We start from the raw sequence: 72,089 nt of genomic DNA, 5'->3' as shown, positions 1-72,089 counted from the left end.
AAAAGTACAAGGATACTGATAAGTTTTAAAAAGTTTTCATATAAAAAGGGAGAATGATGCTGCAATTTTATACATGCTTTAATTAGAATTTAATGATTAAATTCTGCCACAATTTCCCCTTTACATCTAGAACAATAGACTTCATTCAGAGAACATGAGACTCAGAAAACAGCAAAGACTCCACAGTACAACCATGAACGATGTATGCTATCTTCTATTGAAATAACAACCAGGGTCTAAATTATTTTCCTTGGCAAGTAATGACTTCACACTGGGACTTCACAACACTGTGAGTGGGCAGTGATCTTGTGAAATCTGCAGTGTAACCATTTTCTGCCCCTCACTATTGCAATTATCTCATCTGTAGCAGTTGTGCCATCACTACCTTATATAGCTGATTAATGCTGTTCATAAAACTCCATGGCACAACTTCTTATAATTTGATCTATGCAACAGTCATGGTGAGGTAGAGTTGGTGATAAGTATATTCCCTAAATCCAAGGGTCTTTCCCTCCTTAAGACGCTGTGATTGGATGATGAATGGTGATCTAATCGTAGGACTATTCAGATTTAAGGACAGACTCATTCAAAATCCAGAATTTCCCTCCTCCTAGCGTAAACCCTTGCCACTTCACATGACATAAAAGTCCTGTTTTCCTTCTTAGGGCAGCTATCATGGCATGATCATTTGTTGAATAATTTAGCTATGGAAAATCACATTGGTGTAAGAGATTTGTGGAAATATGAAATAAAAATGAAGGCTTCCTGGTTTTCCCCACCCAGTTGAAAGTTCAAGATCTTGCCCCCACACCCACAAGTCCATCACATAGCCCAATTTTCCACTGTTATATTGGCAGTTTCACCAATCCAGTTCCAGTCAGGTGCAGAGCTGCAAAGACAAAGGATGACTTTGGCTTTCTAGAAAGAATTTTGTTATGGCTACATAGCATCTAACTCTGTACAATCCTCCCCTCCCATTTCCCCACAATAGAAAATGGATAGCAGAATAATAGAAAGTGTGGCAGGCCAAAGATCCAAAAGAAAAGATGGTTGCAAGCCTGACAACAAGTAAATGAAATTCTGTCCCATATTATCTTGCTGTGCTGTATAGAATAGCCTTTGAACAAATGCAGGGAATACTCCCACTGCCTCTTCTGGTCATGATTAAATGTGTTCTAGAAAAACATCCAAGAAACAGGATGTTTAAATATAGTGATGAAAGTAAGTGTGGCTGTTGGGTTAAAAATAAAATAATTCATGACTTATATAACTTCATTTCTCACAAATATAGTAGATCAAACTAAAATACTACATAACTTAAGCTTAAAGGGGATGAACTGTCCTTACTCTTTTGCCATTGTTTTCATGTAGTTTACAAAAATAATGTAAATAATAAAAATGGTGCATATAAAGATTGACACTGGCTAAAGAACTGGTAGCTGTGATTTCAAACTGATGTGTACAATTACTTTTTAAAAATAATTCCAGATACTACGTATCAAGCAGAGGTGGTATTCTACCGGTTTGGACCGGTTCACCTAAACCAGTAGCGGAAATCGTGCATGGCTCCGCCCACTCACCCAGGCTCTACGGCATCCCATTTCGGCCCTTTTTTCACTGAAAGCTCATGCATGGAAAGTTGTGCACATGCACACACTCACATTTGAGAACCAATAGGAAGATAAGTGTATACCACCCCTGGTGTCAAGGAATGGAATACTAAAGGATTTAGTTAAAACTTCATAACCCATTGCCAATTACAATCATTATCATTATCATTGTAAATCTTGATAAACACCAATGAGTAATTGGCCTTTCATGATAATAAACAATAATTAGGTTCTTCTTGCTAAGCAGTTAATACACAGAAACCCTCTTTGGCAAGTAAGTCAACGTAGACAGAGTTTGGATAGCAACTTTAGTACTTTAGTTACTTGAAATCAATTACTCTAACAATTACTTTAAGGATTTTCAAGAACTACAGAGAGAATGCTCTTTGCCTAATGTACATCAGCAACAATATACCAAAGCATATTTTTGTTGCTCAATATGGACCAGACAGTTTCTTTTGTCATAGTATTAATTGGGATTGTATTACCCCAAGGGACTTCCCATTCTGCATCACAATTTTCTGGACTATTTATTACATATCCTTGTTCATCCTCCGTAGTATGACTATTACCTTGGAGTCTGTAGCATCTTTGAAGGGTTTTTTTGAGAACCCATTCCTTAAGATGTTGATGATAATACTAGCATATCTCACCATTTATAAGGTTATAGCATATAAATGTGTTGCCATCTCTTTAATTCCTTTATTTTGACACAAAGAGGCACTCAATATTTATGTTGTTTTGTTTGCATTTATGATAGTAGACAGCCACGTCTATGCTGTCTTGGGCATGTCGTGAGAATGGCTGATGGTTGGATTCTGAAAGATCTCCTGTATGGAGAATTAGTGCAGTGGAAAGTGCCCCAGAGCACGGCTGCAATATAAAGATATCTGTAAGAGGGATTTAAAAACTTTGGGAATGGACATTAACAGCTGGGAAACCTTGACCTCTGATCGTTCAGCTTGGAGGCTAAAGACGCAGCATGGCCTTCTTCAATCCGTAGAGACACTTGTTTGGCAGGCTGAGGCAAAGAGGCAGTCCTGGAACCAGCAAAATCTGGGGGCTGGGCAGGGGACAGAATGTATCTGCCCTCAGTGTGGAAGGGATTGCCACTCTTGAATTGGCCTTTTTTAGCCACACCAGATGCTGCTTTAGAACCTCTTTCCCGAGCAGGATACCATAGTTTTTTGAGAGTGAAGGATGCCCATCTCTATGATAGTAGGGCTTAACTCTTTCTTTTTGTAGTTAAAAGGCAAATTAACTACATCCATCCCAAGTTGCTTGACACTTGCCAATGGAGTTAGCTAAGAGGAAGTTATATCTTATATACTGATAAGTTTAATTAAAGTATATTTTGAAAATATGCTGTTTATACAATGCTACATTTTATTGCATTTTGCATCTTATGCTTACTTGAGAAGTGCCTGATGCTTTATGTTCAATTGCCGTAATGCCAACACCAGATGTGCAATATAAAACCACAGCCTCCTTCCCCTCCAGTCCCGTAAAAGCAGTTGGAAGGCTGTCAGAAATAGTTTGGCAATCTTGAATTACTGAGAAATGGCAGTCACCATCATCACCCAGTCAACGTTGACCACGTAGATCCCATTTGATGAACTACAATTCCCCGAAGAAGAATAAATTAATCCCGGAAAGGGAAAGAAAGTAAACGGCTGTAGTCCCCATCTCTCATTTGATGTTGAATTAATGTTGAATCAGTTAGACAGGTCAATAGACTAATAATATTTACTTGTACATCAATCGATCGATCAATCAATCAGAATAGAGATGGAAGGGAGCTTGGAGGCCCTATACTATTTCAGACATGTGACTGTCCACTCTTTTCTTTAAAAACCTCCAGTGATAAAGCACCTACAACTTCCGAAGGCAAGCTGTTCCACTGGTTAATTGATCTCACTGTTAGGAAGTTTCTCTTTAATTCCAAGTTGGAATTCTCTCCTTGATTAGTTTCTATCCATTGTGTTTTATCTTACATTCTAGTTTGCTTTGGAAAATAGGTTGACTCCTTCCTCTTAGTAGTAGCCCTTCAAATACTGGAATATTGTATTTATTTAATACATATGATATAATATACATTATATAATATAATGTATATTATATAATATATATTCTGAGCCTATTTGGTTGCAAAGATCTTATTTTTTCTGTCCCTATTTCAAAACTGCAAATCCTTCCCCCAAATAGCCCATTGGCAGTTTTGTAACTTTTGTAGCTTTCGTGGGTGTTATCAGAATTGTTAAAGCTGAAATGACAAGAATGGCTAGCGCAACCAGGAATGATTTTGTTGAGCTGCACAACTCTGCAGGATTTTATAATCCTGCAACAGCTCATGGGAGAAGAACAGGGTTGAAATCAAGAACAGGATTGTTCTCGTGACCCAGGGGTGGACTGCTGGGGGTTCGCACGGGTTTGGCTGATCCTCTAGCGAAGATTCTGCATGGTTCAGTGAACCCCCAAATCCCACTCCTGGCTGGCCCCCTGCCCCCACCCCTCCCCTCCCAGGAGTCTCCACGTGGCCCATTTATCATGCCAGGTAAGTGCAGGCCCCACATGCCAGGTAAGTGCAGGCCTCCAGGCCTGGGGAGAGTGACCCCCCCATGGTGAAGGGGGCCAACTAGGCCACACCCACCATGGCCACGCCCACCCCGCAACAGGGCAGTGAATCCGTTGCTGCAATTTTTGAAGCCCTCCTTTGTTTAAGTCAGTACTTGAAACGTAAATTCCTCCAAAACAGAGATCCGCATTCAAGTGTGAGAATGGGGTGGGTTGATGATTTCAAGAAGGGACATATGACTAAACATGTGCTGCACTATTGTCATGCAATCTCCTCCCTTTTTGTGCATGTTGTGACATGCATGAAAGGGGTAGAGCTTTAGTTGCAGGGGCATGATACTCTTTTAGTCTTTCTGATAAAAAGTCAGATCCTGCAGATACTTTTACCCAGGAATAATTAACGAAAGGATTATGGAGAGAGGTGAAGTTTCTGCCACTCAAAGTGGCTGCTTTGAGTTCAGGAGTTCAGAGACAAGTTGAGCATTTCAGAATGCTGGAACAAAAAATATTAGTTTTGCTGTGGTTTCAAATACACTTCAACTCAGCCAGAAACTGATGTGCTGACTCTGTGCAATCCAGAACTGTGTTCAAACTTGTGCTATTTCTGGGACTATAAGTACTTCACATGTCTCATTGAGATATTGTCAATCCCATTAATGGAAGATGAGTAATACATTTATAGATATAATACTGCACTCATTAGTAATACAATACAACCTCAACATTAATAATGATGTTAACATTCTGAAAAATACAGCATAAACAAGACCTGGAAAACTTTCTTATAAAAACTATAAACAATATTGATCACATTATTTAAGTAATTTTCTTCACCTCCGTACAAAGAGGATAGATAGATGATAGATGATAGATGATAGATGATAGATGATAGATGATAGATGATAGATGATAGATGATAGATGATAGATGATAGATGATAGATGATAGATGATAGATGATAGATGATAGATGATAGATGATAGATGATAGATGATAGATGATAGATGATAGATGATAGATGATAGATGATAGATGATAGATGGATGGATGGATGGATGGATGGATGGATGGATGGATGGGTAGATGGGTAGATGGATAGATGGATAGATGGATAGATGGATAGATGGATAGATGGATAGATGGATAGATGGATAGATGGATAGATGGATAGATGGATAGATGGATAGATGGATAGATGGATAGATGGATAGATGGATAGATGGATAGATGGATAGATGGATAGATGGATAGATGGATAGATGGATAGATGGATAGATGGATAGATGGATAGATGGATAGATGGATAGATGGATAGATGGATAGATGGATAGATGGATAGATGGATAGATGGATAGGATTTAGGATTTACTTTATTTGTATGCCGCCCTTTTCCCTGAGGGGACTCAGGGCAGCTCACAATTCGGGGGGAGGGAAGGACAAAACACGTTACATACATGAAAACAATACATCGTTAAAAAATGCAACAGTCATACTATTCGGGTGGGGTTGAAATCTTTAGCCCCAGGCCTGTCAGGACAGCCAGGTTTTAAGGGCTACGCGGAAGGTCTGGAGGGTGGTGAGGGTACGAATCTCCACGGGGAGATCGTTCCAGAGGATACATAGATAAATATATATTATGTTGTTGTTGTTAGTTGCTCATTCGTGTCTGACCCATGACGATCCCATGCACAACATTCCGCCAGGCCTTCCTGTCCTCTACCATCTTCTGGAGTCCATTTAAGCTCATGCCTACTGCTTCGGTGACTCCATCCAGCCACCTCATTCTCTGTCACCCCCTTTGCCCTCAATCTTTCTTACCATTAGGCTCTTCTCCAGTGAGTCCTTCCTTTTCATTAAGTGGCCAAAAGATTTGAGATTATAGATATAGATATACATTGTAGACAGATATAGATATAGATATAGATATAGATATAGATATAGAGATAGAGATAGAGATAGAGATAGAGATAGAGATAGAGATAGAGATAGAGATAGAGATAGAGATAGAGATAGAGATAGAGATAGAGATAGAGATAGAGATAGAGATAGAGATAGAGATAGAGAGATAGAGATAGAGATAGAGATAGAGATAGAGATAGAGATAGAGATAGAGATAGAGATAGAGATAGAGATAATCTAGATCTAGATCTAGATCTAGACATAGATATAGATATAGATACAGATATAGATATAGATATAGACAGATTGACAAATTACAATGTATTGCTGTAAGTCAAGTGTAGAATATTTTTTTCAGAATTGTATATTAATTCTTGTAGCAAACCCGCATTCAGAAAAGTCTACAATTATTGAAGTCCTGGTAGCTCAAACCAAGAAGAATCTCAGCATCCATAATAGACTGTGCACATTGATGTTAACAAATCTGTTACTCTGAGCCCCAAAGCAAGCAATAATATGACAAAACCCAACTCCAAGAATAATTTTCCTGAGCCATTGAGTGATGGGTTTATTGAACTGTGTTTTTCAGCTGGAGAGTAAGTATGGTTGATTGATTATACCATGTGAACTATCCATTGTGATTTGTAAACGGTGGTTGATGTCTTCAAGTATGCCAACACAACCTTTGTGGATTATTCAATCTATCATGATGAAATAAACTATGCACAGAACAATCTGTGAACCAGATTTAGCTCCCCAGCATTGATATTTCTGGAAAAGTGAGTTTTGTTCATAGAAACATTTCTAAACAGTATCTGATAGGGCTTCGATGCTATACTGAGGTTCTGAATATCATCAATATTCTGAATCGTTCCTCAAAGTGGGATTTTTGTACATTTGTTTTAAGATATCTCTTGATTACCTGTGCTCTATCTTTTCCTTATGAACAAATGTTTATGAACAAATATTGCCTACTAGTAGCATACGCAGTTTAGCATTCATTATTTTCCCTTCACTTTCTGTCAGATATGAAATTGTGTCATTATTTATAAAGATTACATATTTTGTTTCTTTTAAAAAATGCCCTTACTTTCTTTGCATCGTGGGGGGAAAGGATTATCTATTTATTGTATGGCACATTCACATCACATTTCAATAAATAAAACATGAGATAAAAATATAAAATATGAAATATATGTCTAGATCACAGATATATTTTTTGTTTCATTTGTCACATTCAGGAAATCAGCAAAACCTCCATTATTACTTTGGTAGTCTGTCACTATATGTTGGATAATTTATTTTTTTGCCCTGCAGTCACAATTTGGTGATTATATTTTGCTCCATTTATAAAAGATTTCAGTACATCTCCCATGGCTAGAGCGAATTTTATTCAGTGTTGTCCATATTTCACAGAGCTGTTCAAATCCAGATGGGTTTTTTTTTTAGATGCAAGGAAACTTTGATATTGTGGGGGAGAATTTTCTATCCAATGTTGTTTCCACATAGTGTTTAGATCAAAATAATCATCTAAAAGTACTTCAGCAGTAGAAATAGCTGGGTGTTTGGATCTCAACCTGTTTTGCTCCAGGCAAAAGATTACTCCAATAATCTTCAGGTATTCTTGAAGGTGGCCATTTTTTTCTGAAGCAGATATGTGGCTCAAAACAGTCACCCAATTTGTGGGAGTAGTTCGGATTCTCCCACTAACAATGTGCATTGTCTCATGCAATTGTACATCAATCTTATTTGTGTATGGACCAGTGGTGGGTTTCAAAAAATTTTCGAACCTACTCTGTGGGTGTGGCCTCCTTTGTGGGAGTGGCTTGCCGGCCATGTGACCTGGTAGGAGTGGTTTGCCAGCCATGTGTTCTCTCTCTCTCTCTCTCTCTCTCTCTCTCTCTCTCTCCTTCCTTTTGTCTCTCTGTCCCTTTTTCCTTTTTTTTCTTTCATCTCTCTCTCACTTTTTCTTTCTTTTTTCTTTTTTTCTTTATTTCTTTCTCTTTCTCTCTCTGTGTGAGTGAGTCTGTGTGTGTGTGTGTGTGTGTGTCAGTGGTGGGTTTCAAAAAATTTTGGAACCTCTTCTGTAGGTGTGGCCTGCTTTCTGGTGGAACCTCTTCTAACCAGTTCGGTAGATTTGATGAACCGGTTCTACCGAACTGGTGCGAACTGGCAGGAACCTACCTCTGGTATGGACTGTTAAGCCACACTGGGGCATAATTCTCTGTTCTTGAATAAACCAAGCTGAGTGCAGATATCCACAGCATGTCCATTGCTGAACCCCAATTAGCGCCTCACAAATTGTACAGGATGGGGGACAATGACTGTTTTGTGTCTGTGACATTCCTTAAGTCACACATATCCCCTGGGTGGTGCTAAACAACAGATATTTCAAAGTGTGAAGTGTAAACTGAAGTCCCAAAGACATGACAGCCAATTATTTTATTCATTCGTTCATTTATCCATTCATTTAGGTAAAGGTAAGGGTTCCCCTCGCACATACCATATTTTTTGGAGTATACGATGCACCTTTTTTCCTCAGAAAAGAGGCTGAAAATCTGGGTGCTTCTTATACACTGAATACAACATTTTTTGCCTTCCAAAACCCCACCCCTTTCACCAAAATGGCCGTGCATAGCCTTTAGGAGGTTTCCTGAGTGCTCCTGGAGGTTGGGGAGGGCAGAAATGATCAAAAATGTATCATTTTTTGCTCACTTTTGCCCCCTTAGCCCCCAGGAACACTCTATAAGCCTCCTAAAGGCTATGCATGCCCCCCCCCCTTTTTTTGTTTTTACAAAAAATGGACCTGTTTTCAGGAAAAACGGGCCATTTTTTGCTCATTTTGGGGGGAGCACTCTACAAGCCTCCTAAAGGCTATTCATGCCCTTTTCTGAAACAAAAAAAACGGGTCGTTTTTGGCAGGTCTGCAGAGTGCAAAAACTTTTTTTTAATTTGCCTCTTCAAAATCTGGGTGTGTCTTATAGTCTGATGCATTGTATCCTCTGAAAAATACGGTATGTGCTAGTAGTTCCTCTAGGGGGTGGTGTTCATCTCTGTTTCAAAGCCAAAGAGCCAGTGCTGTCCGAAGACGTCTCCGTGGTCATGTGGCCGGCATGACTAAACGCCGAAGGCACACAGAGTACTGTTACCTTCCCACCAAAGGTGGTCCCTATTTTTCTACTTGCATTTTTACATGCTTTCGAACTGCTAGGTTGGCAGAAGCTAGGACAAGTAATAGGAGCTCACTCCGTTACACAGTGCTAGAGATTCGAACCGCTGAACTGCCGAACTTTCTGATCGACAAGCTCAGCGTCTTAGCCACTGAGCCACCACGTCCCAAACTGGTTCAAGTATCCAAACTAGTTATGAATGTTTACAGAGTTGTCCACAGGGAGAATGTCAAAAATGTCAAGATGGCAGGCACAACTGTGAAATCAAAGTGTCACTTTTTATACCTGGTTTAAAGTATTTAAGAATTTAATCATTACTATTTCATCCTTATTATTGGTCTCAAATTATAGAAGACAGTGATCTCCGGGCTATATCACTACTATACCCTACTAAATTATGCCCCAAGATACGGGAAAATGGTAACTTCAATCACGCAAATCTTTAAACAGCCATTATCTGCAGGAGATCTTTATTTTCCGGGGGGGGGGGGGATATTTTGCATTCAATCCTAAAATCTATAAATGAGTCAAAGAAGAAATTCTAAGGCAATGCAAGAGTAGTTGCAAAAAACAAGGAAGCAGTATGAAAAAACTGGAATCAGTAGCTCCAAGGGAAGCTAGGGAAAATTGTCAAGTTAATTAAATGAGAATACCCCTGGGGCATATTTTTTAAAAACTGTTGGATCATATGCTAATGTTTTAGTTTGAACTAATGATGCATTTGGCACTCAGTTGGATCCATAAATCATTTTTAAAAGATTGTTTCAACTCATGACTAACTACTTATTTCTAGTATAAAGAATAAGAAAGGGGTTTTATCACTCTTTCAAAATATGTTTATTCATATTTTCAGAATGATGACTTGGTCTTTTTTTTTTAATTTAAAGGCTTTGATCATACTGTTGTGGGCCGCCAGTGGAGCTGGCAGCAGATTCGGACATTGAGGAGGTTGGGGAGGAACATGGGCCAGTCCTGGAGTCTGGGGAAGGCTCTGATGGATATTCTGTGTTGGAGGCAGAGAGGGGACCAGAGCCGTATGGAAGTTATCAGCTGCCTTCCGAGTCAGACATCAGTGAGGCAGACAAACAGCTGGAGCCTTTCCCCAGTGTGTGCATGCACAGAGTTGCCAGATGAAGGGAACAGCTGTTTATTAAAGTTTATTAAACCCCTATTGAAATTATTAATGTTTAAACCTGTTCTTTAACAGTACTTTCGAACTGCTAGGTTGGCAGAAACTGGGACAAGTAACGGGAGCTCATTCCGTTATGTGGCACTAGGGATTCGAACTGCCAAACTGCCTACCTTTCTGATCGACAAACTCAGTGTCTTACCACTGAGCCATCATGTCCCTTAATAGTGGCATTACTCAATCCATATTTTGTTATCTTCTTTATTGAGTCTCATGGAAGTTACTGTTAAATATTTTGTTCAAGTCAAGATATATTATGTTTACTGCATTCCAGTGGTCAATTAAATTTTCATCAGGAAAGGAAGTCATTCTAGGCTTCTAACCATTATATCACACTGTGTTGAACATATTACAAGCAGACCTTTGAGCAACAAAGCAAAGTCATGCTATGTGTACAAGATGCTAGTTGACTCCATGCAGAAACAAGTAATATCCTGTCTCTTGTGGAATTATTTGCAAATAGGGTGCAGCCCAGATAATAGAACATACCAATCCTTTCATTCCTATCCTAAATGTGATTGCAAATAATGCATTTATATAGACTGGCCTGAGGGTTTTTTAGAAATAGGTAATATCAATAAGAAGATGGTATCTTTTCTGACTAAAGCAGTAATGATCTTTGTTAAGAGATAATGATGGCACTCAAGATGATGGCAAACTTGACAGCACCAAAGAAGCCATGGTGGCGCAGTGCTTAGAATGCAGTATTTCAGGCTAACTCTGCCCATTGCCAGGAGTTCGATCCTCATCAACTCAAAGTTGACTCATCCTTCCATCCTTTTGAGATTGGTAAAATGAGGACCCAGATTGTTGGGGGGGGGTGATATGCTGACATTTTAAACCATTCAGAGAATAAAGGGTTGTAAAGCTGTAAAGCCCTATGGAGCATATGTAAGTCTACGTGCCACTACTATTTCTCTTCATTGTAAACTTGAATTTTTATCCCCAGCTTTCCTAACAGTTTTTCAGTGATGAAGACAAAGGAATAGGTAAAGGTAAAGGTTCCCCTTGCATTAATGTGTTCCCAGCTTTGGGGGGGGGGTGTTCATCTCCATTTCAAAGCTGAAGAGCCAGTGCTGTCCAAAGACGTCTCCATAATCATGTTGACAGCATGACTAAATGCCGAAGGTGAGTGGAACACTGTTACCTTCCCACCAAATGTGGTCCCTATTTTTCTACTTGCATGTTTACGTGCTTTCAAACTGCTAGATTGGCAGAAGCTGGTACAAGTAATGGGAGCTACGCAGCGCTAGGGATTCCAACTGCTGAACTGCTGACCTTTCTGATTGACAAGCTCAGTGCATTGGCCACTGAACCACCGTGTCCCTCTTAAAAAGCAGCAATATTTGCCAAATACCTATAACTGTATTTCCTGACTTTGGTACCCTCCAGGTATCCTCCTTCAGATTCTGAAATTCCTAGATAGCATGGCAATTGCATTAAATCCTTGGGTGTGGATGTCCGCACACCTAGAAGTTGCCAAGATTGTCAATACCAATCAGCAATAGACCTTTCATCTTGTGTCTAGCAAATGTAGTGACACTAAGAAGTAAGAGGGAGATTCCACAGCAAAATGATTGGGAAGCACAAGAGACAAAAACTAGCCCAAACTCATACAGGAAACTCCATGCTCAAGAAAAGACTTGAACTTGTTTCACTTTCAACACCTTCAGCATTAGATAACGGAGGAGTTGGCACCTGGGTCTGACGAAAGCTGTGAAGTTTGGAAGTCATTGAATAGACCGTGCCAAAGTACAAGACCCAGAGATACTCTGAACAAATGAGGGTATCCAGGTGCTTCTGCTGTTTGTGATTGTGATGACATGCAGACAACAATAACAACAATAAACACACACAAATGTGTCTGTCTTCTCTCTGTCTGTCTGTCTGTCTGTCTCTCTCTCTCTCTCTCTCCGTCTATCTATCTATCTGTCTGTCTGTCTGTCTGTCTGTCATCTATCTATATAATATCTCTATCTCTCTATCTAATTATCTCTCTCTCTCTCTACCTACCTATCTAATATCTCTATCTATTTATCTATTTATCTATTTATCTATTTATCTATTTATCTATTTATCTATTTATCTATTTATCTATTTATCTATTTATCTATTTATCTATTTATCTATTTATCTATTTATCTATTTATCTATTTATCTATTTATCTATTTATCTATTTATCTATTTATCTATCTAATCATCTATCTATCTAATAACTCTATCTCTATCTAATTATCTATCTATCTATCTATCTATCTATCTATCTATCTATCTAATATCTCTTTCTCTCTAATTATCTATCTATCTATCTATCTAATATCTCTTTCTCTCTAATTATCTATCTATCTATCTATCTATCTATCTATCTATCTATCTATCTATCTATCTATCTATCATCTATCTAATTATCTATCTAATTATCTATCTAATAACTCTATCTATCTATCTATCTATCTATCTATCTATCTATCTATCTATCTATCTAATATCTCTTTCTCTCTATCTAATTATCTATCTATCTATCTATCTATCTATCTATCTATCTATCTATCTATCTATCTATCTAATATCTCTATCTCTCTATCTAATTATCTATCTATCTATCATCTATCTATCCATCCATCCATCCATCCATCCATCCATCCATCCCTACCCTTTGTGCACTGATCAGTGTACACTTGAAGATCCCAGGGCAAGGCAACAGAATGCAATAAATGTTGCTAGTTTTTGAGCAAGATCTGTTTAATGTGTACATATTTTAATGTTGTATTTTACATTTTATGTCATATAATATCCCTTATTTTAATTATGATATTTCTGATGAATAAAGAAAAAAAACCCACTAGATTATAAATTTGATGAGCAGACATTTGCAGAAGTAATGTTCGTTCAAAGAAATAGAATCAGTTCAGCATTTGCTCCATCCTGTATGCTCCAGTTATATCCAGGAGTACCCCTTCAGATGTTTCACTAGGGGCACATATGTACATTCTGCTTGCTGGAAATGCAAAATCCCCTTTGCCATGTTTCAAAATTTGCTTCAAAAGTACTTCTTTTCCACTAAGACCCTTAGTCTGATTGGCTAACGGTCCTGGCATATTCCTTTCTTTACAGCTGTTGATCCTAAATACCCATTTCATCCTGACATACTATATTCCCAGGTTGTCATTGAGCTATCTTTTTCTCCCCTTCCAGTAGATCCAACAACAGCCCAGAGTTGTTGTTTCATAAATTATGATGTTGGATTTGGCATTGTTTAACCAGTGTATTGAGTCCTTCCCAAGAACCTGGGTTAGGCAGACGTTTGATGGTGTTAGAGGTATTGACAAAGGATGCAAGCTTTTCTATGGAAAGCTGCCTTTTGCAATTGACTGATGATGATTTTGTCAATGCCAGGAGTGTTTAAGTGATATCTCCAAGGCACCCATTATTATTGGTACTATCTTTTATTTATTTATTTATTGGACATAATTATTCTACTTCTGTTTCCAGATAGTTGTATTTTGTGATGTTCCCTCCCCACTTCTTTCTTTTTTATTCCGTTGTATCCAGGTATTTTTAGAACTAGTTTTTGTTTTTATTTGTTCATTTGTTTGCTTTGACCTTCTTATTGACAGATCTAGGGTGTTATGTGGCAGGCAGCTGTTTCTTTGATTTCTAAAATCCCAAATGCACTTAAGCTTCTTCATTTTCTATTACTCTGTCTAATTTGTGGTCCCACAAATTGCAGGCAAGTGGTATTTCTTGCAGACATTGTCAAGCCATTGTTTGTAGTCAGTCTATGAGATCTTCCTGCAGCAGCTTATTAGGTGGTGGTGGTGGTGATGATGATGACCAGGATGCTCAGTAACACCTAGAATTTGATTTTTGTAAAGACCTTTATACCCTGTATTGAAATGCCTCACTTTACTTTAAAATATATGTATCTTTATGTGGTGATGCGGTGACTCAGTGGCTAAGATGCTGAGCTTGTGGATCAGAAAGGTGATCAGCAGTGATTTTGTTACCCCTGCCCATTAATGATTGCAAAATTGACAGCTCTATGAATGTTGGGACACAGTGGCTCAGTGGCTAAGATGCTGAGCTTGTCGATCAGAAAGGTCGGCAGTTCGAATCCCTAGCACCGTGTAATGGAGTGAGCTCCCGTTACTTGTTCCAGCTTCTGCCAACCTAGCGGTTTGAAAGTATGTAAAAATGCAAGTAGAAAAATTAGAACCACCTTTGGTGGGAAGGTAACAGCATTCCGTGCACCTTCGGCATTTCATCATGCCAGCCACATGACCACAGAGACATCTTTGGACAGCGCTGGCTCTTCGGCTTTGAAACAGAGATGAGCACTGCCCTCTAGTGTTGGGAACGACTAGCACATATGTAGAAGGGGAACCTTTATCTTTACCTTTATCTTTACACTGCAGTGCAGACCTTTGGAAACAAGGCTACAAGCCTTCAGTATTGCTTCTTTGCTTCCATGAAGCTAAACCACTAGTTCTTTCTTCTGTCTGTGGACCGCCAGTGGAATGGAAGAACAAAGAACAAAGAACATGTTCACTTTGCATTACTTTATCATTGAAGAAACAAAGATACAGCAAAGGAGAGGCAGACTGCATTAGTATCAAAAGAGAGAATATAGGAAGGACATCTGAAGGAATCCATGTATGCAAACATCTAAGAAAACAAAGGAAAGAACATGGATACTGAGAATGGAACATTTCCAAAAAGGAAAAGGCTGGTACTGAGCCACGCTTGCCCAGTGGTTAGAGTACAGCACTGCAGGCTACTTCTGCTGACTGCTGGCTGCCTGCATTTGGCAGATCGAATCTCACCAGGCTCCTTCCATCCTTCTGATGTGGGTAAAATGAGGACCCAGGTTGTTGGGGGCAATAGGCTGACTCTGTAAACCACTTAAGAGAGGGCTGTAAAGCACTGTAAAGCCATTTATAAGTCTAAGGGCTATTCCTATTGGTATAACAACTATTTAGAAGAAAGACAGCACCTCTCTCCTGCAGGCATCTCATAAACATTAAAAGTGGGTGACATTTGATTGCATCTGCCACCGTAATGTTTTCACTCTTTAGGGATGTCCATAGTTGTCCACTTGAACTCATGAGAAACAGGAGATAAAACAGAAGTCTCTTTAGCATGAGTCATGGCCTAGATGAAGTACTTGCACGTAAATCAATTAGGTTCCTGAGAATTTGCAGAAGGAATCCTCTTGGCAATGATATTCTCACAATAAATGTCTTAGCAAACTACATTTGCTAAACCACACATTTCCTTTTCCTCTCATGAATACATCTGTACAAAAAAATAGACATTAGGGGTGGGGAAAATCCTAACAAAATAAGAAAAAAAAATCCTGCCAGTTAACTAGCTAATTCTGTAATCACATCAAAGCAAATTCCTTCCTCAATCTAAATATTTAAAGCACTAATATTGTGCCAAAATCTGAAGTGTGCTTCTCCTTCAGAAAAGGCTGCTGGTTTTCTACCTTATTCTCAAAGTACTTGAAGGCATCTTTTGCAGGTATATAGTATAATGGTTAAGGTATGTGATGAGGTCTGGGAAGACCAAATTTAAGTCTTTTTCAGCCACTGAAAGCATCCCTGGCCTAAATTTAGAACACTTCTGGGATTGCTGTAAGTTATAAAATAACAACTGCTAAATTCCTCAGCCGAAGGCAGGTTTGTACAAGAAAAGGTGGGTGTTCATAACCCTGAAGGCAAAAGATAAAAATCACAGAAACTTTGTACAATAATCTATGGAAAGTTCAGAAATAGAACGGGTTGAAAAGGCAGGGAAATTCCCTAAATAAAAGGTGTATCTGAGTCTGGTTACCTCAAACGTCATACAAAGTGATGTCTCTACTCACAACAGGAATTTCCGCCACCTAAACTTTACATCTGCTTAGGAAATCTGTCAGCATCAGAATTTAGAAGGACAATGATTCCAGGAGGAAGGGAAGAGTTATTTGGTCAACATCTGCTCTCTTACCAATAAATGTCAGTGAATACAATCCATATTCCATGGCTTGCCTATTCAATATGCAAGCATATCATTCCAAAAAGGTCCTTCAAAATGTCCATCTAAAAGCCTTTAATGGTCCATAGCTTCTCAACAGGTCAGGGTAGCTGCCTGGAAGAACATCTGAGGTCTTCACAGCAGAGCAGTTTCAAGAAGACAATCCAGATGACATTTTGTTCATTGAATGCTATTCTTCTTCTTCTTCTTCTTCTTCTTCTTCTTCTTCTTCTTCTTCTTCTTCTTCTTCTTCTTCTTCTTCTTCTTCTTCTTCTTCTTCTTCTATATCCATCATCGGACATTGGCGATCATGTTGGCAATCCTATTTTTGTCAACAGCTGCATGAAAAAGTGCTGTTGACTTTTGTCCAAACCAGTCCCTTAAATTTTGAAGCCATGATGTTCTTCTTCTGCCTGGACCTCCTTGCTTTCCCAGGTGGCTTATCACCTCCTCATTTGTGATTTTGGCAACCCAGCTTGTACATAACCGCCGCCTGTAAATCCACATTTCAAATGCTTCTGGTTTCTTCAAGTGGTTTTCTGTCAGAGACCAGCTCTCTACTCTGTAGAGCAGGATAGAAAAGATGTAATATCTGACAAGCCTTGAATGCTATGTGCAAGACTAATGTTGGCACTATAAAAAAACTAGTTTGTGTAGAAGTTAAAGCATCAAACTAGAAATGGGGAGAGTGTGCATTCTAGTCTTGCCTTGGGCACAAAGCCACATGTGTGCCCTTGGGCCAGTTACTCTCTCAACCCTATGGAAAACCATTTCTGAAAAACTTTGCCAAGGAAACTGCAAGGACTTATCCAGGCTTTCTCCAATCATTAGACATGATTGAATGGAAGGGAAAAAAATATCTGCCATAGACAGCCACAAGGTAGAAGAAGGACATTACTGTGAAAAAAAAATCAGATTTGCTATGGGAAAGAGAACTTGAAATGTGTATATGCAGAATATACAACAAATATATAAAACATGCACATTTGTATACAAATATCTGTACCATGGATGTCAAGCTCAGGATGGCACATTTTGTTGTAACTGTTCTTGCCTTCTGGCAACTCTGCGCATGGACACACTGGGAGTAGCTTCCCCTGTTCTTCTGCCTCGCTGATGTCAGACTCCGGAGGCAGCACATAACTCCCAGATGGCCCTGGCCCCCTCTATGCCTCAGATGCAGAACCCTCAACCAAGCCTTCCCCAGAATTCAGGACTGGCCCATGTTCCTCCCCAACCTCCTCACTGTCTGACTCTGGTGCCAGCTCCGCAGGCCATGGTAGACCACAACAATGTTGCCGTCACGTGATGTATCACAACTTTCCCCACATTTGCTAAACTGGGGGTGGCCATGGCCAGCATGTGACGCATCCAGCTTGTAGGCCACGAGTTTGACACCTCTGCTCTATACTGAGTTTTATAATTACCACTTGAATGGGGTGCCAGGAATGGGTTCTCACCTGAAGTGTGTCTCAAAGTGATAGTGACAATCTTATGGGTGGTGGAGGTTGCTTTTGCTGCTATTAACTTACAAGTCAGATAAGGTGTGTGGTTCCATCACAAAACCGCAAAGCCCTTATCCGCGGAGACATAAGCGCCTGGTCTAATCCGCGCCATCCGAATCGCTAATGCAAATGTGACCCTACCGCGATGACATAACCGCAGAGGGCAAATCCGCACCTTCCGAAGCACCCTAAACCTAATCTTAAACCTAACCCTAACCCTAACCCTAACCCTAACCCTAAACCTAACCCTAAACCTAACCCTAAACCTAACCCTAAACCTAACCCTAAACCTAACCCTAAACCTAATCCTAAACCTAACCCTAAAGCAAACCCCTAAACCTAATCCTAACCCTTACCTTAATTTAAATCGGCTTTCTGCCGCCATGCTGTTTTAAAGCGCCCTTCTGCCACCGCGCTGTTGTTGCGGCAGTGATGACGTGCGGTGATGATGTCGCGGCTTTAGCGACACGGTTTTATCACTGCTATTTTGACGAGCACGGTTATGTCGTGCCACGAAGGTGTGTGCATGTGTGGATGCTATTTTTTCTGGATTTCTCCTTCTTCAGAAGTCTGACACTGTGGAAAAAAATCATCACAAGATAGACAACATGAAAGGAAAGACATTATGAAACGTCATGAAAGAACATCTAATTAAATGAAGATGTCATGAAAGGACAAGATGTAATAAAAGGACATCTAAAAAATAATCATCCTAGGAAAAAAATACCTTACAGACTTTTGTGGAACAGGAAACAGGGTAATCCATATCATCATCATAATAAAAGTGAGAACTAAAGTATAGCAGGACAATGTCCAAGATTTAAACTGGACCAGTCATCTCTGACAGACTGGACCTTCTTTTAACATTGGACTGACCTCAAATGTTTGAGGTAAAAGGTGTTAAGTAACATTTGAGCAGAGAAAATGGCTGGTGGCAATGCTACTTTCCTTCGTGTAAGAGAGTGCTGGAGATTCAAGATATATTTGCAATACTTGCTTTGTCAGAAGAAAATAATAGCCAACTAATAATGAGTTAAGGTACGCAGTTGCTCAGTGGCTAAGACCCAGAGCTTGTCGATTGAAAGGTCAGCAGTTCTGCAGTTTAAATCCTTACCGCCGCGTAACGGAGTGAGCTCCTGTTACTTGCCCCAGCTTCTGCCAACCTAGCAGCTCGAAAGCATGTAAAATGCAAGTAGAAAAATAGAAACCACCTTTGTTGGGAAAGTGACAGCGTTCCGTGCACCTTTGGCGTTTAGTCATGCCCATGGAGATGTCTTCGGACAGTGCTGGCTCTTCGGCTTTGAAATGGAGATGAACACCGCCCCCTAGAGTTGGGAATGACTTGTACATATGTGCAAGAGGAACTGTTACCTTAATAATGGGCTATCCCTCTCCTGAAGCTTCACCTTTATTTTATCTCACTTTTCTGATTGCACACATTTTATACTTCAATTTTTTTCCCCGCATCCAGATGCCACTTTGAAGGGTTAATTGACCATTGTAGCAGACATGTTGAACTTGCCGTTGTTTTATCACTCCAAGTTGCAATTGTTTACCTACCCATATGACAATATTTGACTGGTCCAGATATGTACCAACTCTTGGAGGAAGCATTATTTAACATGTCATTTTTATGTACTCTTGCCAGACATTAGGGATCAGATCTCAATCTTGCAGTCTAGCCGTAACGGCGTCAAATTGAACACAGTGGGGTTTATTTCTGAGTAAATATATCCTACCATCAACTCAGACATTTCTGTCAGAGATAGATTGGGAAGCAGGAGGTGAGGTGGATACACGACACAATATTTGATGGAAGGTTTTTTTTTTCATATATTTTTAACCCATAACCACAGACCTGCCGTCACAGTGACCGCAACAGTTTTCTAAGATGTTCGGAACCGTGGCACGACAAAACCGCGCTCGACTAAGCCGCGCCTGATTAAACCGCGTTGCTGACATCATCAACAGGGCGACAACAGCGAGCGCGGAGAAAGAAGGGCGCTTTAAATAGCGCTTTGAAAGCAAGCCGATTCAACTTAAGGTAAGGGTTAGGTTAAGGGTTAGGGTTAGGGTTAGGGTTAGGGTTAGGGTTAGGGTTAGGGTTAGGGTTAGGGTTAGGGTTAGGGTTAGGGTTAGGGTTAGGGTTAGGGTTAGGGTTAGGGTTAGGGTTAGGGTTAGGGTTAGGGTTAGGTTAAGGGTTAGGGTTAGGTTTAGGGTTAGGTTTAGGGTTAGGTTTAGGGTTAGGTTAAGGGTTAGGTTTACGATTAGGTTTACGATTAGGTTTAGGGGGTTAGGTTTAGGTTTAGGGGTTAATTTTAGGTTTAGCGTTTACAGCGTGCTTCTGTCTCCGCGCTGTTGTCGCCCTGTTGATGACATCAGCTACGCGGTTTCGTCGAGCGCGGTTTAGTCGAACGTGGTTTTGTGGTGGAACCGTTTGGAACACCCCTATTTTTAGAAATGGACCATTCCGGTTGCGAATAGCTTTTGTTTTCCCACCAATAAGAGTGTAGGCAGCATCACGCTTGCATCAGTTATTTGGTGTTTTTGATAGCGGCATTTGAATTTGAGTTTCAGTCATTTTGACCGCAGACCTTTGTTAACATATTTTTTTGTAATGTCAGGGGTCAAGTTTTCCACCAAAAAGAGTGCAATTTGGTGATCCAATCTCGGAAGAAACTGTTCTAAAATGATATGGAGAAGCAGAGAGTGATCTGAGTGAAGTAGAATTGGATTGTGATGAAAATTTTGTAATGGACGATGAGGATCCCACCACAGCCACTGATTCTGACATCAGCAACGATGAAGCTCCCAATGAAATTGATGAGCAGGTGCAATCTACATCATGCAATAAATTATGTGGCAAGAACAAATTCAAGTGGTCTTCTGCATCTTTTGGAGGCCATACTGTAGATCCAGAACCGCTAGTCACAATATTGTTGTGCAATTGCCTGGACTACGGCCAGCAGCTAGAAATCTCGGAAATTCACCTACTCCCCTAAAGATTTGGAAATTATTATTGTCTAAGGAAATTATTAGCACCGTCATTCAGTGGACCAATGTAAAAATTAGAGAAGAAAGATTGAAGTTCAAGGATGAAGAAACAAAAATTGACTTGCGGGATGTGGATTTGATATTTTTTGGTTTACAGCTCTATATATCATTGTTTAGATCCAACCATGAAAACATTGAATGTCTTTTTGCTACTGAGGTCATTATGACTTCATGTCTGTAATAGTGTAGTCAAAATAGTACATCTGCGGCTAAGGGTTAAAACATTCAATGAAATTCACAAACATGATTCTGGAGAGTCCAAGAACCCCCAAAACCAAGACTGCCTCTGGCCTTCTTCATGACAACCAGGCTACAAATTCACCCATTGTATTCTCATCCCATCCCTTCCCCAACCCAACTTTGTCTGTTCACAAGATGATGTCATTTCGACAGTCATCAGTGCTTTCCTTTATTCTGAATTCATATGATTATGACTTGCAAATACTCTTAAAATGTTAGTCATCCCATGCCAGGTCTGCACCCTATAAGGAATTGATTGGCATAAGTTGGTAAACATTTTTTAGTTCCTTGATTACATTCTGGGTAAAAACTGGAGCCGTACCATGGCGAGACCTGATGAACTCATTCTCTGTACTCCTTGAACTGTATGCATAGGGTATTCGTGTATATACATATGCGCATGAGCACACAGTTGTAAAAATAGAGAGCATACAAAGCATATTGAAGATATGTTTCCAGCTAACAGAACATAAATGAAAACTGTTTCCTATGCCTAAAGCAGGGAAGATTGTGACATCTGTCAAGATGAAGGGTGAAGAAATCATATTAAATCATCTCACACAGCACACTTGTTCTTTTCCCCACATCTCCCCACCCCCCACATCCTCTGTCATCTATTAGGTAATCGTTTCAGTTGAGGCAAGCTTAAATCAATCACCAAAATGCTATATAAGTAAGACAGCACATCCTAAAACTAGCTACCCCTTGGCTTGGAAGCAGAAAAGCAACAGTCAGGATGAGAAGCTTCTGGCTTGTGCTCTTTGGTGGGGCAATAGCTTTTGCTTTGCCTGTGAAACATGAAAAAGACAAGATGCTTCTTATGCAGGTAAGGCCAAAGACGCAAATGGAAGTATATATTGATGCAAGGTAACTGTTTTTGGGGTGGAACGTGATGGCTCAGTGGCTAAGATCCTGAGCTTGCCAATCAGAAAGGTTGGCAATTCAGCAGTTCGAACCCCTAGCGCCACGTAACGGAGTGAGCTCCCATTACTTGTCTCAGCTTCTGCCAATCTAGCAGTTTGAAAGCATGTAAAAATGCAAGTAGAAAAATAAGAACCACTTTGGTGGAAAAGTAACAGCATTCCATGCACCTTTGGTGTTTAGTCATGCCAGCCACATGACCATGGAGACATCTTCGGGCAGCGCTGGCTCATCGGCTTTGAAACATTCCCCCCTAAAGCCGGGAATGACTAGCACATATGTGCGAGGGGAAACTTTACCTTTACCTAATTGTACGTATATTTATAATAATGTAAGAAATATAAGCAATAGCACTTAGATTTTACAGCACTTTCTATGTGGTTTACAGAGTCAGCAATGCCACTAATATTAACTACTTAATCATTATGTTTTATTTACCACACACATACATGCATGCATGTAATTATTTTGTCATCTTCCAGAAATACATAGAAAACATGGGATTAATAAAAATAGAGAAAGGTGAAAGATAGAGATATGAAAAGCCACACTTTTGGTGTAGAATATGGGAAGCTCTGTCCTAATTTTTACCTCCAGCTCAATATAATGGAGTACAGAAAGCTACAAGAGTTGTTATCATCTACAATATTTCTACTCTATTGGGGTGCTAGATAGATTGCTGAGAGTTGATTCTTTTGTCCTCTAATTTCTATCTTTTATAAACTTTTATAAAGGGATTTGCTCATATTTGCCTTAAATAATTAGATATACATTTGGCCAGAGACTTCTAAATCATTCCAAAATGTAAACAAGTTACTTAATAGAAGTATATAATTTTTATATTTCAGAGGTACCTAGAAAAATATTACAACTTTACATCAAATGGGCAACAAGTCTTTAAAAGCAGAATCAGCAGCTCCATGGCAAAAAAGATCAGAGAAATGCAAAGATTTATTGGATTAGAGGTGACAGGTGATATAGACTCCAATACACTGCAGGCCATTCAAAAACCCAGATGTGGAAACCCAGATGTGGGCCAATTTGCCTTCTTTCCAAATCAACCCAAGTGGCAGAAGAAACATTTAATCTACAGGTAATCCTTCAACTCAAGTTCTCAAGGGAAAGGTTGACATAATTCATGTTAATGCTGAAAGTTTGGAAGGAAACCCTCCTTCTGAATTTGGTTCCCATTTATTTTTTCAAAGGATACTGAACTACACACCAGATATGGAAAGAGGCAGCATTGACGAAATCATCGACAAAGCTCTTAAAGTTTGGAGCCAAGTTACGCCTTTGACATTCGAGAAAGTTCTACATGGCAATGCAGACATATATATCTCTTTCCAGTCTAGAGGTAAATCTAAGCTATTATACAAATACAATACGATAATATGTTCCAAATAGAATAGAGTAATAGAGTTGGAAGGGACCTTGGAGGTCTTCTAGTCCAACCCACTGCTTAGGCAGGAAACCAGGGATGGGTTCCGGACGCCATTACTACCAGTTCGGTAGTAAATATTTTTTCTGTTATATTTAGCTCATGGAGATTTCTATCCTTTTGATGGACCTGGTGGAACACTTGCCCATGCTTACGCTCCTGGTCCTGACTTTGGAGGAGATGCCCATTTTGATGAAGATGAATTCTGGAGCTCTGGTGTAGAAGGTAATAATAAAGATTTGTTCTTAAACATGCCAAAAAACTTTGTTTTTCCTTGAAGAAGATTTGCTTCTCAACCAAAAAGCTTCTGCGATTCTGAAACTTCTTGGGTAAGAAGCAAAACATCTTCAAGGAAAAATGAAGTCCAGTTGCCTTTTGAAAAAGCAACTTCAGGACAACCATGAGCTGGATGACTGAGAACCTCCATAAAGTAAAGGTAAAGGTTCCCCTCGCACATATGTCCTAGTCGTTCCCTACTCTAGGGGGCGTTGCTCATCACTGTTTCAAAGCTGAAGATCCAGCACTCTCCGAAGACATCTCCATGGTCATGTGGCCAGGATGACTAAATGCCAAAGGCACACAGAACACTGTTATCTTTCCCCCAAAGGTGGTTCCTATTTTTCTACTTGCATTTTTACATGCTTTCGAACTGCTAGATTGGCAGAAGCTGGGACAAGTAAAGGGAGCTCACTCCGTTATGTGGCAATAGGGAGTCAAACCGCCAAACTGCCAACCTTCTAATTGACAAGCCTAGTGTCTTAGCCACTGACCCACCACGTCCCATGAGAATCTCCATAGACGTTTTTAAATATCCTTGTCCTCAATAAAAAAAAAATTGCACAGAAAAATAAGATTTATACAACTTACCAAAATGGGGTGATAGCTTTGGCCAAACAATGTTTCCTCTCATAACTGCAGCAATTTAAAACAATAACATGTGAACATATTAGAAATGTTATTATAGGAGATTTTTGACTGTAGATAAGTAAAATGCGATAACTACAATTACGATTACATTGACACCTACATTGATAATATCTTTTGGTTCCCATTTATGTTTAATTTTTCGTTCCATCGTTTTCATACTGACTTTTAACTAGTTAACTAAAATTGAATGAATAAATAAACCAATTAGCAGGCAACATTGTAATGAGGAAAGAAGGAGCTGGCATGGGGCAGGGGCTACAAAATATAAAAACAGAGCTCAGAGCTGAAGAAGCTTCTGGGATGAGAAGCAAAACATCTTCAAAGAAAAACCAGAAAGTCCAGTTGCCTCTTGAAAAAGCACTTTGGGATAAGATTTAGAATGGGTTTTTACAATATGATGTTTCTTATCGCCCATGTAGGTATCAATTTATTTTATACTGCTGTTCATGAGTTTGGCCATTCCCTTGGACTCTTCCATTCTCGACATCCTGATGCGGTGATGAATCCAATGTATAAGACACCCATGGCAAATCAACCGATTCTATCTCAGGATGATATTGCTGGCATCCAGTATCTTTATGGTAATTTAGAAAATGTGTGTAATCTAAAATATTGTACTCTTGAAACATTCCCGAACTGAGAGAGAACTAAGATCAGGCTGTGTTATCTAAAAGGTCTGCATGTTTTAAGTCACCTCTTACCAGCAAGTAGATAAGGAAACATCAGCTTTTCACCAGCCTAAGATGATAGTTGGGACTTCAGCTTCCAGCACAACACAAACCTCTGGAGGTTAACAGATTCTGAACTTTATGCAAAACTGTGTGTATATTGTATGCTTAGTCAACAGGGAAGGATTCCGCCCCCACTGCTAATTTTATGCATCCGACATTCTTTTAGGAGCATCATCAAATCCACCTCAAGACGATGAACCAAGAAAACCCAACAGCGAAGACAAACCAGCATTACCTTCTGCTTGCAATCCTGGCTTGACATTTGATGCTGTGACCACTTTTCGGGGAGAAATAATGTTTTTCTGGAATAAGTAAGACCTGTAATTTTCAACCAGAATATCTTCTCCTCCTCTTCTTCTTCCTCCTCCTCCTCCTCCTTTTCCTTCTCCTCCTCTCTCTCTCTCTCCCTCCCTCCACATATACACACAATAATGCTAGAAAATGGCAAGAAAGTTGCAAGTTCCAGTCACATGACTACAGACCTTGCAACCAGTGGTAAATCCAAACTGGTTGCCAAGTATACAAAATATGATCACATGACAATGGGAAAGTCATGTGTTTCAAGGAAAGGTTCAGTCCTGGTTTCAAGGAAAAGGTTATAAGTCCACAAAGTCCTAGCTTTTTTGAAGTCCATCATCATTTTGAACAGTCATTAAGCAAACAGTTGTAACTCAAGGGCCACCTGAAATATTTATATATTTTTAATCAATTCAAAGCCGTAATCATATTTAATTATCCTGCCTTCTGTTTTAATGCAAAGACTCTATGAAATTATCTTAGGGGCTGCATGCAGCCAGAGGATAATACTCTGTTTCCCTGGAAATAAGACCTCCCAGGATTATAAATCCAATGAGGCTTTTGAGTACATGTGCTAAAAATAAGGTGGCGCAGTGGTTAGAGTGTAGTACTGCAGGCTACTTTAGCTGACTGCTAGTTCTGCAGCTTGGCGGTTCAAATCTCACCCGCTCACGGTTAACTCAGCCTTCCATCCTTCTGAGGTGGGTAAAATGAGGACCCGGATTGTTGGGGGCAATATGCTGACTATGTAAACCGCTTAGAGAGGGCTGAATGCCCTATGAAGCAGTATATAAGTCTAACTGCTATTGCTATTGCTAAATAAGCCCACCCCAAAAATATTGCAACACAGCAGCAGCCATGAGGTGACCATACTCGCCGCCTCCTATAACTCAAAAATAATAAGACCTCCCTGAAAATAAGGCCAAGTCCTTATTTTGGGGCTCAAAAGAAAATAAGACCCTGTCTTATTTTGGGGAAAACACAGTAAATTTCTTTTCCGTGATCTGCACTGTTAAAAATCGAATAATACATCCTAATATCAAATAATGTCCTGAGTGCCTGACAGCATTCAAGACTTATTTCACAGTACCTGATTTCTTTTTCCTTTTTCCTTTTCTAACTCCTGCCTCTCTCCAATTAAGGGAAAAATACTGCTGCCAAGATTTGAAATTTCAGATATTGAAAGTTATTTTTTAAGTGCATTCAGAGGTGCAGTGCTTTAAAACAAATATGTGTTTTTAATAGATATTTTTGGCGAAAACACCCCCAGTACCAACAGATTGATTTGGATCTGATTTCTGAATTTTGGCCATTTCTACCATCTGGAGTGGATGCTGTTTCTGAAAATAATGAGAAAGATGAGACGTTTCTTTTTAAAGGTAAACTGTTGCCATATATACCAGGGCTTTCCTGTCCTCATTTTGTATTTGATTCAAAAATCAGGGGTGGGCTGCTGGGGGTTTGCATGGGTTTGGACAATCCTCTAGCAAAAAATCTGCATGGTTTGGCGAATCCCCAAATCCCACTCTTGGCTTGCCCCACCTACCCCACCCCCCTCTGCTCCTCCCAGGAGTTTCTACGTGGCCTGTTCATCAAGCCAGGTAAGTGCAGGGATCGTATGGAGGCTTCAGGAGGAGGGAAACGGGCCTAATGGAGATAGCAATAGCAATAGCAATAGCAGTAGACTTATATACCGCTTCATAGGCCTTTCAGGCCTCTCTAAGCGGTTTACAGAGAGTCAGCATATTGCCCCCAACAATCTGGGTCCTCATTTTACCCACCTCGGAAGGATGGAAGGCTGAGTCAACCCTGAGCCGGTGAGATTTGAACCGCTGACCTGCTGATCTAGCAGTAGCCTGCAGTGCTGCATTTAACCACTGCGCCACCTTGGCTCTAGAGATTCCGGAAGTCTGGAAATGGGCCTGTTTCCGACCTCTGGAGGGCCTCCGGAGCCCAGGGGAAGCAGTTTTCATCCTCCTAGAAGCTCGAAGAAAGCCTTCAGAACCTGGGGAGGGCAAAAAATCCCCCCCCCGCCATGGTGCAGAAGACCAACTAGGCCATGCCCACCATGACCATGCCCACCCAGCAACGGGGTAGCAGCTGCAACATTGCTGCAATTTTTGAAGCCCACCCCTGTCAAAAATGGTATTTTCTTGAAAAGCTGGACAAGAAAAGAGCACGTCGTTGACTCTTTAAAGCAGCCACCTTTTTTTCCTGGAATTGTGTGGCAGTCTTGTGCAGATGCAGGGGTCATCTTTGAATAGCAATAGCAATAGCAGTTAGCAATAGCAATAGCAATAGCAGTTAGACTTATATACCGCTTCATAGGGCTTTCAGCCCTCTCTAAGCAGTTTATAGAGTCAGCATATCGCCCCCAACAACAATCCGGGTCCTCATTTTACCCACCTTGGAAGGATGGAAGGCTGAGTCAACCCTGAGCCGGTGAAATTTGAAGAGCCGAACTGCAGAACTGCAGTCAGCTGAAGTAACCTGCAGTGCTGCATTTAACCACTGCACCACCTCGGCTCTTTTTCATATTCAGATACAGCTGCTTTAAAGAGTTGTAAATTGGGGCTAAATTGATGCCCTCATGTTCCCTAAAATATCTTTGGGAGTCAGATCCATGGCACCATAACACAACTGTGAATTCTGGGGTAAAAGTTTATTTTATGCTTGGTTTATTTGAATTATAGGCATTTCTTGCAGTTTTCCCAATGGTTCACTTCTAGAAATCTTTAGTACTCATAATCTGCTTGATTACAGGCAACCAGTTCTGGGTCGTGAAAGGAGATTATTTGCTTCCTGGGTACCCCAAGTCCATCCACAGTCTGGGCTTTCCCAAAGAAGTCGCAAAAATTGATGCTGCAGTTTTCAGTGCCAATGAAAAGAAGACATATTATTTTTCTTCAGACAGATACTGGAGGTATGACATAAACTTAAATGCAATGCAAGAGGGCTTACAACTGACTTTCAAATTTTGTATGTATACTTTATTTTAGTGGCAAGTGGCAACATGCAGTATTGAACTATATATTTAAAACGATATGGCATTATTTCATTTCCAAATTGATTAGTGCCATCTAAAGTTAGCCACAGATATCATTTGATTACTGGGTAGAAAATTTATTCATATCAGAAAGCAATTACTATAGAGCTAGATTTCGGGGATGAAAGATTAATTGAATTACAGTACATTTTGGATGCCTATAAAGTCTGTTTACTGATTAAGCCAATAAGGACCAAACCTCATGTACTGTATTTTAGACTTCAGATTTAATCTATAAATAATACAGATTACTTTCCATTGACTTTTGTCTACCACCAATTTGCTTTGACTGTTAGTAGTTCAGATCAGTAGTGAGTTCTGGCCAGTACGCCCCAGTACGGGTGTACTGGTGCCTGCTGGGAGCCACAGGCACAGTTCCAGTACAGTGTTGCGGAGGGCCCACCCACCCGCCTGCTCTCCTTACCTCTATTTATAGGTTATAGGTTTATTTCATTTATATGCCGCCCTATTCCCGGAGGGACTCAGGGCGGCTAACAAACCCAGGGGAGGGGGTAATACAGACAAGGCAAAAACAACAAACAGGATACAGAGAAAATTTAAAAACAATCAACAGTCACACAATTCGAGCGGGGAAGGAAACTGACTTTGAGCCGGCTAGGGCATTTGTGCATGCGCACGTAGTGTACCACACCTGTGTGATGCTCCGCCGAGGGCAGTGGTGCACTTGTGTGTGCAGCACATGTATACGTGGTAGATGTCTGGCCGCATTGCCGCATACCAGTTGCGACGGGATCCGGGACCCACCACTAGTTCAGATTCTTGTAGAAAGTGTTATCATGCCATAACTCTCTATTCATTTGAGCTCACTTGGCTCCTGATTTCCTGCTCTTGACAGAACCTTTAGTCTCTGTTGACAAAATTCCAATTTCCAAATTTTCCATATAATTATTTTTAGCACTTTTCTCCTGCGTTTGATCTGACTTTATCTTGAGCATGATGTTTAGGTCTGCACTGTGACTGGTTAAAAGGGATGCAGAAAAACTGAAATATGTTCAGAAAAGGGCAACAAGGTCATCTAAGGACTAGAAACGAAGTCCAGTAATGGAAAATATGTACACTGGTGAAATCTGAGAAGGAGTATGAGATTATTCTTCAAATACTTAAAAGTATGTCACATACAAGGTCAAGGAAGGCCTGTTGTCTCTTGTTCCAGAGTGCAGGACATAGCATGGTAGATGTAAATTACAGGAAGACATTCCAAATGAATGTTAGAAAAATTTCCCAACAATACCATAACAGTGAAAATCATTATCCCTCCCTTCTGCCTGGGATACTTCTTTCACCTTGCATCACAAGATCAGCAACATTTACATTTGATTTGATAAATTCGAATCATAAGCAAATGCTTTAATGCATATTTCTTTTCTGAAGGTTGAACTTGGATTCCTTTTAAATCTGTGATTCTGACTCCAATTTGGGTTAGGCTTAAGTTTCTTCCTTTTTTCCTTCCTTTTCTAAGTTACGATGAAAACAGCAAAACCATGAACAGGAGTCCCCAAAGGATCCAAAATGGCTTCCCAGGTATCTCAGGCAAGATTGATGCCGTCTTCCACTACAATGGTAAGGAACTACTTTTAAAAGACATGAGTAGGGATTTTGTGCCAATATTGCTATTTTTTTGAAGGACACGTAAACAAAGCACAATTGACTTGAGAATCATTAGGACAGGAGTGTCAAACCAGTGGTGGGTTTCAAAATTTTTTAGAACCTCTTCTGTAGGTGTGGCCTGCTTTGTGGGAGTGGCTTGCTGGCCATGTGACTAGGTAGGCGTGGTCAACTTGTAAAATGTGGTGAAACTCACTTAACAATGCTCTTGCTTAGCAACCAAAATGTTGGCTCAGAAACTCTGGCATTTGAAGCACACAACTCTTAAAGCTGTTGTTACAAGACCTTTGCACCCCTAATCCTTTAGAAAAAAAAACCCAGGGGTGTTCCATCTTCACAGCTTTAAGACTTGTGGACTTCAACTCCCAGAATTCCTCCTCTCGCTCTTCATCTTGATGATGTGCAGATGGGCAGGGGGAGGGAGCTGGAACCAGTTCTAAACGGCATTGTAGATTTGTGGAACCTCTTCTATAGAAGAGGTTAGAACTGGCAGGAACCCACCCCTGTGTCAAACTCAAGGCCTGGGGGTTGGATCTGCCCTGGGGGTGCATGCTTAGATCTGGCTCACGGGGCCACCTTGGAAACAGCACTGGGCCATGGTGCTTCTGCCAGTGAAAATGGAGCTTAGGAGAGCTGCCCGTGGCCCTCACAAGCTCCATTTTCACTGGCAGAGGGTTACAGGAGACCGTTGCAGCTGAAAGCAGAGCTCAGGAGCCAATTTCCACTGGCAGAGAACTCGGGCCACCACCAGTACCCTCGACACGAGTCATGTCAAGCTGGCCACACTCCCCCTGGCCAGCCCCCCCCCCCGCAGGTCAAACACAATCCTGATGCAGCCCTAAATGAAATAGAGTTTGACATCCCTGGATTAGGACAAACGTCCATAATCAGAACCTGTGAAGGGCTAAATGACTTAGTTATGTCCCTCAGGATTTCCCTTGAGGATATTTTTTGGGAAAGGATATATTAAAGCAATTAATCTTTATTTGTTTATTACAACAACATACAGGCCACTCCATTCAGAACCAACCTGGAGTGACAGATTAACTACTTGCAATTGTAATCATGTAAAACTGAATTCAATTTTCATTTAAAATTTATATTTGTCCACTGACTTCAATGCAAACCTCTTTTTGCTCACCAAAGAATTGTGTCCCCCCACTGTACCCCAGTTCAGATCAGTAACACAAATCTTAAACTTTTTGCATCAAGTCTCTTTCTCAATTTTATTGCTCAGAAAATGTAGACAGAATCTGCCAGAAAAATCATTCTGGCCAAATATGTTCACGATTGCATTTCCACAATAGCCAAAGTAATTATAATGAATCCACCCCTTGATAAGTATTTTTCCATTTGTTTGAAAATGTATATTATATTCCTTTATGTTTGCTTTCTTTCCCCTTTATAGATGCATTGTACTTCTTTAAGGGAAGAAATCAATATGAGTTTGATCTTAACACCAGAAGAGTTACTCGGATACTAAAGGCCAACAGCTGGTTTTCATGCTGATGAAACTTTCCACTGATGAAACATAACTGGTTACTTTACATTGAATGTAATCCACTGTTTTGTACGTGTGTGAAAATATAATAATTAACATAATATAATGTAATGCAATATAATGTAATGTAACATAATGTAATGTATATAATAAAACAATGCAATATATATAGTATTCTAGTGAGGAATTATTATCCTATATATGATAACTGCTGCAAGATTATTGCATGTACAAAAATGGAAAGAATACAATACCTACAACAGAGGAATGAATGGTGAAGATGACAGAATTAGGAGAGGTGGCAACTTCCATTTGTCTGATTAGAGACAAAAAATTATTAGTGACAGGAAATCCCTTATGGACTTTTTTCTGAAAAAAATAAATAAATTGTGATTTATGGGTTGGATGATCAGAAAGGGTAGATTTTGGAAAGAAAGAAATTATGTTGTCACCTTTAGAGAGACAGAGAGGGTAAAATATAAATCTGGTGGGACCTGCTATTAAAAGATCAGAAACTCCTACTTTATCACTTTTCTTTTCCTTTCTTTTTTCTTCTCTATTCTTTGAACATTTTCTTTAGTGTTTTTCCTTTCAAAATTTGTATTGTTCTTATTTTGGTAATTTAAAAAAAATAAAAATTATATATGTAAAAAGAAATTAGCTGTCCTGTCATAAATTCACCTTACCTAGGGATCAGTGGTGAAATTCATTTTTTTTACTACCGATTCTGTGGGCATGGCTTGGTGGGCATGGCAGGGGAAAGATACTGCAAACTCTCCATTCTCTCCCCACTCTGGGGCCAGCCAGAGGTGGTATTTGCTGGTTCTCCGAACTACTCAAAATTTCCATTACCATTTTCCCAGAACCTGTCAGAACCTTCTGTATTGCTAAGGATTATAAATCAATTGTGGCTAAATATCTGTGTATGTGAATAGAACGATCTTTTTGATTCTGCTAAAATGTCCTGCCATTTTTTAAAAAGTTAAAGCCTATATGGCAGGGAAGTTCAATCAAAACAACCACAATGATGGATGCCACTGTACAGTTTGTGATGACAGCTATAATTTTATTACGAGTAAAAATAAAAAAGGTAGGGCTTCAAGAAAACCATGCCAAGGATTTGACTTTTTTGAATCAATCCATCTCCATGGATACCTTTAACCATTTGTTATCTGAACAAATGCAAGTGTTCACACTACATATTGGCATTTAGCTAGCTATACAATCAAATGGTGCCCATTCATACCTTTCCCAATCTCACAGAAAGACCAGCTTAATTATTCTGTTACGTCTGTCAGAAAATATGGTAGACGTTCGTCTCATCCATTACACAACAAAAGAAATAAATAAGAAGATACTTTGCTGCACGTTTAAGATATATCCAAATTTGGCTGTTTCTCAACCTTGGCCACTTGAAGAGGTATGTGGACTTCAACTCCCAGAATCCCCTAGCCAGCCATGCTGGGGAAGTCCACATCTCTTCAAGTGGCCATGGTTAAGAACCATTGGATTATCTCATTCTGTCAAATGGAAAGCCTGTGTCACTTAACAAAGGTTCTATTGTATCCATAGACATAATTGAAGAGTGGATTTAGGAGAGAAGCTTTTACATCCAGTGCTACATAAAAACTTCAGCGACCACACACAAGAGATCAACGTGGAGTGTCTGTTATGCACACTATAAAGTTGAATTATACTATAGGCTGGTTTTGTAATCTCTGGAAACTCCTAAAACCTTTGGAAAGGATCCGAAGCATTTCTTATTAAATCTATCACTCAGGATACAATTCTAAGACAAATAAATCCATTCCATCGTGATGATAAAACTCTTCCAGGCATTCATTGAAACATATATTGCAATATAACAGAGTGAAAACATTGTATAAACCTTATGACATTGGAAGGTCATTATTTCATTCTTAATGGAGTTCCACCAATCCTGAGCCCTACTTATAGCATTTCACAGTTGTTTATTTGTCCATACTCCCTGCTCAAGCATTCCAGCCAAGATGTCATCTAATCTCTTCTGCAAAATCTCCAGTGATGGAGCACCCACAGCTTCTGGAGGCAAGGCATTCCACTGATTACTTGTTCTCACTGACCGGAAATTTCTCCTTAATTTCTCCTTAATTGTAAGTTAGATCTCTCTTCCAAAAGTTCTTCCATTCGGTACCTTTTGTCCTGTCTTCAGAAGCTTTGGAAAGTAGACCAACCTCTCTTCTCTATGACAACCTTTCAGATATTGAAAGACTCTTATGTCACTCCTAGTCTTTCTCTTTTTTAGACTAGAGCAGGGGCATCAAACTGATGGCCCGTGGGCCGGATGCATCCCGTGCAGATCAGAGGTGGGTTCCTACCGGTTCGGACTGGCTCGGCTGAGTAGATAGTAACTCGACCTACCACGCCCCCGAACTGGTTCTCTCCGCATCGCCATAGGTGCCACCATCTTGTTTTTTGTTTATGCGCATGCACAGAAGTATTTTAGTTTGGTTGGTTTGGTTTGGTTTATTGGATTTATATGCCGCCCTTCTCCCAAGGACTCAGGGCAGCGTACAACATTAAAAAAAACACATATTACAAAAGTTTTAAAAAAATAGAATATCCCATTTAGGATTAACAATAACATTTTTTTAAAAAAATTGAATTAAAATTAACAATGATCAATAATTTATTTTGTTTTGTTCAGGCCAGGCTGGCTTGCTGGAAAAGCCAACTTTTTGGGGCGCGTTAGAAGGACCAGAGGTCAGGGATTATACGAAGCTCCGGGGGCAGCTCATTCCAGAGGGAAGGCACTCCCACAGAGAAGGCTTTCCCCCTGGGGGTCGCTAGCCGACACTGTCTGGCCAACGGCACCCTGAGGAGGCCAACTCTTGGGATCGTACTGGACGGTAGGAGGCTACCGGTGGCAGTAGGTGGTCTCGCAGGTATCCTGGGCCTAAGCCATGGAGCGCTTTAAAGGTCATAATTAGTACTAATTAGTACTAAGTACATTTAGTGCTAAGCATGCACACATAGCATGCATCAAACATGTGCGCAGTGCATCCCTGAGCGAACTGGCAGTAGCAGCAGCTGGAACCCACCCCTGGTGCAGACCATGCCCACCCTGGCTCCACAAAGGCAAAAAAAAACACCACAATATGTCACGTGATGTCACATGACACAATCGAGTTTGACATCAGTGGAATAGAGACATACCCAGTTCCTGCAACCATTCATCATAGGTTTTAGCCTTCATACCCTTAATCATCTTTGCTGTTCTCTGCACTTTCTATATTCTCAACATCATGGTGACTGAAACTTGATGCAGCATTCTAAGTGTGCTCTAACTAGTTCAATTCAACTTGATTATTCTACAAATAAAGTACATTTTGGAGTGCTATTTATGGTGAGAAAAAGAAATTTAGTGGAAGCACCTATAACATGATGTGAAGCTTTTTGAAACTTTTCTGCTACATCCATACAGGAATATATTCATGTTTACTTTACAGATAAGTAGAGATTGGTTAGATATTAGAAAATTCTTGAGAGGAACAATTCCACAATGCAGTCATTTGGATGGCTCACTGCATCAAGCCATTATTTCATCTAAATTGTGTTTGTGTGACATCACAACAGAACTATGAAAGGCAGAGTTTTCATTGTGACAAACACCCAATACTAAATATCTGGATTGGGAATCCTTTCCATGCTTTAGTTATTCAAGCAAAGGGAGTCAAATAACAGTGGGGAATTGCTGGGTTTCTTGGATTAAGTTGAAATTAATTATTTACACTATAGTTGTAGAATTGTATTATCTTTCACTAACAAATATGTTATGGTAATTATATTATTGTTGCAATACTAAATGAGGAAAGCTAGCTAGCTAGCTGGATGGTTGGATGGATGGATGGATGGATGGATGGATGGATGGATGGATGGATGGATGGATGGATGGATAGATAGATAGATAGATAGATAGATAGATAGATAGATAGATAGATAGATAGATAGATAGATGGGTAGGTGGGTAGGTGGGTAGGTGGGTAGGTGGGTAGGTGGGTAGGTGGGTAGGTGGGTAGGTGGGTAGGTGGGTAGGTGGGTAGGTGGGTAGGTGGGTAGGTGGGTAGGTGGATAGGTGGATAGATGGATAGATGGATAGGTGGATAGATGGATAGATGGATAGATGGATAGATGGATAGATGGATGGATGGATGAAAAATAGATGTGTAAAGAAGGCTAGTCAAAATTTGGTGAAAAAATAGCTTAACCATTAAACTTACATTCTGTCTTTTTTACTGATCATGAAAAGTGAGAAACACCTCCAGTTACTTTACAATAGCTATATTCGTACAACATTTAAATGAGGTTAGGACAAGATGCCAAATTTGATCAGTATTAACCAGAGATAGGTTTTATATGGTATGACACATTATGAGAGTTCATTTGATTAATTTACAGTTTAATATGTCTTCCAGCCCCAGAAAATGGATTGAAGTATGGAATGAGATCATTGGTTCATATATCTTGTCTGTCTACACTAGCTCTTGGTTGCAGGCTATCTTAACTGGGTACTTTTGATGCACCATTAAACTCTATCACTGAAGCTATGGCCTTCTCTAATACTTAAACACTGATCAAGATCAAGAAGCAATCAAGATCAAGGGAGGTACTAATATCACTCTATAAAGCCCTAGTAAGACCACAGCTAGAGTACTGCATCCAGTTTTGGTCATCACACTATTAAAAAGAGGTTGAGACTCTAGAAAAAATACAGAGAAGAGCAACCAGGATGATTAGGGGACTGGAGACTAAAACATATGAAGAACGATTACAGGAACTGGGCATGGCTAGTCTAGTGAAGAGAAAGACCAGGGGACACATGATAACAGTGTTCCAATATTTGAGGGGCTGCCACAGAGAGGAAGGGGTCAACCTATTTTCCAAAGCACCTGAAGGCCAGACAAGGAATAATGGACCAAGGAGAGATTCAACTTAGAAATAAAGAGAATTTTTCTGACAGTGAGAATAATCAACCAATGGAACAGCTTGCCTTCAGAAGTTTTGAGAACTTTATCACTGGAGGTTTTCAAGAAGAAACTGGTCTGCCATCTGTCAAAAATGGTGCAGGATCTGCTTGAGCGGGGGAGGGGGTGAACTAGATGATCTATAAAGTCCCTTCCAACTCTGTTAACCTGTATCCATTTAAAATAACCAGCAAGATCCAGACCTATGAAGAAAGCATCAACATGAATATTTAGGACCTCAAGTTTATATCACGTTCATAGACTAGTTCCTCTATGCAATTACTAGTCTGATGCATGTAATCTTCAGTCATTCTATTTTCTCAAATGTCTCAGAAATAGTCATTTCTCCAGTCCAGTTCAATATGTTTGTTTATAAGCCATTACTAAGAAAGGGGAACTTCCCTTGCATCACTGCTCTTACATTATTCACACACAGTGAAGCTTCGCAGGACGTGCTGAAGCTTATTGGAAATAGGCAGCCATTCCTTCAACAGCAAAGAAAGGGCTTCAAACATACTGTACATATCCGAGTCTTCTCTAGATAGAACTGTGGGAGAAGGTTAGGTTTAGGTTTAGGTTTATTGGGATTTATATGCCGCCCTTTTCCCTGAGGGGACTCAGGGCGGCTTACAACCACAGGGGAGGGGAAGTGCAAGGTCAAAACAAACACTTTGTGAACAAAAGAAAAATAATAAAACACAGCTTTCATTCAGCAATCAAACACTCGGGCGGGTAATTGGAAGCCTATCCCCAGGCCTGCTGGGAGAGCCAGATCTTGAGGGCTGCGCGGAAGGTCTGGGTCGTGGTGAGGGTGCGGATCTCCATGGGGAGCTCGTTCCATAGGGTCGGGGCAGCAACAGAAAAGGCTCTCCTCCGTGTGGTCGCCAGTCGACATTGACTGGCAGATGGAATTCGGAGGAGGCCCAGTCTGTGCGATCTGATTGGTCGATTTAGGGAGGTAATCGGCAGAAGGCGGTCTCTCAAGTACCTAGATCCACTACCATGGAGTGCTTTAAAGATGGTCATCATTATCCTGAAGCGCACCCGGAGACCAACAGGCAGCCAGTGCAGCTCGCGGAGGACAGGTGTAACGTGGGCGAACCGAGGTGCGCCCACTATCACTCGCGCGGCTGCATTTTGGACTAGCTGTAGTCGCCGGATGCACTTCAGGGGCAACCCCATGTAGAGCCCATTGCAGTATTCCAGTCTAGAGATCACAAGGGCTCGAGTGACTGTTGTGAGGGCCCCCCGATCTAGGTAGGGCCGCAACTGGCGGACCAGGCGAACCTGGGCAAATGCCCCCCTGGTCACAGCTGACAGCTGGTGGTCAAAAGTCAGCTGTGGATCCAGGAGGACTCCTAAGTTGCGGACCCTATCTGAGGGGTATAAAATTTGACCCCCCAGCCTAAGCGTTGGTGTATTAGCCAAATTATTGGGGGGGAAACACAACAGCCACTCGGTCTTATCCGGGTTGAGCACCAGTTTGTTAGCACTCATCCAGTCCTTAACGGCCTCCAGACCCCGGTTCATCACGTCCACCGCTTCATTGAGTTGGCACGGGGCGGACAGATACAATTGTGTATCGTCCGCATATTGATGGTATTTTATCCCGTGCCTCCGAATGATCTCGCCCAGCGGTTTCATGTATATGTTAAATAGTAGGGGGGATAGGACCGAACCCTGAGGTACTCCACATGTTAGGGGCCTCAGGGACGATCTCTGCCCCCCCACTAACACCGACTGCGACCTGTCCGAGAGGTAAGAGGAGAACCACCGCAAAACAGTGCCTCCCACTCCCACCTCCCGCAGTCGTCGCAGAAGGATACCATGGTCGATGGTATCGAAAGCCGCTGAGAGGTCAAGGAGAACCAGGATGGACGCATAGCCTCCATCTCTGGCCCTCCAGAGATCATCGGTCAATGCGACCAAAGCGGTTTCTGTGCTGTAACCAGGTCTGAAGCCGGACTGGAAGGGGTCAAGATAGCTAGCTTCCTCCAAGGCCCGTCGAAGCTGAAAGGCCACCACTTTCTCAACAACCTTCCCGATAAAGGGAAGGTTGGAGACAGGACGAAAGTTGTTTAAGATGGCTGGATCTAACGATGGTTTCTTTAGGAGGGGTCTCACCACCGCCGTTTTGAGTACGGCGGGGAAGTGCCCCTCCCGAAGAGAGGCGGTGACAACCGCCTGGATCCAGCCATGTGTCACCTCCCTGCTGTTAGCCACCAGCCAGGAGGGACACGGGTCCAGAATACAAGTGGAGGCACTTACAGCTCGGATGGCCTTGTCCACATCCCCAGAGGCAACTTCCTGGAACTCAACCCAGAACTGATGTGGCAAATGATCCTCCTGTGTCTCAGCTGGATCTACTGCGGTGGAGTCCAAGTCCGATCGCAACCGAGCTACTTTGTCCGCCAAGAATTGAGCATAATCCTCAGCCCTACCCTGCAAGGGGTCTCCCGCATCCCTCCTATTAAGGAGGGAGCGGGTTATCCTGAACAGGGCGGATGGGCGTGACTCGGCGGACGCAACCAAGGAAGAAATATATGATCTTTTTGCAGTTCTTAATGCTCGGACATAGTCCTTGGTGCAGGTAGTTAAGAGTGCTCGGTTTACCTCGGACCTATCGGACCTCCACTGGTGCTCTAGGCATCTCCTCCGGCGTTTCTTCTCCCGGAGTTCCTCGGTAAACCAGGGAGCTCTCCGGGATCCACTGACCCGGAGGGGCCGTAGTGGCGCAATCCGGTCGAGAGACTCCGACGCCGCCGAGTACCAGGCGGCAGCCAGAGTCTCCGCCGAACTGTGGGCGAGGGTATCAGGAATAACCCCAAGCTCCGTCTGGAACCTCAAAGGGTCCATAAGTCGCCTGGGGCGGAACCACCTGGTCGGTTCCTCCTCCCTACGGTGGGGGTTTGGCCTCCGGAAGTCAAGCCTCAGTAGGCAATGGTCTGACCACGACAGGGGTATGATCTCATTACCCCTCAGACCAAGATCACACATCCACTGCTCCGAGAGGAATACGAGGTCGAGCATGTGACCCGCTGCATGGGTTGGGCCCCGAATTACTTGGGTCAAGCCCATGGCCGTCATGGAGGCCATGAACTCCTGCGCCCCATCAGAGCGTTCACCGAGCGATGGCAAGTTGAAATCCCCCAGAACTATAAGCCTGGGGAACTCAACTGCCAGCTCGGCTACTGACTCGAGGAGCGAGGGGAGGGATGCTGCAACGCAGTTGGGAGGCAGGTACGTTAGCAGCAAACCCACTTGACCCTTGAGGTCCAACTTTATCAGCAGAGACTCACACCCGACAAGCTCCGGAGCAGGGACCCTACGAGGTAACAGAGACTCCCGGATTACAATAGCCACACCGCCACCCCTTCCCTGGGCTCTCGGCTGATGAAGCACCTGAAATCCCTCTGGGCACATCTCTACAAGGGGGACTCCTCCTTCTGTGCCCAGCCAGGTTTCAGTAATACATGCCAGGTCTGCCCTCTCGTCAACAATTAAGTCCCGGACGAGGGGAGCTTTGTGAACAACAGACCTGGCATTTAGCGACAACAGCCTGAGACCAGGGTCCTGACTACTCGCGCCATCTGGTCTTGGAGTGGGACTCCTAGGGCCGGAAGGAGGGATCTCTGCAATGTAGCGAACCCTCCTTCCCCGGTAATGGCCAGCCCTAAGGTCCCCAAATGTTTTCTGGAAACCGCAGGACAGTTAGGGTATTTGGCTACCAGGAGGAATTGGCAGCCAGATTACAGGTGTATCATGTGAACAACAGAAGAGCCTTCTAGTACAGGGGTGACATTTTTCTATGCTTGGGAGTGTGTGATAGATTAACTTTGATCTGTCAAAGCAGATCAGGTTGTAGAAGAAAGGAGAGAAAAAGTAAAATGTCCAGGAGTGGGCTTCAAAAATTTCAGCAACAGGTTCTCTGCCCGGTTGCTGGGTGGGCGTGACCATGGAGGCGTGGCCTAGTCAGCCTCCAGCACCATAGCAGGGGTGGTTGTGTTTTCGCCTTCCCCAGACTTTGGAGGCTTTCCTTGCATCTCTGGGAGGGTGAAAATGGCTTCTCCCAGGCTCTGGAGACCAGTGGTGGAATTCATTTTTTACTACCGGTTCTGTGGGCGTGGCTTGGTGGGCATGGCAGGGGAAGGATACTGCAAAATCTCCATTCCCACTCCACTTTGGGCCAGCCAGAGGTGCTATTTGCCGGTTCTCTAAATTACTCAAAATTTCCACTACTGGTTCTCCAGAACCTGTCAGAACCTGCTGAATTTCACTCATACTGGAGGCCCTCCGGAGCTTCCGGGAGGCCAGTTTTTCCCCCTCCTCAAGCCTCTATGCAGGCCCTGCACTTACCTTGCATCCAAAATGGGCCACGTAGAGACTCCTGGGAGGGGAGGGGTGGGAGGGGAGGGGCAGAGAAGGGTGGGAGGGACCAGCCGTCGGTGGGATTTGGAGGTTCTGCAAACTGCCCATAACATTAGCTACGAGTACTCCCAGACCTGGACAAACCTGTAGCAGCCCTCCTCTGAAAATGACTTAAGAAACTGGTCTGCTCAGGAACCTCCCATGTCTAATCTAATCCCGTACATGGTCACTGTAGCAGATTTCACTGAATTGGAATCAATTAAGGAATGAACTACAGACTAATTCACTAACTGTGGAGTGTCCCGAGGTCAGTTTTCTTATCGTGGTTCATATATTAATCTGTTGATCGGTACAAGACTGTTTTGTGTCATAACTATTTTGTGAATGTACACAACGCAATTTATCATCTCAATCTCAATTGCTACATTTTCCTTCTCCCGGCCTTCTCCTTTAACTCTTTATTCCCATCTGCCCAGTCATCTGTGTATATATTCTTCCCATAGGATAACATTCTAGTCATCTGATGAAATGCGCAATTATTCTACAAATTCTTGTATTCTAATTACTGTGTTCATTTTTATGATGCCACAAAACAGTGATGATTTTTCCTGCAACAGACGAACATTGAGAGATTTTTTCTAGCCATTCCGGGTGTATAGTGCAAATCTGGAAGAAACATTAAGGAAAAATAATGTGAAATCCTTCATTTATATATTAGTAAGATTTTGTTCACTAGTGCATGCACTGAATAAAGAAAGATTTTCCTATTTTATACAGCAATGTTTTCAACATCCGGCTGAATAGCTAAAATATATTTACTAAAAACATAGCCATGTTCTGCTGCTAATTTTTAGTTATAAGAAATTGACAGCTTAAAGACGGTCATAAATAGGCTTTTAAACCTTTGTTATAGGATTATGTATTTCTGTTCTCATCATCTCTATGTTTCCTATTCAGACATTGTTTTCCACAGCAGTGCTCCATGCAGTACAGATTAATTAAAGAAGCATTATAAATATTTTAATCTTGTCACACAGATAGGAACTTTGTCAGTTGTCTTGCTGCTAATTTGGAGTTTTCTCACCGTTACTTAAAATGCTGAGAAAATGAAAATAAAATTAAAAAGTAACCTTCATAGCTCTTTTGTTACATGTTGCCTAATCCCTCTCCCCCCAAAAATATTAAGTGCTATAATACAATTTAAGCAGGTAGCTCGCCATTGGCTCTGATACAAAAAGTTAGGCTTCCATAAAGAGTTTGGCTTAGGACCATGATAGTGACCTTATGGCACCTGTGGCACAGGTGGCACACAGAGGCCTCTCTGTGGGCACATGAATTGTCATGGCACACCTATGGGGTTGCACACGTATTGCATTATGGGTGTGTGTGCGCTTTTGGCACTCAGTGCCAAAAAGATTAGCCATCACTGGCTTAGAAGTATGGGGAAAAACATGTACGGGAAAAGCAATTCCCATGCAATGAAAACAAGGCTATAAATAATGGAAAGTCGGGTTTTGAGTCAGAAAGGCAAAAGAGGAGATGTCCAAATACAGATATACAGATTTTCATTTATTTGTAAAACGTCAGTCAATGAGGGGGGAGATTTATCCAGAAACAGAGGGTAATTAAGGTTGTCATGAGATGCTAGCTCATTATCTGATATTTCAACACAGCATCTCTACTTCCCTTTGTCCCAAAACATCCTGTTTTGTCTTCTGTACCCAAAAGAAATGTTAGTTTGCTGCTAATGGACTCATATAAATCAGAATGCTGGCAGGAATGACTAATAGATTTTGATTGTTATTACAAAAGTTTAGAGGAAATTGACTTAGTGGTCCAGCTGTGTGAATCTCTTGAACTTCATAGATGGTTCAATTTTTCTTTCAGCCTGAAGAATTTCTTGGTATTATACACTATTCATTATCTTACCAGCTAATGTAGAGTATAGAATAACAGAGTTGGAAGGGACCTAGCAGGTCTTCTAATCCAACCCCCTGCTTAGGCAGGAAACCCTACACCACTTCAGACAAATGACTATCCAACATCTTCTTAAAAACTTACAGTGTTGGAGCATCCACAATTTCTGGAGGCAAGTTGTTCCACTGATTAATTGTTCTAACTGACAGGAAATTTCTCCTTAGTTCTAAGTTGCTTCTCTCCTTGATTAGTTTCCACCCATTGCTTCTTATTCTACCCTCAGGTGCTTTGGAAAATACCTTGACTGCCTCTTCTTTGTGGCAACCCCTGAGATATTGGAACACTCCTCTCATGTCTCCCCTAGTCCTTTTTTTCATTAAACTAAACATACCCAGTTCCTGCAACTGTTCTTCACATGTTTTAGCCTCCAGTCCCCTAATCATCTTTGTTGCTCTTCTCTGCACTCTTTCCAGAGTCTCCACATCTTTTTTACATCGTGGTGACCAAAACTGAATGCAGTATTCAAGTATGGCCTTACTAAGGCATTGTAAAGTGGTATTAACACTTCACGTGATCTTGATTCTATCCCTCTGTTTATGCAGCCTAGAACTGTGTTGGCTTTTTTGACAGCTGCTGCACACTGCTGGCTCAAATGTAAATGGTTGTCCACCAGGACTCCAAGATCCCTCTCACAGTTACTACTCTTGAGCAAGGTACCACCTATACTGTACCTGTGCATTTTGTTTTTCTCGCCTAAATGTAGAATCTTAGCTTGCTTAGGGTCTCACTAATGAAGGAAGAATCAGAAACCAACAATTCCCAACAAAAGAAAATTAACACTAGCCATGAAAAAGCAAGAACTTCCATATAGAATAAGCTTGCTAATGGTTTACTGTGATCTTCCACATGCAAATCCACATGAATCATTCTAATACCAGGAGGAAATAGATTTACCATACTTTGATGTAAAGGAAACAGAAGTCCCTTTCAGGAAGGGCCTAAAAATAATTACTTAAGTCACAGCCACAAAGGTTAATGGGTTCAATTGCAGCAGCGAAGGGTGTGCTATTGGCAGACCCAAAAGGACAAGTTGAAATAGATCATCCTGGAGAAGATCAATCTATGTGATCACTAAGAGTCAATATCAACTTGATGACACCTATGAATCATAATGAATTTATTTTTTAATAAAGAAAATGTGAATGTTTCGAATTGTTTAATATCTAACGTTTAGTCCCAGTGCTGCCATTTCCACACTAAGTGACATTTTAGTTGGGGGGGGAAACAAGCTCTCTTGAGTATATGGCACATCTGAGCTGCAAATGATAACTTTAGATGATCATCAAATGGCAACCAAAGACTTTGGCTGGCCTATGTAATGCTGTTGTAATCTAATGGTCATCCAGATCATCACTGCAGCCCAGGTAGGGCACTCTAGAGCAGGGGTGTCAAACTTGCTGCCCGTGGACTGGATGTGTCACATGCTGGCCGCGCCCACCTCTGGTATAGCGAAAGGGAGGACAGTTGTGATACGTCATGTGATGACAACGTGACAATGTGAGTTTGACACCCCTGCCCTAGAGAAAGAAGGCATTCTAAAAGTTATGTGGAAAGAAAAAAAAACATTTTGCTAATAATAGAAGTTTCATACGATTTTTAATAACAGTTTTCTGATAATCTCTCAGGATTTGCATAGTTATAGTCCAACTGAGACTGCATTTGGCTTTTGAACTACATCAGGGATGGATTCCAGCTTTTGTTACTGCTGGTTCGCTTAGGGATCTGCTTCAGGGGCATGCATGCCCAGTAGTAAAAAAACCGCCAAGATGGTGGCATCTATGGCACTGCAGATAGAATCGGTTCAGGGGCATGGCCGGCCAAGTTACTACCAACTCAGCCGAACTGGTCCGAAGTGATAGGAACCCACCTCTGATACATGTGATGCAGGGCAAAGTAATCTAAGAAAATCTGGGTAATGCCACAAAAAATGTGATTAATCGAATACCAGGTTACATACCATGTTAGACTTTGTATTAATCAGTAGCTTTAATTACACCCTGAAGAAAACTGGGAGCTAGTGCAGCACATACAATGAGGATGTAATTTATAAAAATCTATGGACACCCAACGCTGCATGTTCCACTGCATTCTGGACCAGTTGTACCTTCTGGGTAGTCTTCAAGAGCAACCCCTTGTTAGTCCAAACAGAAGTAACCAAGGCATGAGTGACTGTGGGGCCTCCCAATCCATGAAAGATGCAATTGCTTAAGAAAACAAAGGTTCCCCTAGTTACACTTGCCACCTGCTCCTTGAACAGTAGCTTTAAATCCAGGAGGTCCCCAAATTGCACACCAGCTGCTAATTATTAATGCAGAAATAAATCATACAATAATACAATAGCGGAGTTGGAAGGGACCTTGGAGATCTTTTAGTCCAACCCCCTGCCTAGACAGGAAACCCTACACCACTTCAGAAAAATGGTTATCCAACATCTTCTTAAAAACTTACAGTGTTGGAGCATTCACAACTTCTGGAGGCAAGTTGATCCACTGATTAATTGTTCTAACTGTCAGGAAATTTCTCCTCAGCGCTAAGTTGCTTCTCCTTGATTAGTTTCCACCCATTGCTTCTTGTTCTACACTCAGGTGCCTTGGAGAATAGTTTGACTCCCTCTTCTTTGTGGAAACCCCTGAGATATTGGAAAACTGCTATCATGTCTCCCCTAGTCCTTCTTCTCATTAAATTAGACAGTCCCAGTTCCTGCAACCGTTCTTCATATGTTTTAGCCTCCAGTCCCCTAATCATCTTTGTTGCTCTTCTCTGCACTCTTTCTAGAGTCTCCACATCTTTTCTACATCGTGGCGACCAAAACTGAATGTAGTATTCCAAGTGTGGCCTTACCAAAGCATTATAGAGTGGTATTAACACCTCACGTGATCTTGATTCTATCCCTCTGTTTATGCAGCCTAGAACTGTGTTGGCTTTTTTGACAGCTGCTGCACACTGCTGGCTCAAATTTAAATGGTTGTCCACTAGGACTCCAAGATCCCTCTCACAGTTACTACTATTGGGCAAGGTATCACCTATACTGTACCTGTGCATTTCGTTTTTCTTGCCTAAATGTAGAACCTTACTCTTTTCACCATTGAATTTCATTTTATTAGATAGCGCCCAATGTTCAATGACCACATTGATGACCACATTGTTTCCACGTTTCTTATGCAATCAAGTTTTTAGAATCTGTTCTAGATTTTTCTCAGATAAGTGATGTAAGACTGTCTGGCTATATTCCTCAGTTTCCCCTTCTTCTTTTTTTCTCATGTGAAGATAACATTTATTCTTCCTGTCATTGTGTCATCTGTCACATTGCCTATTCTCCAGAAGATATTATGTAACAATTCGGCAATGATACTTTAGGATGTAACCATTTGGCCCTGGACATTTCAATTAAATAACTGACCAAGTTTCTGTCCATCCTAAATTTCTGTCCTGCTCCTTCAGCTTTCTTTCCAGTATATGTTTCTTTCTTGCCACATCTTCTTGTTAGAAAAAAAAACTGGATCAAATTAGGATTCCCATAGTTTTGTCCTTCCCTTGTAACATACCAGTATTTCTATCTACGTTGGCTACTTCATATATTCAATTATTTCCTTTCTTCTATTTTTGAAAATACCTAAAAGGGTCTGAGGGACGCAGTGGTTCAGTGGCTAAGACCCTGAGCTTGTCGATCAGAAAGGTGCATTTCATTTTTCTTGCCTAAATGTAGAACCTTGCTCTTTTCACCATTGAATTTCATTTTATTAGATAGTGCCCAATGTTCAAGATCCTTCTGTATCTTAAGCCTATCTTCTGGAGTGTTGGCTATTCCTGCCAACTTGGTGTCATCTGCAAATTTGATGAGTTCCCCATTTATTTCCTCATCCGAATCATTGATGAAGATGTTGAAGCGTACTGGGCCTAAAACAGAGCCTTGGAGTACTCTACTGCATACTTCCCTCCATGTAGATGCAGTTCCATTGAGGACTACACGTTGAGTGCGGTTGGTCAGCCAGTTACGAATCCATCTGGTGGTGATGCTGTCTAACCCACATTCTTCTACTTTATCTAGTAGTAGGTTATGGTCTACCTTGTCAAATGCCTTACTGAAGTCCAAGTAAACTATATTGATGGCATTCTTCTGGTCCACTAATCATGCCTGACAAGTGCAGGAAATCAGGAAACCCAGGCAGTTCAAATGAATATATAGGTTTATTGCAAGTTTAAGCTCTCTACAAGAATCTGATCTATTACCGGTCAAAGCAAATTGGCAGTAGATAAAATGAAATTCAAGGTGGGCTAGAATGAAATCTCTTGTGGGCATGAAGGGATTCGAAGCTGATGGTGTGCTTGACTCCTTCCTCGGGCTCAGCCTGGTCATCTCCTACAATGCCTTAATTTACACTTGTTTGGTCTATTTTAATGTGCTTTATGTAGATCAGCCTTGAGATCTGAATAAACTCTCTCGATTCTGAGTAAACTACAAAAGTTTGATGTAGAACAATTAATGGAAAATAAAGAACTAAAGCCGTGGGGTACTCTCTGAGCTTGGCTATTTTCTTGCAGACATTTCCTTACCATACTGAGTAACACTCTCAATGGACTGCAAATGTCTGCAAGAAAACAATCAACCTCAGAGAGCACCAAGGACCCCATTGTGCATCCCTGAGCTACAAATATTCTCTTCTCTCAGATCTGAAGCTGTTGAGAGAATTTGTCAGGCAAATTACTCCGACAAAGCTTCACTTATAGGTTGAGTACTTTGACAAAATCATCATCATCCCAGAGTCACTGAGAGTCAGGTGGCATATAAATTGAAATCATCATCATCATCATCATCATCATCATCATCATCATCATCGCAATAGCACTTAGACATATACCCCTTCATAGTGCTTTTACAGGCCTCTCTAAGAGGTTTAAAGAGTCAGCCTATTGCCCCCAACCATCTGGGTCCTCATTTTACCCACCTTGGAAGGATGGAAGGATGAGTCAACCTTGAGCCGGTGAGATTTGAACTGCCAAACTGCAGCTAGCAGTCAGATGAAGTAGCCTACAGTACTGCACTCTAACCACTGCGCCACCTTGTCTCTAATCTAATAATCTAATCATACTCCTCCTCCTCATCATCATCATCTTCTTGTTTCTATTTTCACATAACTGTCAGCATTCCAAGTAATGCACCCATAGAAAGTAGAACTCTGAGGCAGGTAGATTCCTCAAAGAACAATTTATTGGATACATCATATTGGCACAAGTGGTGAAAACCGACTCTGAAAATTCCTGCGGCGTTCACCTAATTAAAAAAGTGAAAGTTCTCCTTTCCACCAAGTCATCAGTCCCATTGTCCAATAGAGGGGCTGGCCAGTTGCTTGGTGATTCCATTCCTCCTCCCGCCAGCACCTGTTGGAATGTCCTTGGTTCCTACAGGAAAACTTTTTGTTTTGACCAGAAACCCCAGCTATCTATTTCCCTTCCCCTCCCTGTCTCATCTTCTGTCTTGTGGCAACCCTAAAGCCTCAAAGATAGCCTCAACCAGATCCACTTCAGGATTGACAATAACTGAATGGAGAGAAAATTGCATGACTTGCCTATTTCTAAAAGTTCTCATAGTTGGACTATGTAGTTCTTCCATTTTCTTTACTTGCAAATGTTCTATCTTTTTCACTTTGATGGTCTGCAGTCTCTCTGGCTTCCCATGTTTCAGCTAAATACCAAGCAACTTTTCCACAGTGGCTTTTTCAGTAAAGAAAAAATGAACCACTACCAAGAAAACAGAAGAGGGGGGGGGGGAAAGCCCAACAGTGCCACCTTGCAGAAATACAATTCAAAAGCACCAACTGAGTTACTAGTTGAAAAACAAAAGCATTCCAACAATGAGGTGCCAAAAGAAGGAAGGAAATTAGAAGACAGATTTCAACACATTACATAAAAACATTTCCTTAATAGTGAATTTGCCTTGTTTCCTGGAGTACTAGATTTATAAAAACAGCAACAACAAAGAATCACAATATGTTACTCATTAACATTCATTACTTCAAAGAAATGGTTTTCATGCCCAACATATTTCAGAACATAATGTTATCCAAAATAAGATTCTTCACTTTCTTAATATTAATATTAAGATTCTTAATGTCAGGCTTTTGACATTAGGGGAGGGGGAAGCAGGGTCAGATAATTAAGCACGAATTAAGTGAGGTCAGAGTTGGCTTGCTGTCAGGATTCCAACCATTGCCCTAATTAAATCATGAGTCTCAAGCCAAGCTTCAAAAGAAATCCAGTTATTTATTAGGAGCTTCATGTCGGCACTAACCAAGTGAGCCAACTCTGACCTCACTTAATTCATGCCTTGGCTATAACCTTGTTTCCCCTTGCCCCCCAAGGTGTGTCATCTGTCACATTCCCCATCAAAGCAATTTCACGGGTTGTAGAAGTCCCTCCCTCCAGCTACTGTGGGACTCCTTGGGAGATGACCTTGACGTTATCGGCTGGAATGTGCCTTGTTTTGATTGAAATGCAATTTTCACAACACAACTGCAAGGCTTGATTCACCATCCACTAGCCTATGGCAACTCGAGAGCAGGTGAGGAATACTTCGCAAGTTGACACTTAACATTCATATGGTAATGATCAAATAAAATAGTACTGTAACAGTTCTTTGCAATTCATGATGTTGGTTATTACCTTTAAAGCCCTGCATGTCATGAGTTCAGGTTACTTGTGGAACCACCTCATCCCAATGGGACAGGCCCTCTTCACCAGTTGCAGGAGAGGCAGTGTGTTGCAGACTCTGTCAGTCAGGTAATACCAGGTCCAGGAGAAGAGCCTTCTCTGCCATCACTCCTGCCCTTTGGAACATCTTGCCGCCTGAGGTGAGATTGAGTCCCACCATCTTCTGCAACAGAAGACCTGGAGACCTGGTTCTTCCAGTTAGCCTGGAGAGCCTCAATGGGGAAATATCACACTGGAAGTGATTGATGGGCCAACAGTAATACACATCCGCTCATCCCCTATGCATCTGCTCCGCTCTCCATTTTAAACATAATTTGTAGTTTTAGTATGTGTATATGTGTAAATAGATGTTGTTGTTAGTCGCAAAGTCATGTCCGACCCATCACTACCCCATGGACAATGTTCCTCCAGGCCTGCCATCCCCCAGAGTCCATTTAAGCTCACGCCGACTACTTTGATGACTCCATCCAGCCACCTCATTCTCTGTCATCCCTGTCTTCTTTTGCCCTCAGTATTTCCCAGCATTAGGCTCTTCTCCAGTGAGTCCTTCCTTCTCATTAGGTGGCCAAAGTCTTTGAGTTTCATCTTCAGGGTCTGGTCTTCTAAAGAGCAGTCAGGGTTGATCTCCTCTAGGACTGACCGGTTTGATCACCTTGCCGTTCAAGGGACTCCCAGGAGTCTTCTCCAGCACCATAGTTCAAAGGCCTCAATTCTTTGGCGTTCAGCCTTTGTTATGGTAAAAACTTTCACAGCCATACATTGCAACTGGGAAAACCATAGCCTTGACTATATGCACTTTATTGTTTTTAATCTTATAAGCTGCCCAGAGTCATCTTGCGGTAAGATGGACAGCAAACAAATGTAATAAATAAATAAATAAATCATAAACACCATTTAAAAAAGCTTCCCTTTAGCAACTACTTTTTGTCTCATGAAAATCAAGTTCAAGAGTTAGCTAAATTCCCTACATGATGGAAATGCTATATAGGTAGTTCTCAAGTTATGATCCAATCGAGCCCAAAATTTATGTTGCCAAGCGAGGCAGTTATTAAGTGGGTTTTGCCCCATTTTATGATCTTCCCCATTGACTTACCTTGTCAAAAAAAATCACAAAACATGATCACACGACCTTGGGAGATGGCAACCATCATAACGCCACAATGTTCTGATTTGCTAGTTAGTCAAGGTTAGCCTGGATGGATTACCCATTCAGTGGATTCATAACAGGGTCAAAGAGTGAATTAAGAATCTGGATTGAAGAAGGATCAAACTCAAATGAGGTATCGAGTGGTATCCACAAGGTTTAGTCATGGGACTAAATAAATGCTTATTTCAGGGGTCAAAAGAAAATAAGGTCCTGCCTTATTTTGGGGGGAAACATGGTAGTACTTATGATAAACATCTTGGAACAGTAATTCATTGCAAATTGAAGTAAGGTGCCTGCAAAAAGAGGAATATGAATTCTCTTGGAAAATTTTTTAAAAGTTCCTAACCTAAAGTATAGAAAAACATTGCCCAGAAAAGTAGTAGATTCAAGCAAAGATTAGTAAACCATCTGTCTCAAATATTTTGGATTTTTATACTGAGCAAAAGGCTGCACTCGGTCGGTGGCCTCGATGGCCTATCCAGCTCCAGGATTCTCTGACTAGTTTTGAGGTCTTGTACATATCTTCCTCCTTTCTAAAATCAGCCTAAATATCAGTAAAGTAAAGGTTTCCAGGGAACGTGGAGAGAAAATATCTTCAAAAGACCAATGAACTAAAATGAGATGCACACCCCGGGAAATATCCTTCTTTCTGGCAAATTCTGTCTTTATTTTGACTTTTAACTTTTAGGGGTGAGACCTGTGTAAGTTGAAGACCTCTAGACTGGACTACTGCAACGTGCTCTACATGGGGCAGCCCTTGAAGAGCATTCGGAGACTTCAGCTTGTCCAGAATGCAGCCGCGCGAGCAATCGTGGGTGCACCTCGGTTCACCCACATTACACCTATCCTCCGCGAGCTGCACTGGCTACCTATTGGTCTCCGGATACACTTCAAGGCGCTAGTCGTCACTTATAAAGCCCTTCATGGTATTGGACCTGGGTACTTGAGAGACCACCTGCTGCCAATCACCTCCACTAGACCGATTAGATCCCACAGATTAGGCCTCCTCCGAATTCCATCCGCTGGCCAGTGTCGACTGGTGACTACCCGGAGGAGAGCCTTCTCTGTGGCTGCTCCAACCCTTTGGAACGAACTCCCCGTGGAGATTCAAACCCTCACCACCCTCCAGGCCTTCCACAAAGCCCTTAAAACCTGGCTGTTCCGACAGGCCTGGGGCTAAAGAGCTGTTGCCCCCGTCTCAAATGGTATGACTGTTGTGTGTTTTTAAATTATGTATTGTTATGTTTCGTTTTTTATTTTTTGTCTGTACCCCCCCTCCCCTGATTTGAATTGTTAGCCGCCCTGAGTCCCCTTCGGGGGAAAAGGGCGGCATATAAATATAATAAAATGAAATGAAATGAAATGAAATGTGAAGCATTACTTATTTGAGTATGTTCTCACAACTAGGGGCGGGGGGAACTCTTCCTTTTTTTTTTAATTAGCCCAAGGAGTTGTGAAAATGTTATTGCTCATGGATGAGTCCCTCCCTCATTGCCAAACGGAAGGCAATGAGTCAGAACAGAGATAACCGTGCAACTCCTATATAAACGATGGTCGAAACCTAGAGACATTCAAAGGGAATAAATATTTTATAGGACAGAAAGTGTCTGCTGTGATTTGAACTATGACAGGACTCTCAGTTTGGGCGTTCCTGTTTCTCACCTGCAACTTATCTGCTTTTGCCGCTCCAACGGATTCACCAATCAATGATGCTGACATGGATTTGGTGAAGGTAAAGATGCACACGAAAATTGCTGAAATTTTCGCTGAAATCTAACTTTACTGAACTCTAATTTTAACTTTTCTCTCCTAGGCTAGTTTCCCCCCCCCTTGATATCTGATTTACCTTTGTTTCTCATGAGATCTGTGTCTCATCTCTTTTACTATGCTTTGTATAAAAGTGTAGTTATTTAAGATAATGGTTTAGTCTCCCTTTCTGCAAAGCAGTCTGTTCTTCTTCAGCTTGCACCATCATTAAAAAGACTAAATATTTTTAGTCTTTTCATTTTGTTAAAAAAAAAAGTGAACTCTATTTTTCGGGGCTTTAACCTTTATATTTATGGGAAGAATCTTCGTCCTCTTCCCCAAAGCTATAGAATGACTTTTGGATATGCTGGATATTATTTTATGTTATGAATGACAAGGAAGGATCTGAGAATCATAGAATTCCATCAAAATTTCCCTCACTTGGTTTCTTTTAGTTTTAATTTATTTATTTATTTATTTTAAAAAATCAGAGTAACTTTACTTTTGTTTCCTATCAGAAATACTTAAAGACCTATTACCAATCCAACATTGGGAGAATCTCTAAGAGCCGTATTGATGAAAATGAAATCTTGACTAAAGATCTCAAAAAAATGCAAAAGTTTTTTGGCCTGGAAGTGACTGGAAAGCCTGACCTGAAAACTTTGGCAGTGATGAAGAAGCCCAGATGTGGTGTACCTGACTTGGGGACATATCGTCTTACAGATGGCAATCCTAAATGGGAGAAAACCAGTATTACCTACAGGTAAAAGGTTTTTTAAAAAAACAGGTATCAGCTTAACATACAGGTAGGGCAGTTGTGGGTTTTTTAGAACCTCTTCTGTAGGTGTGGCCTGCTTTGTGGGAGTGGCTTGCTGGCCATGTAACCAGGTGGGAGTGGCTTGCCAGACATGTGACTGAGTGAGAGTGGCTTGCTAGCCATGTGACTCGGTGGAAGTGACCAACTTGTAAAATGTGGGAAACTCACTTAACAATGCTCTTGCTTAGCAACCAAAATGTTGGCTCCGAAACTCTGGCATTTGAAGCACGCAACTCTTAAAGCTGTCAAGTTACAAGACCTTTGCACCCCTAATCCTTTAGGGGGAAAAAACCCAGGGGTGTTCAAACTTGACAGCTTTAAGACTTGTAGACTTCAACTCCCAGAATTCTTCCTCTCGCTCTTCATCTTGATGATGTGCAGACAAGCGGGAGGATGGAGCTGGAACCGGTTCTAAACGGCATTGTAGATTTGTGGAACCTCTTCTACAGAAGAGGTTAGAACTGGCAGGAACCCACCCCTGAGGTGGGGGTATTGGCAGAGGGGGAGACAAACAGTCAAAATTGCAATCACATGATTGAATCCCCGCCCCTTTCATGTGTATGTCACGAGATTGTGTCTGCCATCTTCCTTGTTTTGATCCTCCTTCCAACAGATTTCCCTGCATCAAAACAAAAACTGAGCTTTGATTGGTCTTAGCATCCAGTCCATTTAGTGATGAGAAGTTTCTATTAATGATTTCCAAACTTTAACTTATTTTATAGCACATTTTGCATTTTCAAAGGCCTGTTTACTAGGAGATGTTCAAAAGCAGAATTCTTGCTTAGTAGCACAGTTTTATTTATTTTTTTGCAGTTCCACTGGTGTTACTGCAGGAAGCTGCAATTTCTTGAGGTGTTTTATAAAATTCTTGGACATGGTACCAAGTGCCCCGATGACAATGGGTATCATTGATACATGTTTCATCCATAATTGTGTAGTGTTGATAGCCAGGTCGCGATATTTCGTGATTTTTTTCTAGTTCTCTTTCTTGGATTCTGGTGTCTCCTGGTACAGCGATATCAATAAATTGTACATTCTGGTTTTTGACAACTGTGATATCTGGCGTGTTGCATTCCAAATGACAATCCATGTGCATGATGATGATGAAACAAGTATATTGCTTTAAGCCCTTATGAAGAGAATTTTTGCCAAGGCCTTCCCAGACTCCATTTAATATGATCAATTTCCATTTGAGTCACTTTGGTCTAATGATTAAAGCAACAGATTAGAAAGTTGGAAACCATTAATGAATTCAAACCCTACCTTAGCCATAAAAGTTGGCTAGTTTGGGGCCAGTTATTCTCTCTCAACCCAACTCACCTCACAGGGTTATTGTTTGGGGAAAATAGGAAGAGGAAGGTGTGTTGGATACGTTCAGTTATTTGTAAAAAATAATAAAGGTAGGATATACATAAAATAAATTTTAGATTCAATAATAAAAAAAAACATTCCTTTCTGTGTAAAACAGGGCTGTGACTCTCATCTGAGACAGAATTGGGATAACTCTGGAATCCTGGGAAGCTGCTGTGACTCAGTATCTCCAATACTGGTTTAGATAAACCACTCTTGTGGCTGCGTAATAATTTATTCCTCTTTCATTTTACAGGATTGTAAACTACACTCCAGATATGCCTCGATCTGATACAGATGAAGCCATCAGAAAAGCATTTGAAGTCTGGAGCAACGTGTCACCTCTAACCTTCACAAGAATGTATGAGGGTGAAGCAGATATCAAGATCTCTTTTAATACCAGAGGTAACCACATAGGTTTAGCCCTGAGCTGAGCCCAGAAGTGAAATTCAATTTTTCCCTACCGGTTCTGTGTGTGTGGCTTGGTGGGGATGGCTTGGTGGGGGTCATGTGACTGAGTGGGCAGGGCCAACTTTACATCACTCATGGCAACCCACCAAGTGAGCGGCCAGAAGGGGTGAGCAGCAAGTGGGAGAGCAGGCGGGCGTGGGCGGGGCCAACTATGGGTGGTTTTTACTGGTTCAGTGAACTGATTCAAATCATCCCTACTGGTTCGCCTGAACCGGTCCGAACTGGTTGAATTTCACCCCTGGCTGAACCTGGCTTCAGGGATCACTGTTTAAGCAAAACAATTAACCGCCTAATTGAACTCCTTACTTCTTCTACCTTCAGACCATAATGATAATTCTCCATTTGATGGTCCTGGTGCAATCCTGGCACATGCTTTTCAACCAGGGCAAGACATTGGTGGAGATGCTCATTTTGATGAAGACGAATTTTGGACCAAAGATGGCCCAAGAGGTATGTCTAAATCATTCTGGAACTGTACACCTGTAGATTGTGCAAGGATATAAGCATCTGAAATTTATCTACAGATGCAGCCAGATAAGATGGTAGACCTGGAAATATCTGCCAACTTCCCCAATATAGGCTAAAATCCTCCAAGAAACTGGATGAACTTGACTAGGAATTACATATTTAATTAAACTGTAAAACAATAGTTATCACAAGTAACTCGTGGAAGGGAACCAATCCTTCCCTATTAAATATGATTACTAAACCTAGATGGGACTATTCCTTTTTCTTTAAATGCTAAATGCTGAATTTTGGTGTTTTTTTTTAAATCTGAAGGAGGAGTAGATTGCTTATGAATTATTGATTTCTACAAAAAGGATTTTATTTTTATTTTTCCCCTTAGGCCACAACCTATTTCTTGTTGCTGCTCATGAGTTTGGCCATTCATTGGGTCTGTCTCATTCCACCGATGTTGGGGCCTTGATGTATCCCAACTACTCCTACACAGCGCCAAAATTATTTCGTCTTCCACAGGATGATATCAATGGCATTCAAGCCATCTATGGTAAGGCCAAGAGAAATCAAATCCTAAATTGAATGGGATGCTCTTAGACTAGAAAGCATGCCTTGGTGAGCATTAGTGGCGCAGTGATTAGAATGCAGTATTACAGACTCGGTGCCAGGAGTTTGATCACCACCAGATCATGTTCGACTCAGCCTTCCATCCTTCCGAAGTCATTAAAATGAGGACCCAGATTGTTGGGGCCAATAGGCTGACTGTAAACCAGTCGTGGGATTCAGCCAGTTCACACCTATTCAAGACAATCAGTTGTTAACTTTCTAGGCAGGTTGAAGAATTGGTTGTTGGAAGAAATCTCATTTTGGTTTTTTTCCACTTTACACGGCTAATCCTGTAAGGGAGGTAGGAAGGAAACATTCTGGTGTTGTTTCTAGCCTAAGCTTTATTGCCCTGCTTACAGAAACTGCCTCTCTGGTTAACGCTTATTACATTATAACAATTGAGGCAAAGCGCCAATTGACATGAGTGATGTTGAGTTGGCCATGCCCACCCAGTCACATGATCACTAAGCCATGCCTACCCAGCTGGTCATTAGGGCAGAGAACCAGTTGTTGAATTATTTGAATCCCACCACTGCTGTAAACCACTTAGAGAGACTGTAAAGCACTGTGAAGTGGTATATAAGTCTAAGTGCTATTCCTAATTTGCAACTTGATTACCAAATGTAAATAAATATTTGCCAAGCAGTACAACAGGCCTGTCAAACTGGCAGCCCCCGAGCTGAATGCATCAGGCGCAGGCTCCACCCACCCCAGCTCCCCAAAGGCAAGAAACATTCCCATACGTCATGATACGTCACATGACGCAATCGAGTTTGACACCTGTGCAGTACAAGCATTAGTAACTGCAAGCTCCTATTCATTTAAGTAAGATTTCCAAAAGAAAAAATTCTTGTAACTAGCGTGTTCTTCTCAGTTATATTCCTTAAAATAGTGTCATAATTCATTTCATTATAGCTAGAATTCCCCGCTACCAGCAAAGACACGTTAGAATTTGTACTACTCCAAACACTAACATTAAGAAAGCAAATCTTGACAGATTTGCACAGAATTGTATTTGCACAGCAGTGAAAGAATGAGGAAACTCCTACAGATAAAAATATAATTAGAAAAATACTAGCCTGTGCAGAAATGGATAGGTTAACATTAATGATAAAGGACAAAGAAGACACAAAATATTTTTTGACATGGGATTTGTTTCATCAATGGTTAGACAATAGAGGTAGATATTAGAAGTTGGAAGATTAGGTACAAGTGAATATTATTATTATTACTACAATTTAGTACAAGTGAACTGACCCAGACTATACACTGTTTATTAAGTATTTATGTATGTTAAAGAAAAATGTATAAATAAAATATTTTTTAAAACCAAAAAAAGAAAGCAAATCTTGATAATTACAATCATTTTTAGTATTGATTTAATAGCTTCCATATCATTTCTTAATTATTATTTAGGTAAGTCAAACAACCCAATACAACCAACGGGACCCTCTACACCAGAAGCATGTTCTGCTATGACTACTTTTGATGCTGTTGCCACCATGCGTGGAGAATATTTGTTCTTTAAAGACAGGTAAGTTGCATTTTTAAAATGCTTCTTAGAGTTTGAGCAATATTTTCCCAATAAACAGGATATGACCCTTATATCAGAGGTGTCAAACTCAATTTCATTGAGGGTCACATCAGGGTTGTGTTTGACCTTGGGGGGGACAAGGCCATGGGGCGTGGCCAGCTTGACATCCCTTGTTGAGGCTACGTTTTCAGCTGTGACAGCCTCCTGCAGCCATCTGGCAGGAAAAACAGAGGCCAGGTGGGCCGCGCAGCGACAACGTGGGTTAGTCCTTTGCTGTTTCCAGGGGAACCCCTGTGGGCCAGATCTAAGGACCCCATGGGCCATGAAACCTGCTTTATATTATTATGATATGGAACTCCAGCTAATTTTCCCCTCTTTGAAAAGATGCCACATTTGGTAATATGCCACTTCTGTTTTACTATTAGGCACTTTTGGCGTAAGCACCCTCAGTTCTCCAATGTGGAACTATATTTCATTTCTCTTTTCTGGCCAACTCTGCCTTCCAGTATCGATGCTGCTTATGAGAACTTTGCACAAGACAACGTTTTACTTTTTAAAGGTGAGCAATGAAAACGCTTTGATTTCCTTATAAATTTAAGAGACTTGCTCTTACCATAGGGGGAAAAGAGTTGTTTGTTCAATACAACAATGTCGTGGCTCAGTGGCTAAGATGCTAAGCTTGTCGATCAGAAAGGTGGGTGGTTCAAATCCCTAGTGTCACATAATGGAGTGAGCTCCTGCTACTTGTCCCAGCTTCTGTCAACCTAGCAGTTCAAAAGCATATAAAAATGCAAGTAGAAAAATAGGAACCACCTTTGGTGGGAAGGTAATAGCGTTCCGTGCACCTTCTGTGTTTAGTCATGCTGGTCACATGACCACAGAGACATCTTTGGACAGCACTAGCTCTTCAGCTTTGAAACAGAGATGAGCACTGCCTCATAGAGTCAGGAACGACTGGCGCATATGTGCAAGGGGAACCTTTACCCCTTACCATCAGTGTTTCTTAAATGTTTTTGTCTTAGGAACTCTTTCCACATTTAAAAATTATGGGGGACCCCAAAAGACCTTTTGTTTATTGTCGTATTTATCAATATTTATCCTATTAACAATTTAAAATGATGCATTCACTGCCACTACAACTTCTCAAATTTGTTTGATGGGCTGTGACAAATGAAGGTGAATATATGTGTCCCCGGATAATGTTGCAGGATCTAATCTGGATCAGTCACCAGGACGAGAGTTTATATTCTCTATATTTCAGACTCGTGCTGGACCCCATCCTCAGGGAACTTATTTGTAGTAGTGTGTGTATTTTAAAATTGTATTTTTTTTAAAGGACAGGCAATAATTTTGGTTTTGTCGACCTTTGATAGGGTCTTGTGGGAATCCCCGATGGTTTTAGAACTACATGTTAAGAAACACTGGCTTATGCTAAGCCATATACCCCAATAACTGGCTTCATTGACCATATTAAGCCAAACATGAAACACACACACACACACACTCACACACACACACACACACACACACAGACAGACACTTCACATTATGGTTCACTGCATTGTCTGAATTCATCCCAATTGGTAAATTATTCAGAAGGACTCATAGCCTAGTCTGACTTTGTGCTGGCATTTCTTTAGCATGACTGGAGGGCAGATAACTCAATTCTTGTCTTATCCTGGTCTCCCTCTGCCTAATTTTCCAGGTTCTCTTCTGGTTTTTCTCTGTATTTTATCAAGATGGCTCTGCTGCCAATGAGAACTGCATTTCAGCATGCTGGAAAGATCTAAGCCAGATGCTTACATCATACAGCTGCCACTTGTTTCTTTTTTAAAAAAAAGTTAGGATGGTGTCAAATCCACAAAGAACAAAGGATTCCCCTTCTTTCCTAACAAATATTTATTGCTAGAAATAGACACACAGACCTCTGAGTTGTGAATGTCCACATGTCAAATTTTAAGCATCTAAAAAAGCTCCATCGTTCTTTTAAAACCAGTATCCACTTTCTCCAAAGGCTGCATGTAACAGTGACAAGGCTTAGAAGTTATCATTCTTTCAATGCTGAAATATTTTTCTTAACTAAACTTGGGGACAGGGGTCTCAAACGCACGGCCCACGGCCCAGATGCGTTACGCTCTGGCCACACCCACACCCAGTTTAGTGAAGGGGGGCAAGACATGATATATCACCTGATGACAATACGATGCCACAAGTTTTACACCCCTGGCCTAGAGTATCAAGAAATATAATTATGTATAATATTACTTCTTCTCTTTTTAGGAGACAAATATTGGGTTCTAAGTGGATATGATATAGTTGGCCAGGTTCGAAGCATTTACAAATTGGGATTTCCAAGAAATGTGAAGAAAATTGATGCTGCATTCAGCGATCCACAAACTGGGAAGACCTATTTTTTCATTGGGAACAAGTATTGGAGGTATGGATCTGCAATTTTCTACAACTTGCTTACAATGTTGTTGGTCTTAAGGTATTAATCCTTAATAAACAATATATAACTGAAATGTACTATATAATAGTATATCGGTAAGGTGGTAATCAAAAGTGGTCAAAATCTGCAACAAATAGAATAAAATTATGAGCTTTCAAATCATCTGAATAAGGAGAAAAAAAAGAATTCCCTATTTGACTCTAGAGTCCAAACAGATTCAATATCTTAGTTTGGATATGCAACTCAGTCAAATCTAGAAATCCAAACTAAATCAGATCAAAACAAATGGAGACAGATATTCCTCAATTTGCCCATTCTTCATGCCTAATATTGGAACAAAACAAAACCTTCCCAATTCCTTCTTCCATTTGAGGCACTCCCAATGATGGCATTAAACAAAGGCAACTTTGGAAAAGAAAGGAATGTTTTCTATTTGCCAGTCCTTTCTCAGGATAATAGCCTGCATCTTGATGGTTCCCTGGTATTGGAAGGAGTACTCTGTCACCCAAGGTCATTTTTGTCATTTGAGAAAAAGTACCCCATTGGACTCAAGACTCTGATTCTTTGCACCTCCTTTAAAAGTACTACAACAACTAAACATCCAAAATCTGCAAATGGTTTTTGAGAACACCTGGGTGAACTTATCTAGCATGGGAACCTTTCAGGGTCAGGTCTGCCTTTGAGATGTTCAGGCAATATCAGCACTGTAAGATAAACCACAGAGTTAAAATAATAGAAGAATGCAGTGGCAAATCTGCATGAATATGCCCATGGGTGGTATTCACTTACTTTCCCTACCAGTTCGCAAATGTGAGCATGCACACTCTCACTATGCTCACATGTTCATATGTGCACTCAGCCTGCCACGCATGCCTTTTGGCTTGAAAATGTGCCTAAATAGGATGGCATAGAGCTGGGGCAGGTGGGCAGGCCCACCTGCGATTTTCACTACCGGTTTTGGTGAACCAGTACAAACTGGCAGAATACCACCTCTGGATATGCCCATAAAGTCATTTTCTCCTTGGGGAGAAAAGTATGTTGCAGAAATTTTCACTTCCTGTATTTAGCTCGGCCTCTTCAATTGATCATTACCAACTTGAATCCTTTTTCCTTTCATGAAAGAGTCTTCAGACATTGCATTTCAATAATGACATTTGTAATCTTCATTCAGATACAATGAAATTGAACAAAGCATGGAAAAAGGATACCCCAGAAATATAGCCCGGGATTTTAAAGGGATTAAACCCAGAATTGATGCTGCTTTGTATGACAATGGTAAGTAAAGGACTCAGTTGTGATATGAGAGAAACAAGGTTTACCTAAGATCCTGGTTGACTTAATTTGTATTTATATTATCATCAGCATTTTTAAATGCTTTCTTCCCAGTGTAATACCCTGTTTCCCTGAAAATAAGACCTCCCCAGATAATAAGCCCAATTGAGCTTTTGAGCCCATGAGCTAAAATAATCCCTCCCCTGAAAATAAGCTTTCCCTGAAAATATTGCAACACAGAAGAATCCATGAGGTGACCACCCTCGCCGCCTCCTGCACCTCAAAAATAATAAGACCACCCCAAAAATAAGGCCAAGCACTTATTTCAGGGGTCAAAAGAAAATAAGACTCTGTCTTATTTTGGAGGAAATAGGGTAGTGCCTGGGTTCATACAGGATATCAAGCCACATGACAACCAACCATATGAATTGATAAACATGCATAATGGATTTACACACTGCACTGGGCATTGTAACTTTTAAACCTTCTGCATTTAGGAGGCCCTTCGTTTTAGATTGTGTTTTTTGTAACACTCCTTTAACCATTTTTGAATTTTTTACTTTATCTTCATTTTTTTAAAAATCACACGAGACTTGTTGCACCATAAAGACTAGCAAATGTTAAGTGTACAAAAGCATCTATCATCTATTAATTCAGCAAATAAAAATAAATGAAGCCCGTAGCTATGTTCACTCATGGCCTTAAATCTAAGTGTTGCTGAATCATAGTTTGTGAAATAAAATACGAGCAGCCATGACCTAAGGACTAAATCACAATTGGTTGGATTCATATGGTTGATGGTTGATTGTCATGTGACTTAATATGTTGTATGAACCCAGGCACTAATATCTGTAAATCATGATGTAGGACTTAACGTGTTTGTGCGTTGTACAAGCCCAATTGATCATTGATTCATAAGCTATGCTTGAACAAAGTTTAGACAATATGTAACCAAGTCATCTTAAGAACAAAGTCTGTTCTGATTTATATTGTCATGAATGTTTTTGCACACCTAGTTAAAATCTTTTTAAATTCACATTAGATATCTATAATGAGGAAGTTATCTTTAGGTCTGAAAAAAATCAGATTTTTAAATTTATGTTTCTTCCCCTCCCCCCCCCCCCCCCCCCGCAGGTTATATCTATTTCTTCCGAGGAACAAAAGTGTTTCAGTTTGACCCTAAGAATAAAAGAATTGTTCGTCCCATTCGAAGAAGCAATTCTTGGCTGAACTGTTAAAGCATTTAATCAATGCTTCCTATTGGTTTTAGCTAATTCTGATTTACAGGGATCACAAAATTTAACAATCTGGACTGAGAATGCAATAATAACCTGTGGTTTTGTTTTTCATATAATGTAAAGCAATTCCAGCTGATTAACTTTCCCCTTTCGAGTTGTTCGCCGCCCTGAGTCCCTCCCGGAGAAGGGCGGCATACAAATAAATTAAATCTGAAATCTGAAATCTGAACTACATTAAACTCTAATATGTAAATGTAATCTATGCTGCTCCTTGAATAAACTATTTATTGTGAAAGATATGGTGATTGTTTCTTTTGTTTGAATGCATGCAACTATTACTACCGTATTACACAAGAATTACATTGCTGTACTCTGGAGTGACTAATTTAAGAAATTTATAAGATGCTGGCTAAATTAGCCAAAAGCACAAAAAAAGAGAAATAATATTTAACCATATTAACTTCCACATATAAAGTACTTCATTTACCACGAATTGATTTGAGAAGTCACAGATCACCAATGAAAATGTTAATTCACTTCACTGAATGTGAGGCAATATGAGAAATTCACATTTGTTGTTTGATGTATAATATTAGTCAGAGATGTACAAATTTCCAGCCACACATTTTTATAGTACAGTCATCCAATGATGAAGTACATTTATGAATGAGACTTTCAACCATCCTGATTTTCAGGATAAAAATGCAGCTAAAATATTCTGCAGAGTACCTTATCTACTACGTACTTTATGCTATGGACTCCATAATAATATACATTATATCGCTATTATTTCTGCAATGTGTCTTATAGAATTCAGTTTGTACATTTAGGCCTGTAGATTGCTCTTCCTGGAAGAAAATGCCAATAATGTCCAAAGTGTATTTTAGAGAAAATAGAAATATTGGGAAGGTAAGAATTCTGGATAAGACCAGACTCTTGTCAAGTACTTTTAGAGCAGTGGTGGGATTCAAATAATTTAACAACTGGTTCTCTGCCCTAATGATTTCTTCCAAGAACCAGTTCATTAAACTGCTCAGAAAGTTAACAACTGGTTCTCCCGAAGTGGTGCGAACTGGCTGAATCCCACCACTGCTTTAGAGATACAAGTCCAGGTGGCAACTGGACTTCCTTGTTTTTTCTTTACTGAATCTCTACAGATGTTTAGAGATGCAAACACAACATTCTGTGCAGGGCACACATTTTTAGAAGAATATAAACAGCTACAAGACAAAATTGACATCAATTCAGTGATAACTTCCAGTGACTGTTTACATATAATCTCAGAGTTTCCTTGGTACCGTATGAAAGCAGTTTTCCAATTCTCTTCATATTTTCTGAATGCTTTTTCTTGCCTTTGGGAAGGGCTTTCTATTTTTCTACCTCATTCTCATTCTATCTCAATTTTTTTTTAGGGGGGGGGAGTGGAATTTCAGAGGTTTATAGTATGATGACTTGATGTTTAAACACCTTAATTGAAGCAAAATGCAGTGCGGCTAAGTTTCACATATTACATCAAACCAGGAGGCTATTGCTGCCCCTAATTAAGGAAGCACAATCCATCAGTGCCAAAATTCATAGTGTTTACTAATTTGTTTGTAATTGTGGAGACAATTACATTGGCAGAAATGAGAGGTGTTTGGCTTTCAGAATAAAGGAGCATCTTCCAAAATGGGTCCAGACAGTCATGAGTAATCCAACAGCAGCAGCAAATCATGGTCACAAAATGCCTTCTTTGGCCATTGCGAGACACTTACTATCTATGGGCAGGGGTGGGCTTCAAAAATTACAGCAATGGGTTCACTGCCCTGTTGCTAGATGGGCGTGGCCATGGTGGACGTGGACTAGTCGGCCTCCTGCACCACAGCAGGGGGCATTTTTCAGCCTCCCCTGTATTTGGAGGCTTTCCTCGAGCCCTTTTTTGCACTTCCGGAACTTCCAATAGGCCCATTTTTCACCATCCACAGGCTTCCCCCTGGCTCTGGAGGCCTGTTTCCAGACTTCCAGAACCTTTGGTAGGCCCATTTCCCCCCCTCCCTGAGCCTCCACACAGGCCCTGCACTTATCTGGCATGATGAATGGGCTCCGTGGTGACTCCTGGGAGGGGCGGGGCAGGGTGAGCATGGCCAGCCAGGGGTGGCATTTGGGGGGTTTGCCAAAATGGACAGAATCCTAGCTACAGCATCTCCAGAACCTGTGCAAACCCCCGGAAGGTCACCAGGTGGATCAAAACTCTGCATTTAAAGTTTTACTGCGCCACACAAACTCTCGTTTTCTGCAGTTTGCTGTGGCGGTTGCCATTAATCAGTTGAAGCCCCTCTCGTGCATGCAGAAATTTACTTTATGTTAATCTGCACCTTCTGTGGACATAAGGCTTGCCATTGGTTGCTTTCCTGTGTACGTTATAGGCTTCATTAATGCTCTTGCTGGATCTTATATTTGAGGCTGATTTTAACAGTGTTATTGTAATGTAGGTACTGATGAGCCAATACGAAATGCTTCCATCTACCTCTGTTCATCTTTTGGCTGCATTCTTTATATTATGGTTATATGGAGGAAAAGGATGTCATTGACCTTATTTATCCATCAATCTGCAGCTTCCCAGACAATTCACATTTCCTGCCTTGAAAATGTCCTATGAGCAGGATGGCTTGATGTTGTCCTCCCTTTGTATAGATTTAGTTCTCACACCAATGACAAAACATGGGACCAAATCTGACTATTGCAAAAAAAAAAAAAAAAAAAAGGAACAGAAACTAACAGGCCTGCCCCATCAAAAGCAGGGAGACAAGCCATCTGTCACACAGAACAGGAAGGAAAAGGAAATGCAAGACATTTGGAGTGCAAAAAACAAACTCAGAGCAGTACTTGAGTTGCAACAGGGGCTGAATTCTTTTTGGTTATGGCTTCCTAACTTGCTATAATAATTATTATTTGTTACTTCTGGGTGCCTGGGCTCATACTAACAATTTACAAAGGAAGGGTTCCATTAGCTTGAATATTCATTAGGTCAAACTCTAATCCTATTTCTTGGATGGAGGATTAGTGAGCCTTGAAGAGTGAAAAAGTGCATTAATGTTAGGAAACTGCCACTATGATGGAAGGAGGGGTCAAGCGAGGCCCTAGCTTGCAATCATTGCATTGAGGCAAGTGGCATAAAGCTTCAGGAGGCATGAAGTCTTATTTGGTCATTCCTAGGGGAAGGCAAGTACTCTGGTGAAATTCTTGTAGCAAAAGTGGTAGACATAAAGTTACCGTCAGCCTCGACTTTGCTTGCTTGCTATCAGCTTCCACAGTCACAGGGAGGGTGGGGGCTCATGGTATTTTTTTGGGTGGGGGGGAATTACTAGGTACTGGAGGAGTTATCATGAAGACAGTTTTGTTCTCACCATTTTCTGCGGATGGCTCGTGTTTAGGCTTGGTCAAGGCCAACTGTCTCTGCATACCAGCTGAATGAGGCCACTTGAAGATGCATCCCACATGACACCTTTGGGAGTTGCAGATTGGGTTGGGGTAACGGGGGGGGAGGATCTTGGCAAACGTTCGATATGTACATGTTCATGATTTTTTGCTTCAGATCTTGCCTCACTTTAGCTGTTTTCATTTCCAGTAAAAGTATCTCTATCTCTACTCAAATGGAGTTGGGGGTTTTCTTTCTTGGATACTGAATGAGGCACGCCTGACAGTTACTGACTTCAGCTATTTATGTGTGGCATCGACTACTTACATTTGGCAATTAATAGCTATAAGGTTAAAGTATATTTTTGCTTCTATATGCCCCAGGGGATGGAATCCTACCGGTTTAACAACTGGCTCGCTGAGTATGCACTTTGCGTGCACACACCAGTTTAGAGAATACTTACCTTTCCAATTGCTGCTTGGGAAGGAAAAAAGCTGAGGTGCGGCAATCCACTCTGCCATGTGACTCAGCTGAGAAGATAAAGGTAGGTAAAGTGCAGGGGTGGGTGGGCAAACTGGTTCACTCCCAGCTGATCTTTGGAGATTCAGGTTTGCTCAAACCATTCCGATTCGGTAGAATCCCACCCTAAGCCCTCACCACATTTCCAGAAATACTAGAGCATGGCTAAATTTTTTAGATTTATCACGTTGAGGAAGATCTGCAGAATGAAAAATGTACATTGGCTACAGCTTCCAAGACATTTTTGTATTCTTCGTGTAGATTATGCTTTAAAACCAGAATGGCTGTATTTATATCACATTCTTGGCAATCGTGTGATTTGTTTGGTTCTGCCGGTGTGTTGTGTGAAACTTTGTTGTTAGGACTCTCCTGTGTAACCTGCTCTTGTTCTTCTGGTTCGTCATGTACTTCTACCTTAATTTCTTTAACTACTGTTTTTCTTACCTACATACATTCGGAGCCCCAGCGGAAGTATGCTGGGCCCATAACCAGTTTTAGGTAAGCTCCCCGTTGGGAGAGCGAGTACGTTCAGAGAAACGTTGTTAGAGTTGTGTTGGAGAACACAAAGCATACAGAGACACTGCAGTTTAAATATGCTTTTAATTTTGTGGAAATAGAGGTATCAGAGTCCATCAAACAGTCCAAGTCATACACAGATAAGACAGTCAGTCATCAATGTCTTTCAGTTAAGGGATAATCCAAATAACACAGTCCACTATCATATAATCAGTTCAGTAAGTTTGCTAGCAGAGAATTAACAGTCATTCTGGCTCCCTCTTATGGCCGATTGAGGAAAACAGCAACCAATCACATTTTACAGTATGATTTAAAGAAACAGGTACAGCATTGCTATATGGTTTATATATTGCCAACCAACCATTAGACTATATTCCTAGCATTCGTGATCATGGTTTATTCAGCATGCCAAAGTAAACTGAGAATGATCACAAATGGGAATCTCATTTGGAAGGTACATAGATTTCTACCACAAATCACCATGCTTTCAATTACTGTATTTTGTCTCCAAAAACTTTATTTATAAGCACTGGAAAACAAAAACTTGAAAGAAGACTTTCTTGGTAGTCAAACATATTTCTGTAATAGAATAGAAGAAAACCCAGCAACAAAAATGTTTGATTTACTTTCATCTCTAGATACGTTTTCACCAGCAAAGAAATGCAATTTTATTTAAACAGAGCTTGGCCCTAAACTAATTTTAAATATGTTATACTTGTATAGAAGGAACGTGGTGGCTCAGTGGCTAAGACCTGAGCTTGTTCATCAGAAAGATCGGCAGTTTGGTGGTTCGAATCCCTAGCGCCTTGTAGAAAAGTGAGCTCCCGTTACTTGTCCCTGCTTCTGCCAACCTAGCAGTTCGAAAGCAGGTAAAAAATACAAGTAGAAAAATAAGGACCACCTTTGGTGGGAAGGTAACGGCATTCCATGCGCTTTCGGCATTTAGTCATGCCGGCCACATGACCATGGAGACATCTTTGGACAGTGCTGGCTCTTCGGCTTTGAAACAGAGATGAGCACCACCCCCTAAAGTTGGGAATGACTAGCACATATGTGCGAGGGGAAACTTATATAGAAATTATTGTTTTTGCTCTTCTGGATTTTTTTCACTTTGTATCTTATTATGTTTTTGTTGTTCACGCAACATGCTTTAACCAGGACAAGTAAAGACTGAGCATTCATACAACATAATAAATTTTGCTAATGCTTATTTTGTTTCAGTTTTTTTAAAACTTAGTGTATGTTACATAAATAAAACTGTTCTGTTATTTGTAAGCCTGCAAGATAATCAACAGATATGCCAAGACATCCATGAGGGAGAGTCCAAAAAAGTTAAGATGGCAGCTATGGAAATATAGAGGCCCTTTTGCCCTTTTTTTTACTTGTGAGTTGCTTGTGAGTGTGGTGGTGCAGTGTTAGAAGCAGTACTGCTGGCTAACTCCCTGCTTACTCCAGGAGTTCAATTCTGAATGACTCAAGATTAAGGTCGATAAAATAAGGACCCAGATTGTTGGAGGTAATATGCCGACTCTGTAAACTGCTTAGAGAGGGCTGCAAAGCACTCTGAAGTGGTATATAAGTCTAAAGGCTATTGCTATTGCATATAAAAATAAATGCAATTATTCAATCATACATGTCTGGTATTAGCTTTTGGGGGGCCCTCTATGAAAGTCTCTGGACATTAGTCTCCAACAACCAGTTCTCTAGAATAGAAGGTATTTAAGCCTAATCTATCAGAGACCCACTCGAGGCTTCAACACCAGCCAAGGAAAAATGGCTCCAGAAAAAATATGTTTATAAGGAACCCCAGGGTTGCTTTCTCACTCGTGAGGAGTTCTGCTTTTGGTTGTTAAGGAAGGCTCTATCTTGTTTTTCAGCAAACTCTTATCTCCACCCTCTGACATCCATGCTCCTTGGTTTCTATGTTAAAACAACTCTTCACAACACCCCACTGCCCTCCAAGGATCAGGATTTCCTTGGTTTGCCTCAGAATTTCTTGGAGCAGGCATCTTATAGAGGTCATCTGCACCTCTACAACTGTCTGGTTTGGCTCTGCAACCCAACAAGACAGACAGAGACTTCAACGGATAATTGGAACTGGAAAAAAAAAACAATTGCTACCAACCTGCTTTCCATTGAGGACCTGTAAAACTGCACGAGTCAAAAAGAGGGCTGTGAAAATATCTACAGACCCCTCGCATCCTGGACATAAATTGTTTCAACTTCTACCCTCAAAATGATGCTATAAGGCACTGCACACCAGAACAACTAGACTCAAGGACAGTTTTTTTCCCCAAATGCCATCACTCTGCTAAACAAGGTGGCGCAGTGGTTAAATGCAGCACTGCAGGCTACTGCTAGATCAGCAGGTCAGCGGTTCAAATCTCACCGGCTCAGGGTTGACTCAGCCTTCCATCCTTCCGAGGTGGGTAAAATGAGGACCCAGATTGTTGGGGGCAATATGCTGACTCTCTGTAAACCGCTTAGAGAGGCCTGAAAGGCCTATGAAGCGGTATATAAGTCTACTGAAAAAAATAATAATCCCCACAACACTGTTAAATTATCTGCTAAGACTGTATTACTATTCTTCTTCTCTTCTTTCCTAATACCTATCTCCTCCCACATGACTATAACCATGTTGCTTGTATCTTTATGATTTATATTGTTTTATTTGTTTCCTAGTATAATTTCATTGCTTATTAGTAACCTATGACTATCACTAAATGTTATATCTTATTATTCTTGATGAATGTATTCTATTTTATTTTTCTTTATGTACACTGAGAGCATATGCACCAAAGACAAATTCCTTGTGTGTCCAATCACACTTAGCCAATAAAGAATTCTGTTCTGTTCTGTTCTGTTCTGTTCTATCCTATCCTATTCTATTCTATTCTAGAATGGCTTGCAGCTCCTATTTCCAAAAAAATAATAATACAGAAAACAATTTAATTTCTTATCCCTCAATGCTTAAATGCTTTACTCCAGAGATGGGTTCCTACCAGTTTCTGACTGGTTCGGCCAAGTAGCAATAGCAAAAGCAATAGCAGTTAGACTTATATACCGCTTCATAGGGCTTTCAGCCCTCTCTAAGCGGTTTACAGAGTCAGCATATTGTCCCCACAGTCTGGGTCCTCATTTCACCCACCTTGGAAGGATGGAAGGCTGAGTCAACTTTGAGCCGGTGAGATTTGAACCGCTGAACTGCAGATAGCAGTCAGCTGAAGTGGCCTGCAGTACTGCACTCTAACCACTGCGCCACCTCGGCTCTAGTAGGTAGTAACTTGGCCAGCCATGCCCCTGAACCGGTTCTATTGGTGGCACCTATGGCTTTTTGCTTCTGCGCATGCACAGAAGCACTTTTTTTACTACTGCACATGTGTGTGTAGCATGCACATCCCTGCTAACAGAAGCCAGAACCCACCCCTGCTTTACTCCTCCTAACACTCCTCGTGGAGTTTGGTTCATCTGTGACCCCAAAACATTTAAAAATATACAGCGTATGCTTAATCAGGAAAATGGCAAACTAATTTGGGAGTGCATTTAAGGTAAGAACGAAGAATGGGGTCTGTTCTGGCTCTTTGGGGGTCTAATGTGTTTACACATCAGCAAAGCATGTTATGCCATTAACCAGATGCTAGGCTGCCGGGTTATAAGCTGTTGGTTAGGCAAGAACTACAAATAAAACAAAACAAACAGAAGTATTGCCTCAGGGTGATGAAACACGGGGAGACAGGAAAATTAGTAAACAGTGTAGCCTTCTACATTTACAAAGAAATAAACCCCATGTGGTTTTGCTTTAGTCAAGCCATTAGTTTAGCATTTTCCACGCACATTTCGAATTTTTGAAGAGTGTTATCATTTCGAAGACTTTCCTGGGACATGTGTCTTATTTGACCTTGGATACACAACATTTTTCTTTAAATCATTCTCTGTGTTTTTAAAGGATATCTTTATGTCTTTTTACTAAATGTTACTCCAGTTTAAAGGAGGCCAAAATGCTATAAAAGGATATGATGGTAAAAAAAAAAAAAAAAAACATCACCAACCTATCAAAACAACAGTTAATAGGTCTGCCTTGACCCCACGGGGGTTTGAGATTGGCACATAGCTAACATTTCCATTTTATGCTCTTTTTCTTTCTAATCTTATGACCTTGACAGATCTCAGACGTTAAACCTGAGCAGATTTGGCTAATACTTGGACGTTAGTCGATCAAAAAAATTGCTAAGGCTAAGTCAGAGTGAGAAATTGAAAAAGAAAAACACTACAGAAAACCACTTCCAAACCAAGGGTGTCAAACTCGATTTCATTTCAGGGACACATCAGGGTTGTGTTTGACCTTGGAGGGGGGCATAGTGGGTGGGGTCAGCTTGACATCACTCATGTTGGGATGTCTGTGGTGGCCCTAGTGCTCTGCCAGCAAAAACAGGCTGCCAGCTCTGTTTTCAGCTGTAACAACCTCCTGCAACCCTCTGCCCGCGAAAATGGAGCTCCGGAGGGCCACGCATGAGCTCCGTTTTTACTGGCAGAGGCACTGCAGGCTGGTCCTTTGCTGTTTCCAGAGCAGCCCCGCAGGCCAGATCTAAGCCCGGATCCAGCCCCCGGGCTTAAGTTTGACATCCCTGTTCTAAACTATTGTTTTAAAACAAAACCTGCATCATGAGAGTTGTAGTATTAAAGTTGTTGTATTATTGTATTGAAGCTAATATTTAATTAGTACTTTTCGGGGACTATTTCACCGATAATCATGGACAGATAAGAT

General features: G+C 41.0%; 2 protein-coding genes across 2 annotated transcripts; both read left to right on the top strand.

Moving 5' to 3' along the window:
- The first annotated feature begins 21,962 nt into the window (after positions 1-21,962).
- LOC106552777 (stromelysin-2) lies at positions 21,963-31,905 on the top strand. Its single transcript, XM_087722077.1, has 10 exons — positions 21,963-22,086; positions 23,030-23,274; positions 23,387-23,535; positions 23,719-23,844; positions 24,966-25,127; positions 25,444-25,588; positions 26,820-26,953; positions 28,338-28,497; positions 30,101-30,201; positions 31,655-31,905. Exons 1-10 carry the CDS (start codon positions 21,997-21,999, stop codon positions 31,753-31,755), a joined length of 1,413 nt encoding a protein of 470 aa, XP_087578203.1. The 5' UTR covers positions 21,963-21,996; the 3' UTR covers positions 31,756-31,905.
- A 20,646-nt stretch (positions 31,906-52,551) lies between these two features.
- On the top strand, positions 52,552-63,028 carry LOC106552779 (interstitial collagenase). Its single transcript, XM_087722076.1, has 10 exons — positions 52,552-52,682; positions 53,215-53,459; positions 55,120-55,268; positions 55,656-55,784; positions 56,182-56,343; positions 57,816-57,933; positions 58,359-58,492; positions 60,214-60,370; positions 61,554-61,657; positions 62,789-63,028. Exons 1-10 carry the CDS (start codon positions 52,575-52,577, stop codon positions 62,890-62,892), a joined length of 1,410 nt encoding a protein of 469 aa, XP_087578202.1. The 5' UTR covers positions 52,552-52,574; the 3' UTR covers positions 62,893-63,028.
- Positions 63,029-72,089: the final 9,061 nt, after the last annotated feature.

Source organism: Thamnophis sirtalis, unplaced genomic scaffold (genome assembly GCF_051295495.1).
Source record: "Thamnophis sirtalis isolate CommonGarterSnake01/CBP01778 unplaced genomic scaffold, rThaSir2_p1.2 scaffold_8, whole genome shotgun sequence".
NCBI classification, from domain to species: domain Eukaryota; kingdom Metazoa; phylum Chordata; class Lepidosauria; order Squamata; family Natricidae; genus Thamnophis; species Thamnophis sirtalis.
This window is presented reverse-complemented; position numbering and strand designations above follow the sequence as displayed.

Bases quoted from the DNA above. Each gene is read 5' to 3' on its own strand.
- LOC106552779 (XM_087722076.1), top strand. From the start codon at position 52,575: ATGACAGGACTCTCAGTTTGGGCGTTCCTGTTTCTCACCTGCAACTTA. The intron at 55,785-56,181 runs GTATGTCTAAAT...TTTTCCCCTTAG, and splicing joins GACCAAAGATGGCCCAAGAG to GCCACAACCTATTTCTTGTT. The intron at 60,371-61,553 runs GTATGGATCTGC...ATCTTCATTCAG, and splicing joins ATTGGGAACAAGTATTGGAG to ATACAATGAAATTGAACAAA.
- LOC106552777 (XM_087722077.1), top strand. From the start codon at position 21,997: ATGAGAAGCTTCTGGCTTGTGCTCTTTGGTGGGGCAATAGCTTTTGCT. The intron at 23,275-23,386 runs GTAATCCTTCAA...ATTTTTTCAAAG, and splicing joins AAGAAACATTTAATCTACAG to GATACTGAACTACACACCAG. The intron at 30,202-31,654 runs GTAAGGAACTAC...TCCCCTTTATAG, and splicing joins TGCCGTCTTCCACTACAATG to ATGCATTGTACTTCTTTAAG.